The sequence below is a fragment of the Vombatus ursinus genome, unplaced genomic scaffold, assembly GCF_900497805.2.
Source record: "Vombatus ursinus unplaced genomic scaffold, bare-nosed wombat genome assembly UNPS02014909.1, whole genome shotgun sequence".
Lineage (NCBI taxonomy): Eukaryota > Metazoa > Chordata > Mammalia > Diprotodontia > Vombatidae > Vombatus > Vombatus ursinus.
In genome coordinates, this window is record NW_020954687.1 from 79302 (window position 1) to 149181 (window position 69880).

Genomic DNA, 69880 nt, shown 5'->3' on the forward strand with positions numbered 1-69880 from the left:
CTACGTTCCAGCCAAATTCTGCAACTTGATGTTTCTGTATTTCAACTTACTCCTCTTCTTGTCTGCCCTCTCAGAGGCCAACATTTGCACTAGCCCCACATCACCACTCAAAATCCATTCCTTCCTCCCGGGCCCCGTTCCTAGGGAATTTTTTCCAAGGACGCTTCCCTAATATTAACCCCACACCCTCCTGAGCTCAAAGGGATCCTTCCCTTCTCAAATGTCTTGAAAAGCTTTATCTGGATATGAAGAACAGTTCTAAAAAGAACTGCAAACTACTAACCCCTACTCTAGATCACTACTAATAAGAGAAATGCAAGTCAAAACAACCCTGAGGTTTTACCTCACATCCAGAAAAATGGGAAAGATGACAAAAGATGAGAATAGTCCATTTTGGATGGAACTGTGAGTAGATAGAAACGCTAGTGCATTATTGGTGGAGCTGTGAATCAATACAAACATTTTGGAAAGCAATTTGAAATTTATGCAAATAAAGTGACTAAAATGCCCATACCCTTTAACCCAGAGATTCCACTACTGCCCAAGGAGGCTACTGATAAGAAGAAAGCCATCACACATATCAAAATATTTATAGTTGCACTGTTTATGGTAGTAAAGAATGGAAAGCAAAGTCACTGCCCACTGACTAAGGAATAAATTGTGATACATGAGTGAAATGGAATATTAATCTTACTGGGCTGTAAGAAACGATGAATACAGAGAACATAGAGGCCAACAATATACACAATGACCACAGCTACGTAAATGGAAAGAATCACCACCCCAAAATAGTCAAAAGTGAACACTGTGGGAAAAAAAAAACTTATGGCCCCAAAAGAATATGAAAAAAAACAAATCCACCCCACTCCTTGGCAGAAGTGGGAGGTCCACAGGTGTGGAACAGTGCCTAAATTTGCAGACTTTTTTCAATGTATTTGTTCAATTTAGCTCTTTTTTTTCCCTCTCCTTCCTTTTTTTCACTAAAAACATTTTTAGTTATATGGGGTGGCTCTCTGGGAGTGGATATGAAAGAGATCCTGGGAGAAATTCTGGTAATGTTAAAAAAAAGATATCAATAAAATTTTATCTTAAAAAATGTTTTTAAAAGAAATCCTTTATGTAGGCCTCTCCTACTGCTTAGGCCAATCTACCAGGTATCCAGCTCATTAGTGTGTGGGGTTCATTCCCCTTACTAAACTGTAAGCTCCTTCAGGGCAGGCCTTGTGTATTTCTTCTTTGTAGATCTCCCACACCTAATACAGCGATTTGCATTTTTTTTTCCTCAGACTGAACCTGTCATTTGATTGGTGTCTGTAACTCCTAATAAGGAAACTTCCTTGACCGATGCTGACAGGCCCCTGCTTTGCAATTTGTAGTCTTAGCCAACGGTTCTTAAGCTTTTTTGTAACACGGACCCCTCTGGTGAAGCTTATGGACCCCTTCTTGGAATGATTTTAAATACATAAAATGAAATACTTAGGATAATGCAGAAAACCAATTACATTTATGTACAATTATGAAAACATTTTTCAAAACAAGTTCATGGACCTCAGCTTAAGAACACTGTGCCTTAGAGTTGCCTGGGGTGGTAAGAGGTTAAGTGATTTGCCCAGAGTCACACAAACTGTACCGGTCAAAGGTGGTACATGAGCTCAGATTTTTCTGACTGTGGAGCTGACTCTATTCAAAAATACTGCTTCTTACATGAAATGCCTTACACATGATGTTTAATGAATGTTGAACTGAAAAAGTTTAATTCATGGATTTTAATAAATAATAAAATAAATAATTTAATAAATGGATTCTGTGTTGTTTCCTTCACCAGACTAAACCTGGACTAGTGGTAGAAGTTATAGGGAGGCAGATTTTGGCTCAAAATAAGTAAGAACCTCCTAATAACCATAGCTGCTCCAAAATGGAACAGATTACCTCATAAGGTACTGAGCTCTCTGTCCCTGGATGTCTTCAAAGTGATCCTTGACAACAACTCAGCAGCAATACTGTAGATAAAGAAGATGACCCCGCAGGGCCCTTCCAATGCTGCCATTCTATGATTCTAGCCATGGAAGTGCTTGGAAAGGTGAGCAGCACTGGACACATAGAGGGGGCTATTTTCATTACTTATGCCACAGGAACAGACTCTGGAGGCCTTCTCAAGACTGCAACAGTCTTGGTTTCCTAAATTCAGGCACATTCAGTCAGGATAGGAAGGGTTAATTCTTAGAGACCACTTCTCCCAAACCTTCCCCTTTTTTCCAGGGAATGAAGGGGTTAGGAGTGGCCTAACTTTCAGTGTAAAAAGCATGGACTCTGGAGTTAGAGGACCTGGGTTCAGATCTTGCCTATGTAAACACGGGCAAGGCTTTTAACCTCTCTGAGCCTCAATTTCATCTGTAAAATGTGGGAGGGGGGTGAACTAGGTGGTTTATTCTAAAGCTTTAAATCTACAATGCTATGTTGTTAACATTCTTTCCCGGCATCCACCTCCCTCCTATAGCTCTGCTCCAGGGAGGCCTGAGATCAAGGGCAATTTGAGAGGTGCTATGAAAGGCCCCATCTTTCTAAACCAGCCCCTTCCTGGCCTGTCAGAGTTCCTAAAATTAATGAAATAAGAGGTATATATAAATATACCTCTCTAGGTGATCATGACCTACGGATATTCCTGCCTCCATTTCTCCCCTTTCCAATCCATTCCCCAAATAATCTTCCTTAAAGACTGACCCCTGTTGCAAAACCCCAATGAGGTTGGGGCAAAAATATGTTTCCCCTCTGCAAAAAAAAAAAAAAAAAAGCCTTTATTATGCATAAAAGTGCTAGAGCTCCTTACATAGCTTACTCTAGGCCTTAGAGTAACCTCCTCCACAAAGCTGAGGAGAAAAGTGAGTAAACTGTGAACTAAATGATGGAAAAAAAGACCAAGATGATCAAAACCACGAGGCAAGGTCAGGCCCGAGTCTTAATTCAACTGAATCCAATCCAATAAGCATTTAAGCACCTACCAGGACCTGTGCTTGGTGCTGGGAATAAAAGACAAAAACAAACAGTCCCTGCCCTCAAGGAGTTTACATTTTGGCTTGCAGACAGAAAAGGACAGCTCCGGCTGAGTTTGCACAGCGAGAGCCCAGTAAGCAGCAAGGGGCACCGGGCACACCAGAGCCACAGGAGGAAAGTGCCAGGCACCTTTTACTTGTAACAGCCATTTCGTGTTGGATTATACGCTGTCCTTTTCTGCTGTCTCCTTGGTTTGTCCTTAATAGACTACACACTCTTCTCCGATAGGGTAAGAATGGTACCCAGGGCCAAGCACAAAGAAGTCACTCAGTCAAAGCTCGTTCAATAAAACTGAAGAAATATCTACTCTTGATCGTCCTAGGCTGCTGAAGCCTCTGGGATAACATGTAAGAAGTAACAGTGTTGTAGCTAGACACATTTCTCTCCCCAGAAGCTACATCTTTCTGGAGAGAGATGGTGGACTGAACATGCAGAATGAGGCATACGTTTTCAGACAAACCTGATATGTCTATTTCTGCTTAACTGTATTTCTTTATTATAAGAAAACAAAGTTTTCTGTGGAGATGGGGAGATGACGGTAATAGAAAAAAAAAAGATCACCAATAAAATTTTTTTTTAAATGTTAGAAACCTACTTTGACTAGGAGAAGGGAGTAGCTACCTTCAATAAGCCATGGAAGATCATTGGAAATAAGTGCTCTTTCATTTCCAAGAATATCCTTTATTGACCAACCCAGCTTCATGGTTCTGGGAATAGAGATTCTTGGGACCAGGCAAGAGAAGAGACCCATGACCAAGCTGGTGCTTGACCTTTGCTTCTCTCCATATGCACCACATGCACCGCATATCTCCCAGATAACCTGGGTTCCAATCCCAGCTCTGATGCTTAATATCTGTAAGACCTTGGGCAAGCCACTTAACAACTTCCCTATGCCTCAGTTTCCTCATCTATAAAATGAAGAGGCTGGACGAGATAACATCTAAGATCTCTTACAACTCTCTACCTATGAACCCCTGATCCTTCTACTGACAGCTTTTGTTGCCTCTGACATTTAGGGTCACAGCCCCCTGGTTTCCCCTATAAATAATGCTTCCTTCCTGTACAGGGCAGCAAATCCTGCCACTTCTCCTACCCTTAAACCAGACAGCCTCTCCCTTCCAACCCCTTTCCCATTATTCTTTTCAGCACATCATCATTATTTTTTTTCTATAAGAACTCCTATCACTCCTAACCCACACCCTTCCTCTGTAGTTCCCTCTTGTTGAGTGTACCGCTATCCTTCCAATTACTAGGATCCATAAGCTCTGAGTCAACCTGGACTTTTCCCTCTCCCTCACTCTTCAGATCCAGTCAGCTGCCAACTGTTGTTGACTCTACTTTTTAAAGTACTTCCAAAAATCCATCTCTCCCTTTTTGTGTATGAGGCGACCAATCCGTTCAAACCCTCATCGTCTCCTGCCCTGACTGTTGCAACCACCTCCTAAATGTGTTCCCAAATTCCAATTTCTCCCCTCTCCAAGCTGTCCACGTCCGTACAGCTGCCAAAACAATCTAAGGCACAGGTCTGACCATTTTCCGTGCCCCTGATCTAAAATCTTCAATGGCTTTCTACTGGCTCTGGATCTTGTTTTCTAGAATAAATATAACCCCTCAGCACAGCATTTAAAGCCCTCCATAGTTTAGCTCCCACCTACTTGGCCAGTTATGACTTTACTCTTCCTTCCAGCCAAACTGGTCCCCAAACTCACTCATTTTCTGTATTTCGGGTGCTCCCCCAAAATTTACATTGTTTTCTTCTTTCATGCATTATAATCTTCAAGCAGTCTTTAATACCAGGAATACATTTCCTTCTCATGGTAGCATGGTAGGATCTTAACCTTTCTTGAAGAATCAACTCCTATCTCTCAAGCCTCCCTATATCTGCCTAGTTGTTAGTATTCACCCTTTCTTCTCAAATTACCTTGTATCTACTTAGGGGACACATGTTATATGCCACTCCTACAAATATCCCAACTTCCCCATTAGGATGTAAGTTCCTTGAAGACTTTCTTTATTGTCTTGTCTACCTAGCCTGCCTAGAATGATGCCTTGCACACAATAGGTGTTCAATAAATGTTTATCGAAGTGACTCACTAATACCAGTGGTAAAGTGGAGTCAGGTGATCTGGGTTTGAATTCTGACTTTGCTACTTACTGCTGCCTGTGCGACCTTGGGTCAGTTACTTCCTCTTCTTTTTTGGGAGGGGGGGCTTCAATTTCCTCATTATAAAATCATTGAGGGACTTGGACCAAATTATCTTTAGGGTCTTTTCCAGCTGTAAGTCCTATGATGGTACCCACAGCTTCGTATGATCCTAGGAGTCAAACCAGGGCTCACCTTAGAACCAGGAGCTTTCTGAACTTTGCTACCCACAGCACCAGTCTGTCCAAAACCAACTCCACACATGTCCTCTGTAGCTAATTATAGGTCAGTAAGCTCTCAGGACAGAGAAGGGGACAGATGGTGACTTCCTGTGGCCCTGATACACACACACACTCGTTTTTGCCCATTCCTCCCATTTTCCTGAAACTTTATGACACCTTTCTCCTCCCTACCCTTATTCCCCCCACTCCTGACTCTAAATGCCAATCTTATCATCACTATTCAGACCCCCATCACACCTCATTTTCCTAGCTCAAGCTATCTGCCAGTTCAACTTGGCTGTGAAAAGGCCAAAAGCCCCAAAGGATAGAGTGCTTGGCTGAAAAAGATCTCAGCTAGCTTTCTCAAACTCCAAGCACACAGCGCCAAAACAATTCTCCCTCAGGGTTCTAGCCCTACTGGGCACCTGTACCAGGTCACACATAAAGGTCCTCATTTATCACAATGGCTTATCTTACTGTCATTATCTTGTTCCCTTCCCCACCTCCACTGCCCTCTGAAGGCCTAAAAAAAAATACTGCAAATGGCCCCCTGCTACAATTTCTTTCAGCTAGACCACAGCAATCAGATCCCAGATGATAGTTGGGAGCCTGGCATTCCACCCACCCTCTAGCCCCAGATTTGATGCCACCCCCACGGTTATGACATCATGATATTCTGTTTCACAGCAGTATCCTTGATACCAACAAGTACAATTCCCTTTCTGCCCCCTTCCCCCACTCCCATTTCCTCCCCCTCACTTTTCCTCCTTCCAGAGATGTCATCTGTGCCCAGTGCCTAGTACATTCTTGGCCCTTAATAACCTTTGCACCATTCATCATCTAGTTACTTTCAGATGCCATTAAATTCAGGCATCGAGGAGCTGCAGGACAAAGCCCTGGAAAACAACGAAGGGGGGAAAAATAATACAGGCCTGTCCTTCCAGCCAGGACAGCTTCCCCAGGAATGCCTGGCTAGCTCTACTGTGGGAAGCATCCAAAAAGCCTGCTGAAAAGATGTGGTCCTCTCTCTGTGCTTTGATCTGTTACATCCAAATAGAGGGAAGGGGAGACTGGATGAAAGTACATTTTGCTGGTCAAAAACACACTCCTACACATACACACAAAGGACTGCTTGAGGTCCCAGCCCAGGTGTCCCTGGAGGTGACTTCAAGGCAGCCCCAAAGGACCACTTTCAAGCCCAAGCCAGAAGTCCTTTAAGCTCCTCCAGTGGGAGGGATATAAAACCTGAGCGATACTTCCCTCATCATCCCTCTTTCCTCCACTTCATTAAACGTTAGACATCAGGAAGGGAAGCTGGGGGTGGGGAGATAGCCCCTTACCTAGGAGTCCACCACAAGTCTTTCCCAGGAGAGTGACATCACCTTCCAGTGGCACTTCCTTCTCTCCTCTCCCATGATCCCCGCTTTTCTCCTACCCCCACCACCAAGAAAACCATAAATCACATTTACAATCTTTTCACCACCTCCCCTCCATTTGGTAAAGGAACACAATCTGGAGAGGAACCCTCCACGAAACATACACATACACCCAGATCACAGCGGAGTCTCATTTTCCCCACATGTTCAGGGACCCCCTGGGTCCAGGACCCCCCGTTCAGGGTTGGCCAGCAGGCCCCCCTCCCCCATCCTCAGCATTGCAGAGAGGGAGGGCATCGCTCCCCAGAAAACTGACGGGTTAGATAATTGTGGGGAGGTGGGGTGAGGGAAGAAGCCTCGGGCCGAGACCCCACCCCAAAGCCCCCTCACCCCCAGGGCCGTGCCTGCTCAGAGAGCTGAGCTGAGGAAGGGGCTAGGAGAGCTCCCTGGAAGGGCGGCGCTGTCCACAACGCCCCCCCACCCCACCCCCTCGCACTGGCCGGCTCAGCCCCCTCCTGAGGGCTGGCACAGCTGGGGGGCGGGGGTCAGTCTGGGGCGGGGTAGGGAGGAACCGCGGGCTCCTGGCTCCCCGCTCCCCCTCGCAGACGATGCATCATCCCCCTCCCCACCCCTACACACTCAAGGGCAAGGGCCTGGGAGCCGGAGGGGCGGCAGGAGGGGCCGAGTCAGCACCTGCCGGCCAGGAGGTATCCAGGGGCTAAAAGAAGGGGCTGGAGCCATCTCCGAGGATGCCGCGGGCACCGTCGCCACCAGAGTGGGGCGAGAGCCGGGCAGGGGTTAGGCCTGGCTGAGGGGTGGGGGAAGGAGGAGGGGAGGGGGGAAAGGAGGAACCCTGCCCCCCCCTTCCCGCCCGGCCCTCACCTGCCGCCGCTGCCAACGCCGCTCACAGGCAGCAGGGAGCCGCCCCCGACCGCGGGAGCCCCGCACGTCCCAGGGAGCAGAGCCGGAGCCGAATTGGCTGCAGCCTCAGCTGGTGCCTGAGGCCCCGCCCCCAGCCGCGCACATTAGCATGCCCACGCCTCCGGGGGCGGAGCCTCCCCGTTATGCCGCGGGGCGACTAGGAGCCCCAGCACGTGACGAGAGTCGTGGCGCTAGTGGGACCCCTGGCGAGGTGTGGACTAGCTTGGGTGTTTGGGGGCCAAGGGCTGGGCGGCTGTTCCGAACCTGGCCCTGCCCTGCCCAGCCCCCCACCCCAATGCTGCAGCTAAACCCTAGGCTTCGTAGTCTCGGCATTTCAGACCCACTCCCAGCGTCGGGGGTATGGGGTAGACCATTTTTTCAAGTGGGAAAACTTGAGACTTACAAGTCGCAGTAAGGACTGCCAGGATCAATACGGGAATGAACGGGGCACAACTCTTGCTGGAGGACTGCTGTGCTCATACCCCTTGCAGATGTGCTGGCCATGCGCCCGGGGCCAGGTGAGATGGGGGCTCAGGCAGGAAATACTCCGTTCCCTGAAATGCTGTGTATGCCCAGGTTTCCTTCCCATCACCTCAGGCTCCCTTCTGGTGCCACTACCACTTCTCCCCATTCTAGTTTATAAGTTGCGGGGTGCCTACAGAACCCATTAAGAATACCCACTGAGCACTGCTGTAAGTCTGAAGTTTTTTTATATACATGCAGCACTGTGTACATATGTATTTATAAATATATACATAACATGTTCTATTTCAGTAGCAAATACTAGATTTACACAGCAGAAGGATGGCACATAGAGCCTTGCTCTCCTTTTCCCTTCTCCAAAAATATTTCCTATGTCATTTCATTTTCCTGTTTTAGGAAGAAAGTGGGGCGAGTTGAGTGTGATTCAAAAACCCAATGAGTCAGAAGAAGACATGCCCATCTCTAGTGGGAAAATTATAGGCCCTTTTACCTAGACTGGCTCTCTCTGAGGACAATTCATAGAAAAAAAAATTGAAGAAAAGGACAAGTGTCAACTTACAGGCCGAAACATTCCATCACTTATAATCACCACAAACATTTGGGATTGAGGAAGGAGGAGAAGCTTCCTCAAAGTTATAGGCTTTGGGGCTTGCAAATCCTTTCACTGAGATAAAAAAAGTCTAGAAATAGTGGTGGGGCAAATGGCACATCTAAGCCCACAGGAGTCAATGAGACAACTCACACATAGTGCTTTAAAGGTTTAGAAAGCACTTACCTCACAAAGTGTGAGGTAGGTATTATTTTTCCCATTTTACAGATGAGGAAACTGGAGCTTAGAGGAGTGACTTGCTCAACATCACCTAGCTGCTAAATAGCAAAGTTAGCATTCAAATCAAGATGTTTTGATTAAACATAAATTCAAAAGGTGAGTAATCTTATGCCAACTAGACAACTAAGCCAATATCCATTGTTGGCATTGTTTTTGTACAATAAGCTTCAAGTTTGGTTTTGCAAAGACAAAGGAGATGAACAAAGCAGAAGTCAAATCAAAACACCTACAGAACAAATAATTCATTTCAATCTTCTTTCAAAGTCATCCTATTTCTGGTAGCTTCATTTCAGGGAGACTATTAGACAGTCTTTCAATGCAAAAAAAAAAAATAGTTTTAAAATAGTGGAGTTTGTAAGGAACCACCTCATTTCTTGGTGACGGCCCCAAATGTTGCTGTTTCCATCCTACACTCCCATCCTGTTAACAACTCAGTACACAGAATGAGGCCAGATAGGCCTAATAACAGGCCAAGCTGCATTATCTGGCAGTGATTTTTCGAGAGAATTTTCCAGAACCCATGCAGTAGAAAAAGCAGTGGGATAAATATTCATTTAGAGGTTTGACCTATGTTATCAGCTACCTGATACACAGGGTTTCCACACAGAAGGTTCTACTTTGTTGCCAGGGTCTAGGTGAGATCCAGCTGTCTAGCCAATCACCACAACCACCACCACCACCACCGGGATCTTAAGATCAACAAAAAGCAAGGTAGCTTCACAGAAAACAGTTGTTCTCTTTTCTCAGATCACCAGCGATAGAAACACTCCACCCCTGTCTACTATAGGGAATAAACAAATCTGCCAAGGCGCTGAAGATCAGGCTTCAGGAGGCACCCAGGCTGGCGTCAAAGGCAGCTGAGTGAAAGGTAAAGGTAAAGTAAATCAGGACCTCCTATTTAACCCAGGAAGCCAATTTTACAAAGAATTGATGAATCAATTTTATTCTTTTAATGATATGTCTCCTACTTATTTCTAGAAGAAAAACAGTGTCTTCCCTGTAGTAACTTTCATGTTTTTCATTTTAAAATTTCATTACAATCTAACAAAAGACAAATTTCAAATGCTTACTTTTCATCTACATATATGACTTGCTATCTTTTAATATATCCCAGGAAATCTCAAGTTTCAACTTTATTCAGAAGCATCTGAGATTTTTAAATGACCAAAAGAGATTTAAAACAAATACCTCCATTAAAAAAAAAAAACACAAAAAAAATCATGATTAGGTTTCTGAGAACCCTACTACCACCTGTTTTATTTTCTGGAGGAAAGAAAATTCACTTATATGCAGATGGGCCAAAATGGGACTCTAATCCACAAAGGAATGCAGAAGCTTTCCAGTTTGGGGATTCAAAAAAGCTGAGCTCTTCTCAAATCAAGATCTTCCTTTTTCACTAGGGTTAATAAAATAAAAGACACCAAACTCAATAGCACCAAAAAGGGCTTTTAAAGCAAAGAACAGGGCCAAGTTTCTCCTTTCAAATGCAGAATTTACATTAAAATAGTTTACAAATCATTGCCCCCCATCCCTTGATTCTTCTGTTGCCCCCTGTGTGAGAACTCCCAGAAATTGAGCAGCATCTGAGTTACTAACAGGAAAGGCAATCCAGCTGCCCCCTTCCTAGTTGTATTCTGATGACTAACGGATTATCCAACTGGCTCAGGGCTGCCCCCAACAACAGGAGGCAGTGACTAAGCTCTCAAGGAAAATGGATACTGAGGATGCCACCAGTCAAAGAGACGAACACTGTGCACGGGGTCCAAAATGACTTGTACACCCTGTTCACTGCGAAGTTTCCGACCATTCTGGACAGGAGTATCCTGGAACACCAGCCTCACCCGATGGTGCCTCATGTCAGTACTCACATTGATGGTAAACTGAAAGGAAAAAGCAAAATGAGTAGCCCCGTGAAGCAATCCCTCAAATAAAACAGGCTAGATTTGCTACAGATTATACTCTACAAAAATATATGGTCTAAAGAGAATTCACAGAGAGGCTGCTCAACTCAAAAAAGCAGCACGATTACTCTATAAAATTAAATTACTAAAACAGCCTTATAAAGAAAAACCATTTAAGGTTAATTTTATAAACTCATCCCAGAAGCTAAAAATAAAGACAATGATCCTTGAATATAAACCTAGAAGGCACAAAAGACTAAATGTCATAATTTTTCCTCCTCTAGCTGCCAACCATATTATAAGAAATGGGACATTGTGCCAGAGATATAGAAAAAGCAGTACTTCATGATAAGCTGACTCAAACAGTCTAGACTTTGCACAAGGGGTGTCAACTTGCATCCTAGGTTAGAGATGCCTTCCATATGCCCGAGGCCTGTCTTGTGACTAAGATATTATTATTTCTCAAACAGAGTCTTCAATGTTTACAGATCATTAAAAATCAACATCCAGACTGGAGAATGGGATCTCAACTGATCACCCTCTCCAAAAGTCCATCTGCCCACAAGCCAGGGGTAGCTGATTTTGGGACTAGTGAACCACCAGAACACTTAGGATGGCCTTTCCCCCTTTATGGTTTCTTTCCTCTCAAACCCTAGCCAGAGTCAGTCCCTCAGAGATATGAGAAGAAAACTCCAAAGTCTTCATCTATAAGCTTAGCCAAAGACCACATCATTGTCAGGCCTTCTTTCTTATCCTACTGCACATAGGGTTATTCAGTTAATAGGGTTACTCAGCTAATGATTCATCCTGTCTCCACTTACCAGGGTAAAAATCATGCCCATGACAATGGGGATAAAGATGAAATTGAGAGTGGTGACTTGTAGGAGGCAGCAGTCCTGGTCTGGGTTGGTGTGAACATCTTCATACTGAACAGGAGGCTGCAGCCCTCCCACACACTTACTCTTTAACCTGGGGGACTAAACAGAACTGAAAATGAACTCACTGGATTAGAAAAACATAAGTGGTTCTAGGATACCACCAATGAGAAAGCTACGCCTAACCTAATGACACCTATTGTCCTTTGTGTCACCTGGCTACTTATTCTGTGTGACAGAGGACTAGATTGTAAGGTGAGCAAAGACAAGAACAATAGAAGCTTATATTCATACAACACTTTATAATTTACCAAACACTTTCAAAGAATCTATCCCTGAGCATGAGCATAGGAAAGGAGGACACATGATATCCAAAGATTCACTAAAAAGGACAACAATGAATCTTACAAAAAGTAGTTACATTCAACTTAGAATCAGTGTTAGAGGTGGGAGGGAAGGAAGGAGGGAGAGAGATTGAGAGATGGAGAGAGAAAAGACAGAAAGGCAGCTACATAGGTATATGTGTACATGTATGTGTGTATGTACATATATATCTACATATACACATACATATACCAAAACTTTATTTTAGTTGAATAAACTCATTTATCAACAGATTTCTAACCAAAGCTGATAGAGGAAAAATCCTGTTGTAATGAATATTTTAAATGTAAAATTTTATTAATGGTGCAAACTATTTCTATGTTCCAGCAATGACCAATAAATTAATAGATTATTTATTAAAATCTGAAATCAATTTTTTAAAGGGTAGATTTTATTTAAATTAATTCATCTTAGGACAAGACTTCCTCATTACCAACACAAAGAATCAATATGGACTAGTAGATGATAAAGACCTCGGTTCTAACCCAGGAATTCTAAATCTTTTTTTATGTCATAAACTCCTTTGGCATTTTGATGAAACCTATACAAATATCAGAATAATGTTTTTAAGTGCATAAAATAAAATCTATAGGAATGTAACAGAAAACAATTATATTAAAAGACAATTACCAATTTAAAAAAAAGTTCATGGATCCCAGGTTCAGAACCCATTCCAATCTCAGTCAGGTATTAACTATTCTTGTGGCCAAGGGGAAATAACTTAATTTCTCTAAACCTAAATTTATTCATCTCTAAAATGAGGATTAATATCCAGCTTTAATTCACAAAGCCATTATGAGAAGGAGATTCAACAAACTTCATTGAGATATCTTGCCTCTGTGACTCTGGGCAATACACATAACATTTCTGGACCCCAGTTTCCTCATCTATAAAATGAGGAGGCTGGACTAGCAGGCCTCTAAATTCTCTCAAATCTGCAATCCTATGAATGTGACAGGGCTTTAAAAACTTTAAATCATTTAAAAGAAAAGGATTATTAGCACTTGCAATAATAGTAGAACTCTCAAATCTATGATAGGGGTTTGTACTTTGTTTAGTAAAGTACTACCCCTGGATGTCTAATAAGCTGTAGCAAACTTGGAACCTCTAACAAAATGTCAACCAGTGTATGACAAGTGTATGCTTCCTGCTTTGTCAGCTATCGGTGGAGAGATCTGCTGTGTACAGAGGTAGAACAGAGGAGGATACTCAAACCTCTGGTCACTATTCCTTGGAGAAATTAGAATTTTTTGAGTAGAAGATTCTCAAGATTACTTTGTCATTGTCACCAGCTCCTGTCCCTTATTTGTTGGAAATCTGTGGTACCCATCCTGACCCAACATCCCATCTTAATATGATTTTGCCAAACATGTTTCCCAAATGTCTGACACGTGACATGAAGTTAGGAGACTAAGAATATCTTAGCAGTTATATTTCAAGACCAAAAATTTGGCCGAGAAATACAGTAAACACCCCTCAAGCCAAATATACTTATATAAGCATATATTCCTTCCCAGAAATTACATATAAATCAATTAAAAAGCAATTCACTTTACAAAAGTACTTTTCCCCAGAATGTCTTATATTAAATGAGGTAAACCTTACTGGCAAAATAATTCAACAGAATCTAGGAGATAAGTGCGGGAACAAAGCAGGCAAAGCGTCAGAAGACAGACAAGTCAATGAAAGGGACTGGGCCTTAACAATCCAAGTAGAAAACATTTGCCTTCTTGTACACCACAGCTTTAAGTTAAAACTGAAATGTCCCAGTTATCCTGCATTCCAAATCCTAAAGAACCCACAAAATATAGGCACAAAAACCCCTGGGCACTATGATCACCTACAAATGAGCACCAAAACATTTACTTTATTTGAATAACAAAAAAATGTAACGAGTTCCTCTTTATATTATAGAGCAGCTAGGTGGCACTGTTAACAGAGTGCTGTGTCTGGAGTCAGGAAGACCGGAGTTAAAAACCAGCCTGTGACAAGCTGTGTGATTCCATGGGCAAATCACTAATCTCTATCTGCCTCAGTTTCTTCCTCTGTACAATGGGGGTAATAACAGCACCCACCACTCAGGATTCTTGTGAGACTAAAATGAGATATCTGTAAAGCAAATCTTTTGTAAACCTTAAGTGCTATATAAATATTAGTAAATTATAACTATAATGTCACTGAGGCAATTTTTCTATGCACAATTTTCATATAACAAAATGGAAGCAGAGCAACCTGTAAAACATTGGTTTAAGTTTAAATTCCAGGTCCCCCAGACAAATTTTCAAAGGGGCCTTGACCTAAAACCCTCAGAATCATCATTGTTATACACCCTGGCAGGAACCTCATCTTTCTGAAAGTTCCCATTTGGTATGGGAGTCTTTTTGGCAAAAGCTATACCCTACATTGTGGGATCTTAAGCGGTATGTCATTCATCTCCTAAGAGGGAACCCATTTGTAGTGTTGGAATATATTTTTAAGAGGAAGAAGGACCGAGAAACATTATTAAAACAAAACAATAGGGAAAGTCTATTATAGTCAATGAGAAAATCCTGAATGAGAACCAGCATAAGGGTTCTGATTTTTCCATCCAAAGGATTGGCTGTTGCAATTAAATTCTTAAAAGACTTAAAGGAAAGGAAGAGGTCAACTAACAGGAAATCAGTATGACAAAATCCTCAAGAAAGTCCTGCTCTCTGGGCCTCACTCAAGTACTACACCCCACCACCCCCAATCACACATCCCTCCAGAAACCCTAGGGAGGGCTGCTGCTAATCAAACCCAAATGAGATATCAGAAGAGCTCATACCTGTTTTTTAAACTTGAAGTTAAATTCCCACATTGGTTCTTGTCTGTTCCCAACAATCTTTCTGTACCAGAAAAGCAGACACTGTTATAAGGAAATAAAACACATCACAAGAGACTGTAAAGTGAAACAAAATCAGCAACAGCAGCCTCCCTGCTTGACAGATCTGGCACCACCTACAGTGAGTTATCATCTACAGTGGCATTGCAAGGCGCTGAGTGAAAGCTGCCCAGTTCATCGACAATCCCAGGGCTGCCCAGCACCAAAAAGAGGGACTCACAGTGTTAACTTTAGAATCTGTCAAAGTCACCCCCTGCTGCTCTCATCTTTAAAATACAGAGATGTGGGCTACAGAGACTGGTGCATTCACTCTGATTCAGTAGGCCACATCTCCATATTGAAACCAAAGGGTAGCCAGCAGCCACCAGGCAAGGTGCCAGCAAGGCTGTAAAGCTGGGCAGAGAAAATCCCGCCCCTGTGATAAGGTGAAGCAGCTCAACAGCTCCTCAGAGCAGAGGGCCCATCTGAAAACTGCAGTCAGGCTGCACTAGCTGTTAATGAGTAGCCCCTTGGTGGCAGCCAAGCTACAGCTAAGGTTAAGCACAAGAAGTGAAGTACCTCCCAGGGGGTAAGGGGTGGGTCGTCCGCCGTGCTGGCTGTCCTGCCCTTCAGACATGCCCTGTACGTCTTGATGTTCCATCAAAAATAATGGGCTTGGCTTTAGGGGGCAAATACTTCTGCTGCCATCACAACGGCTCCAGTGTCCCACACAAGCTATGCTATTGAAAAGAGAGAGAGGGGGGAGAATCAAATACGAAAAGCTGGAGTCGAGGACCGGGGACAGTTCTCCTACAGGCATGCCAGCAGCTCCCTGAATGCCATGCGACTGTGGGTCCATAACTGGCAAGGCCATGCATGGGTCACCTGCCACTCCAGTTCCCAAACCCTCTTCCAGCTCAGAAAAATCTAACACAAAGGCATAGAAGAAGCCATGGCGGCCTGAGCTTACTGCCCACTGCCCGGGTTTGGGTAAAACCCTCACTGTCATTCCACTCCGGCTTTTTATATTTCATTTACTCCAATTTAACAAGCAGCAGTACAAATAGGAGATGGGCATTTAAGATCAACTTAGCCATAGCATTTGCATTCTGCACTGGAGCCGCTAGGATGTGTCTCTAGGAGTTCGCCCAATGTCACTCTACTCCCTTTAACCAACAAAGCTAGGGTTGTAAATTTATGGGATGAGCCCTAAGTCCACCACCACCAGTCTAACTCTATGGTAAACATTTGGGAAACTTACCATACAAACGCTACAAACGACACACCATCCATCCACATTAGAAGCATAAGCAGCTGCTGAATAAGAATTCTACTCGCCATGCATTCTGCTCCTGCCCTCAATCCACCAGGTAACACGGTGCTAAGCTGAGAGCTTTGCTAATAGCCCTTATATATAATCCTGACTCTCAGGTTTCATTTGACAAAGGGAAGAAAACTACTACAGCATACAATGCCAAACCAACAGTACACTTTTAATCTATACGTATATGTGCATATACATATATATACAGATACAGATACATATACATATATATGTGTGTGTGTGTGTGTGTGTGTGTGTGTATGTATATATATGAGAAAGCTATGCAGTCACCCAGGAACTGAAACGAAGGGTTGTATAATGAAAAGATCATATAACTTTCATGTTACTTAAAGCATCAGCATAACACTTAAGAAGGCTTGGAAGAGTGTTAGGTTGTAGGATCAGAGGCAGAGTAATCAAAGTGACCTGCAATTTAATTCAAGTCAACATCTACTGACTGCCTACTATGTACACTGTATTAAGCACTACAGGAGATATAAAGATAATTAAGATATGCCTCCTGCCTTCAAGGATCTGAAAACTCAAGAAATATCTATCTAGACAGCAAGTAGGTATTAGCTAACTAGGGAACAACGTGAGAGATTAATTCCCAAAAGGATCAGAGATGCAAAACTGCCTGGATAGAAATAATGTCACCATTTAGGGAGATTTCAAGGTGACAAGAGGAAAAGAGAGAAAGAATTTGTTACTGAGAGATCTATGTCTAATCAGACATAATAAGATACTTGACTAGACATATAGGGCATAAAAGTAAAATAACTGGCAGACTTCTCAAAGACAGGAGGTTTCAAACACTTAAAAATCCTGGGTGTTTGACACAGACAGAATGAGAAAAGGAAACCCTAGATCTCAGAGCCACAAAAAGTTTGCCCTTTTCATGTGAGCTGAAGTTTTCATCTTGTTTTATGATAAAAAGCACTTCTCATGCTAACACCCCACCCCTGTCTAAAAATATGTATTTATCCACATAAAGAAATCAATTCCTTCCATTCTCTCTTGGAAAATAAATTATGTTGTCTTCTTTCTAGCCCAACCCCAACAAAACCAACACCTGGAAGTGTCCCAATATTCAACACAATACAAATAAACTGACACAAAGAAAACAAGGAACTCCATTAATAAACACAAAAAGGCTTTAACAGCGAAGGCTGCAAAAAGCCATCCCAACAAGAATAGAAATATTTCAGAGGACTGAAACTTCTACACTAAAACAGCCAGTGTTGGTCCCCGAGTAGGCCACAACCTTGCTCCCTTCCCACTCCAGAAGTCTGGCTGGGGACAGAAATCTTAATGGAAACTTGGTATAAAAAGTGCCCCCAAAGGCACATGAGACCATCAGTCCCAAACCCCATCAACAAGCTCTTACTTACTTTGGAATTCTTTAAAGTGCTGGGAGTGGTCTCTGGAATGGCTGGATTCTTGGAGATTCGAGCAGCAAACGGCTCATACATGTGGTACAGAGACCGGATCACACATGCCCGGAGACAGCGCAGCTTCTCCATAGACTCCGGCCGCAGGCGGAGGGGCAGGTAGGCGTCCAGCGTGTAGTGCCTGAAACAGGACACGTTACCCATACCAACATGTGAACGATCCCACAACAGCATGCCAGACCAGGACCACTACACGGCTGAAACCAGATGAGCTACAACTTGGCCATACTACCCCATTAAGGTGTTCTCAGCCAACCCATAATGTTCACACCCAAGAGCCACCATTTCCTACCCCTCTCAACCATTCTGCTTATGGATATATAATCTCCAGATTTCCATCTATTTTACACTTCTAAGTCCTCCTTGTTACCACTCTGGCTCCCTCTTCACTACCAGAATCGCAAACACTTAGAAGATTCCCTTTAAACTTGCAGTAACAGCAAGAGAAGATGATTCCAAGTGAGGTAGGACACAAGAGCCAGAAGGACCATGGTGAAACAAAAACCTGAATCGCTACAGGTACCTTTCTTAGAATGAGCTTAAGCCCTTCGATAGAAACAAAAGTGAAGAAACAAGAAGAGTGAACCAGGGAAGGGAGAGCCACTATCTTACCCGAGCTGTCTCCTGAGTAGACCTTTCTACCCCCTCTACATCCTCACCTTCACTTTCTCCACTGCACCCATACTCCCAATAATCAGGGCGGGAATTCTGATTAATTACACAAAGTATTCTCTCCTTGGCAGTTCACAACTACTACTGATACAGACACAGCAACACAAGCAAAAAGATGGCCTCAAAATTGGCTACAGGAGTTAAACTTCTCAGAAGGAAAAGAGGCACCACTAATTCAACAAATCAACTTGAAAGTATAAGAAAACAGGTGTCTCCAGAACTTCACAAGTTTGACTAGGAAAGGCCCCACTTGAAAGGCCACAGAAAGGTCTTTTGGGGGGAACTTAGGGTATCACTCTGCTGGAGGAAGCTGCAGAGGTAAAAAATCACAGAAAAGATAACAGTTGAGAGTTAGAAATCGTAAATACAAATTGGAAAAGCAACCAAGAGGCAGGAAAATGCACTAGCATAGGATAAAGCACCAAGACTTCATCCAGGGAGCAGTTCCAAGCCACAGGAAGCACTGAAGTCAGCTATACAAATAGCATATTAAGCTCACTTCAGTCGCACCTTCGATACAATCTGGTCCAAAAGGCAGCAGTGCAAGTGACGGTCCAGGCGTCCTTACAAATCAGGGAAAATTTCACTATGTCCTCAGGACGAATGTAGGAGGCCAATAAAAGCCAAATATCCATGGGATATTCTTCTCCAACAGCCCCCTCAGGGTCTTCTGAAATAGAATGAAATAGAGTCAGAATCTCAGACCTTTTCCTTCTGTAACTTAAACCTCTAATGAAGGCTTTGTAACTATTTTCTGCCTTTTAAAGTCCAGTATTTTCCTGTGATGGATAGATCATCTACTACCTCCAGGAACAAACAGCATTTGTTGAACAAATGGCATTTCAGAGCTCTTCCACAGACTGGTCCTAACCTACCTCCTAGCTTTATTCCACATGATTCCCCACATTCTCCACATTCAGCACACTACTCTCCACACTCACCTCCTCACTATTCTTCACACACATTACTCACTCCATCTCTGCTCTCCATGCCTTTGTACAAACCGCCCCTCATGCCTGGAACATATACTTTCCTCAATTTTAACTCTTAAGCCTTCCAGAGTCAGCACAAGCTACATGTTTTAAGCAGTCTTCCTCATTCTTCTAGCTACCAGTCTTGAAGGCCGCCCCCACCCCCACCTAAATGATCTTGAGTCTATTCTGTCTATACCTCTGCATTTACAAAGTGTCCCTTTTAGTACCTCAAGCAACTCTCTCTGAGGTTATAAATTATAGAACAGCTGTTGTTTCCCTAGAGGCAGGATTCTCACTAGGAAGAGCCGATGAAATCACAGGCCCAAAGCAATAATAACAAAACTTAGTATAATATGGTGTTTTATGTTTTGCAAAGCACTTATCTAATGGTCAAAACAACTTTATAAAGTAAGTGCTATTATAATTCCCATTTTACAGATGAGGAAACTAAACTTTGCCCAGGGTCACAAAGTTAATGTCAGAAATGGGATCTGCACCCAGGTCCTCCTGTCTCCAAGTCCAGTGCTCTCTCCTCAATAACATGATACCTCTATTAAAGGTTTGCACCAGGCAAACTGCTAGAAACAAAAAGTTTAAAGTAACAGTTCTCCCCTCACAGAACTAAGATTCTTGGAGACAGACTGACTCTTTCAGAGGGCCTACGTTCAAATTACATCTCTGACAACACCTTTGTGACCTTGAGTGACTCACTTAACCTTTCTGGGACTCAGTTACTTCATCTGTAAAATGAGAAGGTTAGGCAAGGTATCCTCTGGGGTCCCTAACATGTCTATAGCTACCTTGGGTTTCCTCATCTATAAAATGGACCCTCACCCCCAACCCCCAACTCAATCAGCTCCAGTGGTTCCCTATTACCTCCAGGATCATATAAAAATTTTCTGTTTGGCATTCAAAGCCCTTCATAACCTGCCTCCCACTCTAACTTTCTATACTTTTCTTACACCTTATAACACCCCTCTCACCACTCCACCTACTCTTATGATCCAGTAACAACTGGCCTCAAACAAGACACACTATCTCCTAATTTCAGGAAATGTCAGTGGTCGCCTCACATTCCTGGACTATTCCTCCTCCTCATCTCTGCCTCCTGGCTTCCACCAAGTCCCAGTTGATCCCACTTTCTCCAGGAAGCTTATCCCAACCCCATTAAATTCTAGTGATTCCCTTGTGTTATTTCCAACTTATCACATATATATGTATGTGTGTGTGTGTGTGTGTGTATATATATATATATATATGTATCTGTATATATATATATATGTATATATAGAGAGAGAGAAGATTAAAATTGATCCTGTATCATTTTCTTATTGATCTTATTTTTAACTCATTTTGTCCTGCAATTGCTTAAGTCATGGTTTTTTGTCTCTGAACTTAGTTCAGAGTTCAGCTGGCTTATAATAGGTTAAGTTTAAAAATCCAGCTCTCCTGCCTCAAGGAATTTGGCTGACCTTGGAGAATGTGTGAGAAAGCAAGGGAGTTTGGGTCTGATATCTTTATCCCACCAAGCTATCCTTCAAGGATGTCTGGTTCGCTATCCAAAAGACCAGGACACCATTCTCACACCTGCACTCAGACAATAAGAACTTCTCAGTCTCAAGAGAGAAGCAAGGTCATTACTAGCTCTCATTACTAAACTTCCAACCAATCACTGTCCCTCAACTCTGTAACCAACCATGTTGCCCTTAATTCCCTGATGTCATCTACCCTGCTCTGTTCTTTGTTCTGTACTCCCCAAAACCCTGAAACAAGGAACAGTCCTCTTGCTCAGGGTATTTGGCATTAATGGAGGCAGGTCATTTATTGACAGGTAGCATGCCCCGCTAATAAATGTTATCTTGCTCAAAGATCTGCCTCATTGTTTTCATGCAGTCTCTCCCATTAGACTAAGCTACTCAAAGGCAGTGACTGTTTTCTGCTTGCTTTGCATCCTCTATGCTTAGCACTATGCCTGGCAAATAGTAGATGCTTAATAAATGCTTATTGATTTACTGTTGTTGGGAAAAATCCCTCTCCTTAAAATTACCTTAATGGATCTGGCAATTTCTCTGAACTCCATTTCCATTCCAAGAATATCCCTCAAAAACCCTTTCCAAGTATGCAACCCCAAAGTCAATTCCAATGAGCTGCTCCTATGTTCCAGCCTTACTTGGCTGTTCCCCTAACCTTTTCTCATTTGTTCCTTCAGAAAAACTTTTCTAACTGGCTACTTCATGAAGTTCTACAACTTCCATCATCATCGTCATCATCATCATCATCTTGTTTCCTCTCAAACTCTCCAGTGGTCTTCTTTTCTCTTCTCACTTCTAAACCCCCACACTCTTAAGCTTCTCCACTTCCCTCCAGGGCCACCACTCTCTTCTATCTCCTAATCCCATTGTTCAGAACTAATGTGAGTGCATTAAATTCTCATGTGTTCATGAAATAAAGAAGAATCAGATCAAACGTTTTGCCCCACACAAGCATATTGACTCCCACATGGCAAGTGGCTAAATAAGAACCTTTTCATTTAAGAGACAAAGTACAGCAATGCCTGAATGTCAGGGATGAGTATCAATAACACCAGTTTTTTTGGGTTGGTTTTTTTTTTTTTTTTTTGGTGAGGCAATTGGGGTTAAATGACTTGCTCAGAGTCACACAGCTAGTGAGTGTTATGTGTCTGAGGCCACATTTGAACTCAGGCCTGCCTGACTCCAAAGCCAGTGCTCTATCCACTGCGCCACCGAGCTGCCCCCACACCAGTTCTTTTGAAGAAAAAGAATTGGTTAAATTGGTAGATGTGTATGACAGTCTAACATCTTAATGCTGTTAAATGGAAATATATAAGAACTGAATGAAAATGGACTTACCTGCAAAGAAACACTAACTGAATGTATACACAAACTACAAGTGTGGCATAACGAGATAGAACTAGAGAGTGATTGGAGGCAATCACAAATGTGGACATCCCTTAGGACAGACTTCAACACTACTTCAGATTCCCTGATGCCCAACACTGTCTCGGTTCACTGTCTTTTTTGACAGAATCAGGGCAGTTAGACAAATATTTCTCCTACAAAGTATATGAAAAAAATTAAAGATCTCATAATACAGAATGACTTCTCAATTTGTTTTTAACAAAATGGTACAGTATAAATTTCTGTACCACATAAAACTTCAACGTGCCCTGACTGTGCAGTAAACCTATGGCTAGCATTTGCATTACACATGAATGTGCACTGCCTTTCTCTGCACTGAAGCTAAAAGTCTGGATAATTAAATTTAAGGAGCTCTGACCTCAAATTTCAAGTGGTTCTTATTATAAATGAACCAAATACCCAAGTGCCAAGTGCCAGGTATACACAAGGCTCTTACAAGTAATAAATAATTTTACTACTAATTAATTATTACTAATCAACTAATTAGCACGTTTTTCATTTTCATCACAAAAAAAAATTTGCTTTTTTCAAAAACTCTTGCCAATTTGCAAGTGAGGAAAGCAGGGCTGGTTATAACCATGGTGAAGAGAAGCAGGGGAATGACTGAGGTGGGGGGGAAATACTTTTGAACAGACCATAGAGGGTGTCCCGTCAGTTTCACAAATGTATTAGCATGCAATGAATGGAAAATTGTTGAAAAATCCTGAGCTAGAAGCTAACTCAGGCCATTTAACATTGTCTTTAACATGACCAAAAAAAAAAAACCCCAACAACATCACAGTATTAATCAGGAAAAGTGTTTCATGAAGGAAATGTGTCTTGAACTGAACCTTGAAGAAGATAAAGTACTTGGACAAGTCAAAGGTCAATGGAAAGACATTCCAGATGGCATGACACCAGTCTGAATAAAACCATGGCAGGCGGAAGAAGTAAGGCATGTTTGAAGGACAGTAAGGAAACACACTTAACTAGAATGGAAGGGTCACATTGGAGAGCGAGGAGAGGTGAGTTTGGATAGATAAAAGTAGGGACAATAAATGGAAGAGCACAAATACCAAATTTAGGCATTTGGATTTGACCCAGTAAGCAACAATTTCAAGAACTTCGGTATTACACGTTTCATAACAGACTACATAGTATTTTAAGGCATAACAGACTACATAGTATTTTAAGGTTAAGAAGGCTTTCCCAATAACCACTCTGGGAAGCAGATTATACAATTATCAGTGCCTACTTTATAGGTAGGGAAACTGAAGCTCAGAGAGGTTAAGTGACTTATCTGTGGATTTACAGCTATTGTCTGAGCCAGGATTGCAATTTAGGTCTCTTGGAGAAAAGGTCTTATATAAACAAAAATATCTATAGCAGCACTTCTTGTGATAGCAAAGATTTGGAAACAAGAATAGCTGAATAAAACGCAGTATACAAATGCAATGAAATACTGAGTTGTAAGAAATGACGTGCAAAGGAAAATATTACTGAAAGACATCAAAACTCTAATCACACTTCAGAAGACTTACAGTAAAGCATGGCTTCCTCCTCCCAACAGAGAGGTGGTGGGCCTACAGGAGTGGAATGAGGCCTACCAACCTCAAATATGGTCAATGTCTTGATTTGTTCTGCTTAACTGTATTTCTGTTACAAGGGAGGGTTAAGTCATTGAAAATAACGGTGCTGTTTTACCAATAAAAAATTTTCCTAAAAGAATCCAGGGCTTCTGGTTCCAATCCAAGACCGTTTCCACTATACCACAGCCAGAAGTGAGTTATGAAAATATAATATAACGGGAAAACTAATCTAGCAGCTATAAATAAGACTGAAGGTTAAGTAGCTATGACAGAAATTCAAGCTGAAGATGAATTAAGTCTAGATTATAGGGGTTATGAAAACTATCAGGAAAGATCAAACCAAAGACATATTGTACAGGAAGAATGAGCAGGATTTGGTAACTGGATTTGGATATGTGACATGAGGAAAGGAAAAAAAAATTAGTTTAGTATTTGACAAACTTAGTTTCAGACTATAATGGAATGTCCAATTGACAATATAAGCAGAGAGATGAAACTAGAAGTGTACCCACATTATTTGTGTGTAACATAACAAATTTTGGCACTTTATCAATGAACAAGCACTTATCATATTCTATGCCAGGCACTACACTAGGGTGCAGGAGCTACAAATACAAAAGTTAAATGTCCCTTACTTCAATGAACTTATCTTCCACTTACATTCAATTTAGCATTTTATTCTACACTATCTTGTACTGTTCTCTAATTGTTTCATTTGTTTAAGTATAGCTTTAACTAAATCATAAGCTCCTTGAGGAAAAGAACTGTCATAGACTTACATCCACCTATTAATCACATAGCAGGCATGTAAGATTGTATTAAACCAAACACTTACAAATTTTGTCTGATAACAAAATCAGTTACTATCCATACTTTTTGGAGTGGCAAATAATAAGTACACTGGGGGTCAGGAAGACCTGGCCACCTCTGACACTTACTAGGCATATGACCATGAGTAAGTCACCTAGCTGCTCTGAGCCTCAGGCAACTCTCTAAAACTAAATTTGGAGTCTGCATCAGTGGAAACCAGCTAAATCACAGGCATTTGATATACTGATGTACACACAGTCCAGAAAGCCAAGTTTCTGCTATATCTCTTCTGCCTTACACCCTGGATAGCCAGCAGGGTTGTGTTCCAGGACAATTATGTAGGTTTTTGCCTATTAGTAGTGACTGCTCTAATGGTCATACATCACCTTCCAAATCTGAAAAAAAAAGTTAAACATAACAAGATTAACTGATTTACATCCCTAGTCACATGAGCACCTACATAGCTTCCCCAATGCTTTGATTCTGGAAGCCTCCTCTTGGACCTTCTCTAAAACTGCTGGTAATGTACCTACCATATGCCATTATAGAAAGAAATGTTCAAGACAATGCAAAGCGTGCCCCTTACCTTTGTGCCTCTTGCTTTTCTTTTTTCTGGAGACAGTCTGCTCATGGACGCTCTCCTCTTGGGCATCCATCTCATCACTGCTGTCACCGGGCTCCCCAGCCCCAGAGAAAACTTCTTCTGTGGGGACCTGGGAGGCTTCCAAGCCACATAAAGATTTCACTAGGAGACAGGAGAGCAAGATGAAACAAAATCTCACCCAGCAGCACAAAACAAGCCAGCCAGGCTACCGTCACCTAACAGAGGACATCCAGAGCAAGAATCATTTTTAGAGAGTACTCTAACAATGGACTCAATAATCCCATTATTAAGGCTATACCTTCAGAGCATTGTCAAGCAAATCAAAAATCTGTATTTAGGGTTGTCATTTGTAACACCAAAAAACTGGAACCAATCTTAAATGTCCAAAAGAAGAAAAACAGCTGAACTGTGTATGGAATACTATAATACAATTATTGACAACTATAAATAATAGATAGAAAACATACAGCATAATTTTAACAGCACCGAAAAGACAATATGCACATTTGACTACAACTATGCAAAAGGCAACAAGAAGTAACAAACATAGGGCAAATGGATAAAAATCATACTAACAAAGCAACAACCGATTTTTAAAAGAAAAAGAAAAAAAGACTTAGCAATATAAGCCAATCGGATGTAGAAAAGAATGGCTGTACTTCTCAGTTATCTGAAACCTAGCAATTTAACTTCAGAAAACTAGGTAATATTTTTTCCAGAAATTTTTTTAATCCATAAAACAATGAGTAGGTTCTTGAAAAGTCCCAACTTGAAACAAACTTGAAAAGGTGGCCCTCTTCCTCAACAAAACCTATCCACTTATGCCTTTGATATATCCCCCTGAAATTTCTTCTATCTTCAATCTTTCTCTATCTACTAACATTCCCTAGTACATGGAAACCATACTCAGGTCTTATATACTCTTTATGAAATTTTCACTTATGCCCTCAAGCTATTTACCTATACTACTCCTACCATTAACTGACAGATTGATAGGAAGAATAACTTCTTTACTTCCTAAACCACTCCCTTCTCCACCCCTTGTAATTTGGCCTCTGACCCCACCTCCCAAAAGAAATTACTCTCTTAAATGCTAAATCTCATGTCCTTATCTCAAATCTTATCCTTGTGCTCCTTTCCATGTTTCCTCTCTGCAACTCTGATACTAGTTCTTATTCCTGGTGCTTCTATGATACCGTTCTCCTCTCTTTCCTTTCTGACTTCTCAAGTTTCGTTGGCTGGATCATCCTTCATCCCTTATCCCCAGGGATGCTCGATAAAGCTCAGATCCAGGGCTTCTTTCTCTTGATTATCTCCCACTCCAATTGGTTCAAGATTCCTCCCATATATGTAAATCCAACACTAATTTCTCTCCTAAACTCCACTCATGCACCTCTGACTGCCAGATGTCCAGCATGATAGCTATCGACCTGGATACCTCAAATGGCATCTCAAGCTCAAAAAGTCCAAAACTAAACTCAGTTTCACACCATCCCCCAAACCTCCAATCTTTTTTATTTCTACTGAAGGCAACACCTTTCTACAAATCACCTAGATCTGTAACTTAAACTCCTAATTATTCCTTGATTTTTCCTTATTCATCATCCCTATATCAATCATTTGCGAAATCCCATTGACTGCCTCCACAATCACTCTTTTTTATCTTCACTCACATGGCCATCACCTTCAGACCCTGGACTGTTTCAATTGCCTCATATTCAATTGACTATGCTTCTTTTTAGTCACTCGCCTCTCCAATCACTCTACAAAGCCACCAAAATAATTTTCTTAGACGGTAGAAAAAGGGCTGATCTGGAGTCAGGAAGACCTGAGTTCAAGACACATTTACTAGTTGTGACCTTGTCTGCCTCAGTTTCCTCATCTGTAAAATGGAGATACCTACCTACCTCTCATTGCTATGAGAATAAAATTAGATAATATTTTAAAGTACTTTGAAAACGTTAAAGTGCTCTATAAATGCTAGCTGCCATCATTATTACTATTTCTAAGACACAAAGTCACTACTCATTTCCCCACTCAAAAGCTCCCCCCATTGCTCAACATACAACCACCTTCTTAGCCTGGCATAAGTTCCTCCAGTCTACCTTTTCTAGCCTTATTACACATTACCCCCTTCACACATTCTACTCAATAGCCCAACTAGACCAAGGGCTGTTCCTAGAACTCAAAATTCCATCCTTCAACTCTGAAGCATTTGAACAATCTAGCCTCATCTTCCATATATTCACTGGTCAGAATCTTTTCAAGGCTCAGTTTCTTCCATGAAGTTAATGATCTATCTTTCCTAAAGAGTTACTTGCTCTCTGACTTCCCTTTTTTAAACTGTCCTGTACTTAGGTAATGTGTCTCTGTTGTATATTGCCAATAAAATGCACACTTGTTAAGGGATAGGGCTGATTCATTTCTGTACCTACATCCGAAGCACCTAGAACAGTGCCTGAACTCCTAATATAAAGGGGCTTGTCAGTTGATTTTGAATTTGTCAAAAAGAGACCCCATGACTTAATTCATTTGGTAAAATGGATGATAAATTCTGGAGCAGCTAGGTGATGAAGCAGATAGAGTACTTAGCCTGGAGTTAGGAAGACTCATCTTTCTGAGATCAAATATGGCCTCAGACACTTACTAGCTGGGTGACCCAGGGGCAAGTCACTTAACTGTTTGTCTCAGTTTCCTCTTTGTAAAATGTGCTGGAGAAGAAAATGGCAAACTACTCCAGTATCTTTACCAAGAAAACCCCAAATGAGGTCACAAAGAGTCAGACACAACTGAAAAATGACTGAACACAATGACAAATTCTAATGTCATTCACATCTACTCTAGTGGAGAGGCAGTGTGGAAGAGCATAGAGAACCTGCCTTGAGGCCATTAACATCTGGATTCAAGTTCCACCTCCGACATAATGAACTGTGACTCTAGGCAAAGAAAGGAACTTAATAAAGTTCTGAGTCCTTTAGGCAACTTCTTTAAAGTCATAAATTGCAAAAAAGGTGCCAACCTATATACTGGTATAAGGGGTTTCCTCCTCCTGGAGTTTCCTATTCCAGTGAAATCCTATAACCAATCTTTATTATACAAGATGTTCCAAAAATCTCAGTGCAATTTTAAGCTGTTAAAGTCCAAAGATTTTTGGAACACTCGTAATGCAGCACCCAGAAAGCAACATATTTTCAACCTGAAAGAGACTGCATATTACTGCGGTTGTTCCAGGAACTAAAGAACAAAAAGACAAAGGCAAGTGAGAAAAGAAAACTCAGGAAAAACATGACCAGAGAGCAAAAGGCATAGATTGGAAAGCAAGTAAACTAAGACTGAGAAAGAAAACGAAAGAAAACAAACTAGAAAGTGTAAATAAATACATCGAGGAGATAAACGTAGTTTCTAGCTACTCCCCCTTCGCTCTTCGTTCCCCTGGGAAAGCACTTATTTGAGGGTGATACGATGAGAACAAACAACTTCATGAGAACATTCTCAAGGGAGAAGAAGAGAGAGGAAGTCAAAACCAGACGCGCTGCAACAGAAAGGGCAGGCAGCTCAACGGCTCGGGCCCCCCGCAGCCCCAGGATCACCAGAGCCTACCTTCCTGCTGAACAGCATTGGCAACAGCTTTTTTGACTCGTCCAGACTTCACGACCGCCGGATCCGAGTTGGCATAATCTGCCACGGTCACTGAAAAGCAGGACACGTTCTCAGCACGACGGCCCCTACGGCAGGTGTCTCTCCCTCCCCCGTCCTTCCGGTGCGGCTCGCCCCTTCCCCGCAGCCTCGGCTCCATCTCAGCCTCCCCGCCTCCCAGACGTCCCCTCCCCTCCCCTCCCCTCGCCTTCGCTCTCACCTCGGCCGGAGCAGGCGTCGTGGGCCCGGAACTTGAGTCGTTTCCCTCTTTTGGGCATGGCGGCGGGCTCGGGGCGGGGACAGCCGCGGCCTAGCGGGCCGGGGCCCCGGGCCATGTCTCGGACCGGCAGGAAAAGCCGGGGAGCGGCGGACCAGTTCCTCCCGGCTCCGCGTCCATCCCACACCCAGGACCCGCAGTTCTCGCGAGACCTTCGGCTCCAGTCCTGCGTCGCTCCACGTCCTGTCGCGTTCGCCGCCGGCGCCCCTCTAGCCGAACCAATCCCGGCCGGATCCGAGAGCGGTGACGTCATCCCCCGGCGAACGGGCGAGACCAAGAGGAGGAGGGAGACGGAGCTTCCCCCGCTTCGGGGCGTGGTTTGTGCCCGCCGCCCAGGCCGCACCTCCCGGGTCTGCGGCGGGCCTGGCTTCCTGCCAACCTCTGTCCTTGCACCCAGAAGCCGCGGGATCGTAGGAGCCAGCTTCAGAACTTCCCGACGCCCTCGCACTGACCGGGCTTCCCGGGGCGCTGGCCCGGGACATGCTCACCCAGCCCCTCGCCTCGGGTGCGGGGGCCGTAAAATAAAAGCCGACATTTACGTAGCACTCTACAGCTTACCGAGCGCTTTCCTCACAACCCCGTGCGGGCGGCATTATTACGGCCCTTTTACAGCTGAGGGAGGCCTCCTTAAACTATTTCTTCCATAGTAAAACGGTTCTCCCGAGGACTGGGGACTGACTGCCCAACCCCCAACCAGGGTACATAAAGCGCTCCATTAATACTAGCGCGCACTGTGGAGAAGCCTGCCTGCTACGTGGAGCCCTGTCCTTCCTGCAGCTCCTCCCGGGGGGGGGGGGGGGGGGGGGCTTTGCACCCAAGCCTGGCGTCTAGGAGGCCGCGTGGCAGGGAATCGATTCTAATGACTCCGAGCCCAGGGCTTTTTCACCGCACCTCGAGAGCCGGTCCAGAAGGCGGTATTACCCACTACCCGCCCGTCTAGCCCCAGGCTACCTTTACAACCTTTCCCTGCCCACGGTTCCCCAAGCTGGACCGCCCAGGTGTTGAAACCTGCTTCTGGGCTCCTATTGGCTCATCCCTAACCACCCCCATTTCCACCTGTGGAAATGGTTAGAACCACCTCTGAAAAACTCGCCTCAAATGCCACGCGTCACAGGATGATAGGATTTACAGCTAGTAGAGAGTATCTCATTTAGCCTCCTCGTTTTACAGATGAGAAAACACATGGCTTGGCAAAGGAAGGAACTTGCCTAAGGTCAGAATGGCAAAAAGTAGTAGGTCGTCGAAATAAAAATCCAGTCTTCTTGCCACTGAACGCTGCCGTTAACTTCCTTATTACCGGAAAGCAACACCATCCTCTCAGTGCCTCAGGCTCACAACCTAGGAGTCAACCTGGATTCCTCATTATCTCTTACCCCACAGTCCAAGCTCTTACCCCCAAGTCCAGGGCATGTCGATTTCACCTTTGCAACATTTCTCCAATATGCCCCCTTGTCTCCTCTGACACTGCCACCACTCCAGTGCAGGCTTTCATTGCTTCACACCTGGATTAGTATAACCTGTTTGTGGCTGCCTACCGCTCTCCCCACTCCAATCCATCCTCCATTCAGCCACTCAAGTGATTTTCCTAAAACACAGATCCCATCATGTCACTCCCTGCTCAAACTCCAGTGGCTCTCTACAAAATCTTCTATTTGGCATTTAAAGCTCTTCATAACCTAGCCCACTGCTACCTTTCCAGTCTTCCCACACCTTACCTTGTTGAGTCGTTTTTCGATCGTGTCCCGCTCTTCGTGACACCATTTGGGATTTTCTTGGCAAAGGTACTGTAGTGATCTGTCATTTCCTTCTCCAGCTCCTTTTCCAGATGAGAAAACTGAGGCAATAGGGTTAAATGGGTTGATTTGAACTCTTGAAGATAATCTTCCTGAATCAGGACCAGCACTCTATCCACTGAGCCATCAAGCTGCTCTTCTCACACCTTACTACCTCCCCATCATGCTCTTCAGTGTTCCATGAAGAAGACACACCATCTCTAGCTCTAAGGCATTTTCCCTGGCCGTCCCCATGCCTGGGATGCTCTTCCTCCTCAACTTCATTTCCTGGCTTCCCTGGCTTTAAGTCCCAACTTAAATCCAATCTCCTAGAGGAAACCCTCTCAATTCTAGCACCTTCCCTCTTTTAATTATTTCCTATTTATCCTATATATAACTTGTTTATACACATTCATCTGCTTATTATCTCTCCCTTAGATTATGAGCTCCTTGAGGGCAGAGATTGGAGGTTACCCTCTTTTTTGTAACCCCAACATTAGCATATTACCTGACACATAGCAAAGTCTAATTACAGTCTGATGGACAACTTTAATGTGCTTTCAGGAAGCCTTCCCTGAGCCTCCTCAACCTGATATGATCTCTCTTCTAAGCAATGAAATGCTTTCTTTGTACGTCTCTTAGGAAATTTATCATACGTTGCAGTTATTCATCATGTCCTTGCTCTCCCAGAGTACAGCAAACCCTATCTTATTCACCTTTATATTCCTCTCAACAGCTAACTAGTACCTCCCTTTCACACAGAAAGCTGACAAAAAATTTTTAAATGTATTGACCAATGAGATATTAATTTGATTCTCATATAGGTATAATCAAAAAGTGCCTCAGAATTAGATTTTACTGAGATTAATCTTATGTACTCAGACATTGGTTCATTATAGCATTCTCTAAATGCACTCTATATATATGTCAGGAGATTGGACTGTGAATCTGTGTAACTATACAGTGACCTAGAATAACTCCACATACTGAAAAAATACTTTCTGAACATGTTCATATACTTATTTTAATTTCTCAAACAAAGCTTAAGATAAAAGAATAATTGACTTTTCCAGAACTCATACATTTAGAATTGGAAGGGACTTTGGAAGTAATTTAATCTAATGTGTGTCATTTAGTCCAAAATGTGGCTTTTTATAGAGGAGGAAAAAAGCTTGGGGAAGTTAGGTGACTTGTTCAAGGGCCAGCATCAGAACCTATATCCTCTTTTTCTATGGCATCCCCATTGTATCTAACAAGGTCAGGAAAAGTATATTTGACTGCAGACTTGCAGATCTGATAAAAAAAAAATTCCTAAAATGAAAAGGGAAAGAGTGGAGTATAGGGAGGAAATCTGTATTTACTAGTTACTAGAGAGTAGCAGGTACAACCATGGGAGAATAGGGTGGAGAGCACCATAATTCACATGAAATTATTTCCCAAAAAGAGTAGTAATAATAATAACAAAAATAGTTAATGATAATAGTGACAGTAATATCAAGGTAAATGATTGAAACTATAACTTCTCTGCAAAACTGATGAGTTGCAGCTCCAAATAAGCCCCATAACTATTGCCTCAAATGCTTCACGGTAGCGCATGAATTATTAGTAAAGAATTTTAGAAGCTTCCACTCTGATGCAAGCCTAAATCCATCATTCTTAACAGGAGACATCACATACTCATTACCAAAAAAATGAAAGCACCAATGACCCTTCCAAATATAGTCTATTTATGTTTTTGTACTTTGTATAAAGCATTCAATTGTGTCACTCAGGAAAAAATCAATAAACACTCACATGAAAACAATATATTGACTTCATATCAAAATGGGTACACAAAAATCAAAATCACTGTGGTATAAAGAGCAACTCATTATAAATTTGGTGATTATTGAACGAGTAACCTAAAAGCATCATAACATTTATACTGACTTTGCTTATTGCAAAGTCTTTGACTCAGTTCTGCGATCATGGCTTAGTAATGTACTACAAACATGTATATTTAAATGCTAGAATATTTGATGTCCACATGAAAAACCTCAGAGTTGTTTTAATTTGCTTTTTTCTTACTGTTAGTTATTTGAAGCACTTTTCCATATATTGATGATAGCCTGGATTTCTTATCTTGAGAATCAGTTGCCTTTGACTGTTTACCTATTGTGAAATGGCCTTTGTTCTTATGTATTCTTATAAACTCCCTACATATCTTGAGTATCCTTTATCAGAGAAATTTGCTCCATTCTCTAACTGATAAATAGTCAAAGTATATAAACAGAAGTTTTCTAAAGAAGAAATCAAAGCTATCCATAGCCATCTGAAAAAGTCCAAAACCACTAATAAATAAAAAGATATACATTAAAGCATCTTTTGATATATTGTTCAGATTGGCAAAATTTACATAAAAGGAAAATGACAAATGGGTTATGGAAAAGCAGGCACATTAATGAACTATCAATGGAACTGTAAATTGGTAGTCATTCTAGAAAACAATTTGAAACTATGACCCAAAAGTTGCTAAATTGAGCATTTCCTTTAATCCAGTGATAGTTATATTGCTAAGCTTATATCCCTAAAGAGATCAAAGGAAAAGGAAAAAGACTAATATGTGCAAAAATATCTATAGTAGCTTTTTTGTGGTGTCAAAGAACTAGAAACTAAGTGGGTAGCCATAAATTGGAGAATGGCTGAATAAATTATAGTATATGAATTAATGGAAAACTATTTTGCTCTAAGAAATTGTGAAGGAGATGCTTTCAAAGAAACCTGGGAAGATTTGTATGAACTGATGCAGAGTGAAGTGAGCAGAACCTGGAGAACAATTAATACAATAACAACAGCACCGTAAAGACAAACTTAAGAACTCTGATCGATTCAGTGACCACTATTTTAGATGGTCCATGCTGCTCAACTCCTGACATAGAGGTGGTGGATTCAGAGTGCATATTGAGACATTTTTTTTTGGACATGACCAGTTGGAGAATTTGTTTTGCTTGATTATACATATTTATTTTAAAAAAAAAAAAGAGTTCTTGATTTTTCTTCTTCGGGGGAGGAGAGGGAAAGAATTTTTTTGTTAATAGAAAAAATTAAAAGTTTTAAATAAATAAAATGAAGGGATTAGGCTCAAAAAATTTCTGCAAAGATTTTATTAGGTTTCCCTTCTAATTCTAAATATACTGACTTTGTGCAAAAACTTTTCAACTTTATTAAAATTTTCCATTTTATACCCTGTTCACTAACTTCTAATTATTGGTTGTGAAGATTAACCATGTGCTTTCTGGTCTAGATAAAAAGAAAGCTGGGGGGCAGCTAGGTGGTGCAGTGGATAGAGCACTGGCCCTGAAGTCAGGACGACCTGAGTTCAAATCCAGCCTCAGACCAAACACTTGACACCTACTAGCTGTGTGACCCTGGGCAAGTCACTTAACCCCAATTGCCTAAAAAATAAAATAAAAAGAAAGCTGGTCCCACTCTGAGACACTCAGATACAAACCATAAGCTCTTAGGATCATTTTAGCAGAGAGCAGCAAGAGGATATGGGGCTTTCTCCCTCCTCCCCTTCTTCCATCAGCAATGGTGCCTTGTAATAGAAGCAAATGGCCACAGAAGATGTGCCTGCAAGCAGCCTAAGATGTGAATTAAAGGATTATTGCTTCCTGAATCTCAAATTTCTCTATCGAAAGAAATTCAAAGAGCGTTGGTACCTGGAGCAGGGAGCCTGCTGTTAGAGAGGTGGAAGGATAGAGAGCCAATACTCCCGAAGAACAGAACTGGAGAGGTTTCTCCCTGGTCTTAGGGAGAGGTACTGAATATTTTTGAAAGAACCTGGTAGTGTCCTAGGCAAAAGTTGGAGATTGCAGACTATGGCCAGTTGGCAGAGCAATGTGCCCTGCAATGAGCTGACCCAGTGAGCCCATCTGAGCAATGTACCCAGCTGAGAGTAGGCACAATGAAGCCAGTGGAGCAATGATGTTCATCAAGACATTTCACTCACTAACATTCATCATAGAAACACCAAAAAAGTACGTGAGAAGCCCTTCAGAATCAATGGTATGAATTGACTAGCCCCTTACAATTCCTCAACCACCCTTACTATGCTTACCCACTTTCCCCTTTGATGCTGTGGCGTGTTGGTGAAAGAATGTGCATTAATTTTATGAGAAGCATTCTATTGTAAGACCCCTTGTAATGCTATTCTTATAAGTACTCTTGTTTTGACCTAATTGTGTACCTTGGCTAACTATTGAAAGGTAAACATCAATGGGAGACTCATAAGCTATAATTGTAGGGTTACTGATCCACATAGTAACCTTGAAACTGGGGCACTTGTCCTCCAGGAAACCCAACCTGCAATTTGTGGGATAATCCAAAGGGACACTACACAAGATTAGGAATATACTATGAACATAATATATTTAAATATTAGCAAGACATTTGTTGAAATCTCTCTTGCTATTCTCATGTAAAAGAAAGATATGGGATGGATGATAGTGTAACTAGAAGAATTAAAAAATTATTGAATTGAAGAACCAAAATGGGAGAGTAGGAACATGTACAACCAAGCTCTTTTCCACAATACTTTCAAAAAGATCTAGAAAATGCACCAGACTGAGTCCTGATTGGGAAAGCCAAGAAAAAGATCACAGTAAATCATTTTTACCTACCTAGGTTGGCATAGAGAGACAGAAAGAGAGGTCTGTGGACATTGGAGATGGAAGGGTGCATAGGGAGAAATTGAACCAAGACAAGAAGAGGTGCTAAAGATGGCATAAAGGGGCCTACACTTGAGCAGGGTACAGGAATAAGTGTAATCTAGCAGCTCTGTTACTCAGCACCCAGGTCTGGGCCACAGCTCCAGGGAAGACAAAGGAGGGATCTGCCCCTGGGTGGTATTCCAGAGTGAGGAGCTCTTGCAGGACCTAGGCTATGTGCCAAGCAAGGAAAAAGTTCAGAAGCAAGCAGTAGCTGTGTGGCTTGGACTCCAAGAGCAGAGCAGGGTCTCAGTTCCAGCTTCTATTCTAGCCTGAAGCCTGGAGAAGAATAACCAGGGCAAGAATCTAAGACCAAAGGGAAGCCTGCGATTCTTGCACTTTGAACCAGCAAAGTTTTCCATCTGGCTGATAGTAGCTAAATATAGCTGTCATACACTGGAATTCAAAAAAACCCACAGACATATTGCTCAGATCCAAACCCTGATCAGGAACTTGCAGAGTTCAAACCATGGAGGAAACCACTTTGGTAGTACTGAGAGCATTCAGGTTCCCAGACTAAACAGTTTTTGACATCCTTGAATAACATAACATGCAATACCCCCAGGAAAGCTCAGACATCCCTCCAGAAATTAGCATGCCTGGGAACATTAAGTCTGAATCAGGCGGCAAAAAATATGAGCAAAACAAAAAAAAAAAAAAGAAAAACAATTCCACCACTAAAAGCTATTATGGTGACAAAGATGCCCAAGGCACAAACCCAGGAGAGAATGACTCCAAAACAGTGACAAGAAAAGCCTCAAAGTAAAATATGGTTTGGGCACAAGTTCAATTAGAATTCCTGAAAGAGATTTAAAAAGTTTTAAAAGGTGCTTAAAATATTTTTTTAAGGCAATTGGGTTTAAGTGACTTGCACACAGCTAGTAAGTGGCAAGTGTTTGGTCTGAGGCCAGATTTGAACTCAGGTCCTCCTGACTTCAGGGCTGGTGCTCTATCCACTGGGCCACCTAGCTGCCCCAAATATTTTTTTATAAATAAAATGAGACTGCCAAAAGAAAACAATGGAAAAGAAATTAGGACTACGAAAGAAAGAATTAGAAAAGGAATTAACAGCTTGGCATGAAAGATACAAAACCTTACCCAAGCAGCAAACTTCCTTGAAATTAGAATGAACCAAATAGAAGATAATGACTCTATGAAACAAGAAATATTTTTAAAAAATCAAAAGATGAACAAAAAAAAAAGAAATTGTAAGATATCTCACAGTAAAAACTGACCTAAAAATATATCAAGGAGAGATAATATAAGAATTATCTAAGAATTTAAGAAGACTAGGGGCAGCTAGGTGGTGCAGTGGATAGAGAACTGGCCCTGAAGTCAGGAGGACCTGAGTTCAAAGCCAGCCTCAGACCAAACACTTGACTAGCTGTGTGACCCTGGGCAAGTCACTTAACCCCAATTGCCTAAAAAGAAAAAGGAAAAAAAAAAGATTAAAAAAAAAGAATTTAAGAAGACTAACTGAAAGCCATGACCAAAAAAAATGAACCTTGACATCACAATTCAAGAAATCATAAAAGAAAATTGCCTAGATCCTTTAGAACCAAAGAACAAAGTAGAAATAGAAAGAATCCATTGGTCTCCTTCTGGGAAAAAAAAAAAACCCAAAATGAAAACTTCCAGAAATGTTATAACCAAAATCCAGAACTTCCATGTCAAATTAAAAAAAAAAAAAAAACACTACAAGTAGCCAGTAAAAAATAATTCAATTACCAAGGAGCCATAGTCACACAATTTAGCAACCACCACCATAAGAGAACAGGGCTTGGAATACAATCTTCCAGAAGACAAAAGATCTAGACATACAACCAAAAATAATTTACCTAGTATAACTGAGTATAATCCTAAAAGGGGTAAATAGATTTTTAATGAAACAGAGAATTTCCTTGTTACTCATCCTTTGATTTCAGAGTAGACCAATAACATTACAGGGTGATGTCTTAACTTGTGTATGAATTAGATTTAAGTGAGGCAGAGTTGCATCAAGCCATCAGATTTACTCTCTTCCAAACATCCCTGATGAAAGGACCAGAACTGCATAGAAATGCTGAAGTGTAAACACAGGACTTTGGGGTGAAGCCCCAGGCCCAAAAGAGAAACAGAAGAGAAACATATGTCTCATGAGAAACATAAAAAGATAAACTTAAGCAAACAATCATAAACAATTGAACAAGGATAAGACCCATGTCCCCTCAGAACTATATCATCATGAGGGGTCATAGAGGGAATCTTATCAGACAGAGAACTTGAGAATGGTTCGGTTGTGTCTTGATGATCTTTATAGACAGGGAGGGAAAAAAGAATACACTGGGGAAGGAGGAGGGGAAAAGAAAGGAACTATGGGAAAAACTGCCTCACTTAAAGCAAGCAAGTAGAAGTCTATACAAACAAAGAGGAAGTAGGGAGTAGGTAACACTTGACTCCCACTCTCATCTGAGCTGGTCAAAGGAGGGAAGAACATATATAACACAACTGGGAACAGAAATGCATTTCACTCAACTGGAAAACAGGAGGAGAAGGTAGAAGGGGAAATAAAAGTCAAGATAAATTAAGGGAATCTAAGCAAAACAAATTTTAACTAAGGATATACAAAAATGCTTATAACAGCTCTTTTTGTGGTGGCAAAGAATTGGCCAATGAAGGTGTGCCCATCAATTGGGGAATTACTGAACAAGTTATAGTACATAACTTTCATGCAATACTTTTGTTTTGTAAGAAATGATGAAGGAGATTATTTCAGAGAAATCTAGGAAGATTTGTATGAACTGATACACAGTGGAATGAGCAGAACCAGAACAATTTATGCAATATTGTAAAGACAAACAACTTTGAAAGACTTAAGAACTCTAATCAATGCAATAACCAATCACAGTTCCAGAGGACCCATGATAAAATATAGTGCTCCCTCTCCTGATAGAGAAGGGAAGGACTCAGAAGTACAAATAGATGCATATTTTTTTTAGATATGGCCAGTGGAGGAATTTGTTTTGCTTGACTATATATGTTTATGATGGGAGTTTTGTTTTTCTTTCTTTCTCAATTGGGAAAGGGGGAGGAAGAAAAAGCAGATTTTTACTGATTAAAAAAATAAAATTTTTATTTAAAAAATAAATGGTTAAATCACTAAACTCCCCAAAGTGGTGATTAATGTATCAGTGTCAAGGAGGGAAGTCTCTCTAATGGAGTGCTACACGGCAATTCAACATCTTTTGAATGGCTTGAATGATAGCCTAGGTAGCATACTTATAAAATTTGTTAATCAAATGGAGCTAGTAGGGAAAACTAGCCTGTTGTATAATGGACTAGGAAGCCAAAAGGATTTCAGTAAGCTAGAATAATGGGGCTGAATCTCTTAAGAAGAAATGTAATAGGGATAAATGTAAAGTCTAATGTTTGAGTTCAACAAATCAACTGCACAAATATAGGATAGAGGGACATGGATAGGCAGTGCTTTTTTCTTTACAATATGTCTTGTGAAAAGGGGAAATTTCGTGGACTATAAACTTAATATGAGTCAACAATGTAACAAGGTAGTAAAAAAAATACAAACTCAGTCATAGAATATGTTTATAGAGATTAATGGTATACAAAACAATGCAAATGATCATTTCTCTCAGTCCTAGTCAGGCTATATTTGCAGTTTGGTGTTTGGTTCCAGACACAATGTTTTGTGAAGGACACGGACAAACTTGGAGCCACGTCTATGCTAACGTGGTAAGAGGACTGAAGAAGATGCCATATCAGTGTAACCAGCAGGTGGCACTGTCTAGCAAGGTTGACTGAGGCACTGCCATATTCTATATGCCGTTTGAATCCTCCTTACCCATGAGACTCAATAGTTTATGTATTCAATGGTCTTGATTCATATGGTTGGTCTTATCTCTACTATTTAAGAGTTTATAAGAATTATTAGGATAAAGATAAAAACCATAAGAATCTCTCACAATTACAGCTCAAATCCCCCAAAGCCAAGACTAAAATCTAGCTACTTTAGACCAAGGTGCAAACTTCTGTCTTGTTTTAGTCCTATATGTTCCAAACCTTCACTGGCTTTCTCTACTGCAGTCCCTCTCTTCATGACTAATTAATATATATGAATCATAAGGATTTATGACTGGTCACAGCTTTATATGACACAAAATCAGGAACTGGTTTAAAGAGATAGAGAAACTATGCAGAAAATGCCTGCTAGCTACAGGCATAGGGGAAGGAAGAAGAGAGTTAAAACTTCACTGGTTTCAAGGAGCTAAGAATAATTAGCAGCTTCAGTACATTCAAACAACACACAAACCTTCTCAGAAATTTGAATAGGTGGATTAGCAAGCCAGGGAAAGAGCTAGGGGCATTACTACTCCCAGTCTCAATCTCCATTCAAAGTCCCTGCTGGAACTTCTTTCTCACTGACAGTCTGACCACAGCCTGCCATCTCAAAGCTACCCCTTTCCTCCCTCTCCAAAACCAAACTGAAATCAGAGCTCAGTTGCTTAGACTTGGCATCCTCCCACTGTATCTTCTGATTCTACCCCCTCAAGGCAAGGGGCTGCTGGGAATACCTGGTTACCTAAGAATTAAAGTAAGTAGAGATATTCACACTAGAATAGGGAAGACTTAGGAAGAACATAATAGTTGTATTCGAATGTATAAAAAAGGTTGTCCTTAGAAAAGAATCTTTTTCTTCTTGGTTCCAGAGGGCAAAACTAGGAACAATAATGGTAGATGTGCAGAGAGACAGATTTGGGTTCAGCAGAAGATCATCATAACAGAGCTGACCCAAAGTAGCATGTGCTGCCTCAAAAGGTAGTGAGTTCCCCATCTCCAAAAGTCTTCAGGCAAAAACTGGATGACCACTTGTGGAGATGCTGTAAAAGGGATTCTTGTTCAGAATTCAGAGTTTGTAATAGATAACATCAAGTGAGTACAGCACTGGATTTGGAGTCAGGACAACCTGAGTTTGAATTTTGCCTCATATTCCAGTGAAAATTTTCTTATGAAACCACCTACAGTACTGAGAAACATGGTCACCCAAAAAAAATCTCTTATGTAAAATTTATGTGTATTTACCATGTTGGCCATGTCCACATGGACACACACATGCAACTTGTGGGAAGCCATGGATAGATGTCCCCGGAGAGTCTGAAAACTCCATGTGTCTCTCACAGAAGGAAAGAAGAATGCCTCTCCACTCCAAAAATCTCGTACCAACTTCATTCCCTCCACACACGCATGCCGCATCTCTCCGCCACTTAGGAGAGTCGTGTAAAATGCTCCAGGCTTAAAAACTGGGTTACGCTAATTATCTATCTATCTAATCATCTATCTAACTTTGTTGGGACCCTGATTGGTTTTAGGATAATTCCAGTATTTTTCAGGCCTGAACCTCTAAACTCTGTGAGCTGGGGATGGAGGAGATGGTGATGCAGACAGTGACAGGCTTAAAAACCATGGGGGAAAAGCTAAGGATAAATGTGATACTTGTCCTAGTGAAGGAAAGACAATGAGGACGTTTGAGATTTTTTTCACATTTAAGGAACTATCAGATGGAAGAAAAGGCACGCGGGCATCACAGCATTAGAGCCATATGGGTCCTCAGAGACCATTAAGTCCAACCAACTTCCTCATTTTACAGATGAGGAAACCAGGGCACAGAGATGTTAAAGACGGCTGGAGTTGAATACAGATCTTCCTGATTCTACATCTAGCGCCCTACCTGCTGTGACTTACTGCCTCATGGTTTTGCAACTTTTGGTTTTGATTATTTTGTTGTTCTTTCCACTCACATCGTTGTAGTCATTACGTATATTCATAGGATCATAGATTTAGAATTGAAGGGGACCTCAGAGACCACCAAGTCCAACCCCCTCATTTTACAAATGAGAAAACTGAGGCTAAGAGAAACTAAGCTACTTGGTCGGGGTCAAATAGCTAGCAGACGAAGCAGGATTTGAACTCAGGTCTTCCTGACTCCAAGCCCAGAACTCTAACCACCTATCTAGGTGTTTCCTGGTTTTGCTTAATTCACTTCGTATCAGTTCATATAACTTCTTCTATCTTCTTTTGTATTCATCATACTCATCATTTCTTACAGCAAAGTAATATTCCATTGTATTTATGTACCACAGTTTGTTTAGCCATTCTTCTAGTCATTCAGCATCCTGAGAGTAGAACTAAGAATAATGGTCAGAAATTGCCCAGGTGCTGATTTGGCACAACGTAAGAACTTTTTAACAGTTACTGCTATGTAACAATGATATATACTGCTTCATCTCATGAGAAGAGGCTGGTTCAAAGGCTATCAGGGAAATGATACTTGAAATCAGTTGGACGTTGGATGAGACAACCTTTAACATCATGTCTGACTCTATGATTCAAATCATTCTGCTCGGCTTATGCAGGCACATGAGTAAAGATGTGGTTCACTTACGATACACATATGTATATATACATGTATACACACACATGTGTCTGTGTGTGTATATATACATACATATATATTTGAAAAAATCCACCCATGTAAGAAAATAAAAGATGAGTATGGAAGCCAGACTTTCTGTTCTGACCTATATAATGCAAACTTAGCCCAGAATATCTGTGTTACTGAAACTGGTATACCGTCTACGGTCTCCTAAGGTCTGAAAGCTACTGATAATGGAAGAAAGGTAAAAATGTATCTGCCTGGAGAAACAAAAAGAAAATATAAAAAAGGGGAACTGGAGAATACGCTCTAGTGCAGAACTGTTCTGAAAAGCTCTTGATGACCCAGGGCTTTTACTGCAAGGCAGGAGAAAGGCCAAATTCCTACTGGGGAGTCCAACCCTTAAAAATATACCCCAGTTTCAAGGTATCGAAGGCAGTACCTATTCAAAATCATGACTCTCAAAACCTCACCAATGTGTTTAAGAGTCTGCCAGAGGATACATTAGTTCATAATAAAAGACTTTCTGCATGATAGTGACAAGAAAAGACCCTCTAATGTCTGTACAGGCTACCACAAGTAACCACCTAACCAGTGAAATAGTATACACACAGAGAGAATAAATACAGGATACAGGATACCCCTGATGACCTAGAAACATCATCTCTTCTAGGAGCATCATCTCTGTGTTGGGCATCACTTTTCTGCTGGGTATTTCTGGCTACAGTAGGTGCTCTATGCCATCTTCTACTGGGATTCAAATCTTTCAGGTTACTGCTGACTCTTTGCTTCCTTCTACTAAGGTAATTGGAAAAGGAGATGGTAGCCAGAAAACCTCTTTCTGACTATGGTAGATTGAGCTAATTACTGCATAACTGAGGTTTAGCCACCACATCTAGTAAAGAAACCAACAAAACCCAGTCTAAGATTAAATCTATTCTTTTGACAGCCAGAAGAAACTGTTGGGTTTCTTCAGTTTTTACTGGTATACTAACCTACATACCATCTAGCCTTCTCACTAACCTGGTCAAAGAGATGAGTAAAACAGTTGAAGTAAAATATTAAACAATTCTATTACTAAGACAGCTAGGTGATGCAATAGATAGAGGACTGGACCAGGAGTCAGGAAGATGAGTTAAAATTCAGCCTCAGACCTTACTAGCTATATGTGATCCTGAGCATGTCACTTAACCTCTGTCTGCCTCAGGGTTCATCATCAGAAAAATGGGGATAGTAATAGCACCTACCTCTCAGAGCTGTAAGAATAAGACAGCATAATATTTGTAAAGTGTTTTGCAAACCTTAAAGCTATGTAAATGCTAACTGTTATTACCCCTCACATCTCCAGTAAGATTGGTCCTCCTACTTGCCCATAGCAGAGTAAAACCCTTCTTGTTCCTTACAGAAGCTTGCTCCTCTGTCTATGATGTCCATAGATAAGCCAGCCAGGACTTTAGCAGTTGTGACACTTGTAGGGAGTTGAGAATGTACCTTTGTTTTTAGGAGACTGATTGCCTAAGACTGCAGCTCATAGATATTCTACCTGCTCTATACCATCTGAAGAACTGAGCAATTAGACAGGATCATTTACAGTATTTCCTCTTCATCCAGTGCAAAGAAAGGGGGAGGAGGAGCATTTAGAGCACATTGTGGGTAGAGTGCTGGACTCAGGTTCAAATCTTGACCCAGACTTAAAACTGTGTGACTCTGGCAAAGAACATAACCTCTTCCAGCCTCAGTTTCCTCATCTGTAAAATGGGGGTGGATTCAACAGCCTCCAAAGTCTCTTCCTGTTCTAAATCTACATAATCAACATAGCTATCAGCTTCCAGATGCTTGTCAAAATGGGGGTGGTGAACGATGTAGACTCTGTTTAGAATAGAAAACTATAATCTCTTAGGAGAGGGTGGAGTGATGAAAACAGAACCATAACTGAGTATTAAATTCACATCCCTTCATCACAGTTTTCTGAGTATTTCCTCTCCTGATTTCCTCTGCCAGCTCTGAGTTCTATGGTCAGACTTCTTCAACTTTATCCAGAGCCAAGACATGGTAGGAGGCAACTAGATCACATTTTATCAAAGGTGGTTACACCAGCACGTTAAGCATACCTGATGCTTTCAAATTGTAATTGGCAAATTTCCAATAATAAAACTGCTCAGAATTAACAGTCCTCCTCCTCCTTCTCTTGTAACATTAATAGCTAATGCTTATAAAATGCATTAAGGTTTGCAAAGCGCTTTACCTAGCTATTATCTTATTTGATCTGCACAGCAACACTGTCAGGCAGGTGCTATTATTATCCCCATTTTACAGATGAAGAAACTGGGGTAGTACATAAAAGATGGGGAGGACCAGCTAGGTGGTATTGTAGGTAGAGTGCTTGGAGTTCAAATTCTGGCCTTCATTAAGTGATTTGCCAAAGGTCATACCTCTAATTCATGTCTGAGAAAGGATATGAACCATCCATGACACCATTGCTGGTTGGACTAGAACCTTACGCAAGCAAATTGGCAAAGACTATGACAGCTCTTGATTGGTTATCAATGAGCGATCTACATGTTCCTTTAGGGAACTTGTGGGCTTGTCCAGAATGAAGGGCTGAAATGTACTTTGGTATATTTGGTACAAAAGTTCATCTGGATGAGGTTCCAAGGCCAAGTAGGCCTTGAAGAGATGAAGATGACTTTAGTCATTCAGTCAACTAGCAACTGCAATGTGCCAGGGATTGTGCTAAGATCTGGGAATCTAAAGAAAGGTAAAAGATAGTCCCTACTTCCGAAGAGCTCACAGTCTAATGGAGAGACAACGTGCATGCAAACATTGATGTACAAACCAGCTCCATACAAGATAAATTGGAAGTACTCAACGGAGGAAAGGCACTAGAATGAAAGGGGATCAAGCAAGGCTTCCTGTGGAAGGTAGGATTTTAGCTGGATCTTGAAGGAATCCAGGGAAGTCAGAAGGTCAAGATGAGGCTGGAGAGAGTTCCAGGTATGGAGGACAGCCAGTGTAAATGCCCAGAATTGGGGGATGGAGTGTTGTGTACAAGGAAAAGCAAAGGGGTCAGTGTCACTGGTAGTATAGTACCTGGAAGGAAAGGGTGGGGTGGGTAAAGTGTAAGAAGACTTTATTGCTGCCCCAATACTACCAGCTTTATTTAAAAAAAGATGTTATATCAATCCATTCATTGGTTCAGAACAGAAACAAGCTGCAGAAGGAGGTTGTATGGTACAGAATAAAAAAACCTGATATAAAAAAATAATAAATCTTAAAAAACAACAACAACAACAACAACAAAAAACCCCGGCTGCCAGAAACAAGACAAGAAAATGCCTCTCTCACTTCTTTTCAGAGGTGGGGGAGAGGTGGCTGGGTTGTATGGAATGTTGCATATTCTGTTAGACCTGAATGGTGTATTGATTGGTTTTGACGAGTTGCATTTTTCACTTTCTTTTTTATCTTTACTATAATGAATAGTGGGGTAGCCGGGTGATGCAGTAGATAGAGCACCAGGCCTGGAACCAGAAAGGCGCATCTTTCTGAGTTCAAATCTGGCGTCAGGCACTTACCAGCTGTGCAACCCTGGGCAAGTCACTTAACTCTGTTTGCCTCAGTTTCCTCTTCTACAAAATGAGAAGGAAAAGGCAAATGACTCCAATATCTCTGCTAAGAAAACCCAGATTGGGGCCATGGAGACTCGGACACAACTGAAAAACAACAACAAAAATAGGAGATGGCTCCATGGATGGGGGGAGGGGAAGGAACATCTGCTGAAATGAGAGGTAAATAGCAAACATATCCATGAGGAGAACTGAGTTCTTTCTGGTTCTGGTTCTGCCATTAACTTACTGTATGGCATCAGGAAAGTCATCTTATCTCTCTAGAACTGAGTTTCCACCATTTAAGGTCAAATGAGGGGTTTGGATTAAATGATCTTTAAGGTCATCTCTGAGATTCTATGAATTTTTTTTCTGTAATTCTAAGGGCTTCATTCCTCAAGGCCTTATTCCTATAATGTCCTACAAAACTATCCCATACACTTCTATCCCAAATACACATCCAAACAAGTGCCTGGGGGGTGGCGTAGTGGGCAGGCCCACCATTCAGAAGGAACAATGGTTGTCAGGGGACTGTGTTACCTAGGAGGACCCAGCTTTGACCAAACTCAGAAGAGGCAAGTTCTGGTCCCAACCAGCTGGGTCCAGCCCCAAACCCTGCCCCAAAGGGGCTAAAAGTTTGTTCTATTAACCTTCGGAGAGAACTCTGAAACCTGAAGAAGCATCTGAGCCTTGTCTTCTGTGAACCCTGGAAGCAAGAAACAGGAAAAAAAATAAGAACTTAAATGGTCCTGGAACTTCAGCAGTGGTGAGAGGTTTGAAATGGTTAGAACTTTGTACTGATTTCTTTCAATCCCTTTGCTCTCTGCCTCCTCCACAATTCCAGAGTGGAAGGGGGGATATCCATGGGGGGCTCTGCTAACAGATTCAAGTTTTCAACTAAAAGTTGAAAAGAGATTTAAAAGAAAGAGGTGGGGCAAGGATCTAAGGATAGGGGAGAGAAGCATAAGTTCAGAGGGGAGAAGGGGGGATATTTAGATAGCAATAGGCATGACAGGCAAAGTGTTCCTTATTGTCATCCCCACCCACATTCCACACCCATCCACATGACTTATGTTTCACCTACTTCTTCTAGACCGTCTACTTAAAGGAAAATCATTTTTTTGCCTCGTTTCTTACCTAACCTTAATCACTAAATGAGCATTGCCTCAGACAAACTGAGACCTGGGAAAGACCTTAACTTAAAAAGGCCAAGGTTAAATCCAGCCTCAGACACTTAACACTTACTAACTATGTGACCCTGGGCAAGTCACTTAACCCCGATTGCCTCACCAAAAAAAAAAAAAAAAAAAAAAGGCCAAGGTCTCCCACTGCATCAGGGACCATCTCTAGTCATCCTGATCTGTATCTTGCCACTGGACCCAGATGGCTCCAGAGGAGAGAGTGAGGCTGATGACTTTGCACAGCTCTGCCTCACTTAAATCCAATTCACTTGCAAGTCAAGACATCACCTTCTTGATGTCACTGGTCCTCTTTGAGAATGAAGGACAAACAACAACAATTAGAGGAAAGCATGCTTCCTTTAATTAGCAAACCACCTGGGACATGAAAAAGGCAGAAGGATAGAGTCATATTTGGCAGTCTCCATTCATTATTATAGGAGGACTGTCTTGGTTCAGATTGGCAAAGAGCTAAAGGCTCAAGAGAAGAAAAAATACAAATGGTGAGCAGTCATTCAATAAACATTTACTAAGCACCTACAATGTGCCAGACACTGTGCTAAGTGCTGGGGATACAAAGAAAGGCAAAAGACAGTCCCTGCTCTCAAGGAGCTCACAGTCTAGTGGGGGATATGACATATAAACAACTGTGACAAATGATCTATACAAAGGATAAATTGGAAATAATCAACAAAGGGAGGCATTAGAATAAAAAGGGGAGGAGGAAAGGTTTCCTGTGCCTAGAACAAAGAGAGAGGAAAAGGAAAGTTTCCAAGGGAGATATGGACAGCTCTAGGCTTAGGTGGAAATAGTCTTTCCAGTTTTAAATTCTGAATCTTAGCTGCTCCTCATCAAACCATGGAATATCAAAACCCAAAGGGATTATGCATTATCTGATCTATCCTTTCATGTTACTAATGAGGAAAAGAAAATAAATAGTTTGCTCAAGGTGCTGTAACTAGCTAGTTTGGGAGCCAGGACTAGAAATCAATTCTACAGAATTCCATCTTTGTGCTTTTAAAATTACACGATGAATTTTTCAGCTTGTTCTCACTCTCCCTACAGAGCTGTACCTCAACCTGAGTACCATGTATCTTTCTACTCAGCTCTGTGTCTTGGTGCTAACTGGCTCGGTGCTTGTCAGTATCTTTAACAGTTTGGGAGCCACTGTCATTGTTGATGAAGATCAAGTCCTGGTAAGTGACAGAACCAAGTGGCAATAACCTCTGAGACAAAATCAACCAATCAAAAAGCACCTTGATTAAGCAACTACTATGTGCCAATTACTATGCTAGTCACTGGGGATACAAGTCGAAAATGATTAAGTGTTATATAGTAGGGGGCATAATCTATCCATGTCATGAAGGAAAGAAGAATTGATGAGAACTTAGAGTAATGAGGGAAGGGTTAAGAGAAAAGAATGAGGAATGTGAGCTTTGACCAACGAATAGGATCTGAACAGGCAGAAAAGAGAGAGAAAATCATTCCAGGTGAGGAAAATAACATGAGACTTTAGGCACATAGGACTTACATGATATATAAATTTAATAGGTTTCCAAAGTGAGCAATACTGCCCCTTGGGGTTGCTGGAATGTTCTAAGGGGGCAGTAGTAGCCTCAGGTGCATTTGGGGAAGCATAAGGAAAGAAGACAAGAGAATAAAAATTTAAAAAACCATTTGTACACTTTCATCTGTTGTGTAACAGAGTTAAAGTTGTAACGATTATGTTATTTTCCAAACAAACACAAAAAATGCAAGTTATAACCAATTAGTGGTCAAATCTGCCAACAGGTCTTTTGTTTTTGTTTTTGTTTTTGTTAAGGCAGTTGGGGTTAAGTGACTTGTCCAGGGTCACACAGCTAGTAAGTATTAAGTGTTTGGTCTGAGACCAGATTTCAACTCAGATCCTCCTGACTTCAGGGTCTTAACAAGCAAGTGTTGGCGGGTAAGTGCATAGTGTATTGTGAAGTTCAGCAGCCATCAGCAGGAATATGTGCATGTAAAGACTTGTTTACAATGTATTACTATGCAGTTACATGATGCAATATTGTGTCATCAAAATTTCAATGCAGGGCAGCTAGGTGGCACAATGGATAGAGCACCGGCTGTGTGACCCTGGGCAAGTCACTTAACCCCAATACAGAAAAAAGCCACAAATTTACAATAAATTATTAAATTTAAGATGCATTGTGATACAAATAAAAAAACATAAAAGGGTTAAAGAAAGTAGATTTCCAGGGGCATGCTGAGTAATTTTTTTAAAGGGGGCAGTAGGCCAAATAAGTTTGGGAACCTCTGGTATATATAAAGCTGTTATTAGTAATCTTAGTTCCCAGGGCAAGTAACAAGAAACAAGTTGCATGAATTGTGCCTGGAGCAAACAAAAAAGAATCGACTTTGTAATTTGTATCAAAATAATATCAGAAGTAATTAAGACATAATCATCTGAGTGGAAGGAATTAGTTACTACAATAGTTACTCACAGCTGTAATACTTGGGTAAAATTTTGGAAACCTTTAAATTTTGGCACTCTGAGACAAAACCCTACTTTTCCTACCCCACTGTTAGCTCTGTGAATCTGTCTTGAGGATGAAACCAGTCAGAGTTACAGTATCACCACCATCTTCAACAAATACTTATTTGGCACTGATTGTGTGTTAGACAATTTAAGAAATACTGGGAATTACTTTGTATTAATTGAGTGGGCCCAGGTTTTGAAAACCTAAGTAGAGGAATTTATACTGGGTTCATTAGATTGTAAACTCCATGAGGTTGGGGACTATGTCTTTAAATTTCTTCTGTATCCTTTGTAGTGCCTAGCACAGTTCTAAACACATAATAGGCCCATACAATATATTAGTTGATTGCTCAGTCTCCACATGGAATGGAGTGGAAGTTCTATGGAAGGCATCCCACCCTTTCTCTTTTAGCTAGAGTTTGGGAGGTATTCCTGAAAAGCTGATGTTTATCCTATTCCCAGGAAGCAAAGAACTTGACTTGGCTGATAGCCCAGGAGCAGGTCACATCTGGGAAAAAGAGCCTCGTGAGAAATTTTAAGGAATGGCAGAACAGCTCAGACCTCTTCCATAATGTCTCCTACCAACACCTAGCTGGAACCCTGTCCCAAAAGAAGAGTGAGTTCCTGGGAATGGAACTTGTGGAAAAGTTAAGCTTTCTTAGGAGGGGAGGAAGTATGATAGTTGAGTGGGAAGGTGATTAGGAAGGAAGAAGGAGGAGAAATATGGGGGAGAGGGGGGGGAAAGAAGGGAATGAAAGGAAGGGCTGTGTCCAAGAAATTTCTAACATAGACAATTGTAATCCCATGGCCATTATGGTTTAGCTTCCAACTTGACTAAAATCACTTCCCTCCTTAAAAAAGTCCATTAATCACATTCTCAGCCGAGTCCTAAAGAAAGAGAAGAGAGGAGGGAATGATGGGTTAGGAGGAGAGAAGGAAGGGAAACTGTGAGGAAGAAAGGTGAGTAAAGGGGAATAAATGGGCTTTTTGGGAATGCTTGATACTATGTTCTCTAGGCTCTCAGAACCTTTGAGCCAACATGGAACTCAGGAGATCCTATACTCCAAAAGTTATCAGTCTATGGCCCTGGAATAATGCTGACTAGCCAAGCCAGGGCAGCCTCTAGAACAGATGGTGAAGGATGCCAGGTTTGTACAGTGACAGAATCATAGATTTGGGACCAGAAGAGACTTTAGAGATCACCTAGTCTGATGCCCCTTCACTTTACAAATTGGGAAACTGAGTCTTGTAGAGATGAATGGCTAAACCAATCAAAGTCACTCAGGCAAGTAAGTGGAAGAGCTGGTATTTAAATCAGGTCCTCTCACACCAAATCCACCACTTGTTTCCTCCGCTGCATTCTCTTACTTCCTCTAATTCTCCTCCCTTGACTACCCTAAAGCCATTCCAAAGGGGACAAAGGGCTCACAGAAAAGAAGGGACTTGAGCTGGACTGAAAGATCAGCTTAAGATTGGAGGGAACAAGGCATTCCAAGCAGGCTAATTCTTTGAGGGAAGGTGAAAAGGGTGGTGTATATGCATGGGACAGCTTGGCTAGAACAGAAGGTTCAAGAGTGGGAGAAGGAGGATATAAGTCTAGAAAACAAGTTTGGATCTAGATCATGAAGGGCCTTGAATGTCAGGCTAAGGAGTTTAGACTTTAGCCTTTAGGCATTAGGGAGCCATTAATGTTTTATAGCAGGGGAATGATGTGATCAGAGCCATTCATTAGGGTAATTTGGAACTACTAGAGGGAAAGAGTAGAAATACTAGAGGAATGGGCAGAGGGAGTACTAGAGGAAACAAGATCAACTATGAGCTTATGGTCTGCAGTTTGTAGGAAAGACTTCTTGAAAAGGCAGTAGGAGAGAGCCTGGCATAGTGGGAAGAATATTGGGTTAGAAGTCAAGAGTTCTAGGTTACAATACAGCCTCTGCCGATTATTGGCAATGTGACCATGGGCAAGTCACTTCTTTTTTTTTTTATATCTCATTTTCTAAATCAATAAAATGAAAGATTTGGACAAGATGAATACTAAAGCCCCTTCTGCCTGTATGTCTCTGAACTTTGGTTGTAATGAGAAAGATGACCTTGGGCAAGTCATTTATGTCTTTCTCTTCATCTACAAAATGAAAAGAGTTGGAATAGGTGATTTCTAAGCTCATATCTAGCCTTAAAGTCCTGTGAATCCCCAAAATGAAAATGTGCACTTAACCTCTGAATAAATTACCAAGCCCTAATCTAGACTATCTAGTCTGCAAAGGGAAATAGGAAAAATGAAATGAAAAAAGGAAAGACAGGAAATAGGGGCAGTAGGGAAGGGCTAAGGGAGTGTCCTAACCCCAACCCATATAAGTTGCCTTCTCCCCTCCTTCCTGTTCTAACTACCTCCCAAACTTCCTCCCCAGAGCTACTGCCTACAGGACTGTCCTCCAAGCAGGGGATTTACTTCGTGAGTAATCTGCAGTCTGTGTTCAGTGCTTCCTCCAAGGCTGAACTGAGGTACTTCATGGTATTGGTCCACCTCTCTGATCCTGACTCTCACTTAGTCAGATAGATGAGCATCAACATGAGCAGAATCTTCGCTCCACAGATCCTCAAAGGACAGCTGCTGGTGATCCACACATTTCTTGCTGCTTATCTCTCCTTGGGGAACCTGAGAACCAACATTAGTGAGCCCTTCCTCACCCCTATCCTGTTTAAATAGATTGCAGATTATGCCTTCCTTATGGACTTTGCTGCCAACCTCTCTGATTACTTTCTGATGATGGAGGACAATATCCTCTGCTCTCCCAACTTTACCTCTGCCATACAAGTGGCAGTGATCTGGTGATCTGGTGATCTGGAGGGGTAGGCCCCTGGGTGATAATGGAATTCTCTAAGGGGGATTTCACAAACAAGCTCTTTCTCTCCAGTGACCTTCCCCGTCTAGCCTCCTTCTTCCTTTACTATCAGAGAGTGCCCCCTGAGAAGCTCTTCTCTAGCTTCTACAAGATGTTAGCCCAGGAAAAAACCATCCAATTTAGGTCTTCACTCTTCCAGCCCATGGACTTCTCCATTCATGAAGGTAACTTCTCCTCTGAGATCCCCTTTCATGAAGTCAGTTCCTTAAAACCAGAGGAAAATTTCCAAGAAAAGAACTTTGGGAAACCCAACAACCCACCTGCATCCATCTACACTGACATGCAAATTTTTAAAGGCTATCTACCTGAGAAAGCCTACAGCCTGGAAGATTTCTTCTGGGTTCTGGAGCCTATGGCAGGCAACCACACTTGACTGTGATTTTGGAGGAGCCAGTTAAGATAAGACGAGTTTTCACAGACCCAAAAGAGGAGCTTGTGTTCCTACTTGGGGGAAAGATAGAGCTGAGCTATATAATCCAGGTGAAAATGTCAAAGACATGCCAAAGAAAATGGGAAATTTGATCTTAAAATGCCCAAAGAAATGGAGAACAGGGTGAGCTGCCTGAGGCTAGTGGTGACAGCTGCCTGGATGACTGGATTGTGATCAAACATATAAAGATCTGGACAGTCTGAGAAACAGTGAGAGATGGAGGGTACAATGAAGAGATAGAGAGGGGCCCAGTCTGGGGACTGAAATGACAGAGGTGACAGAAAATTAAAACACTGAAAAACAGCCAGGGGCATTTATTTGAGAGTAATGATAATAATCATAACATTAACAATAACAACAATAATAATAGTTAACATTTATATCAGACTTTAAGGTTTGCAAAGCACTTTACATAAATCTCTCATTTGAATGGGCAATACAAGCTGATAAGGGACAGAGACCCCTTTCTACCCTTGGAGGGGCCCACATGGCAGTAAGGAGATCCACTCCCTCACTTTTTCCTTCAAACCTATCCACTCTCCTAAATTGCCTTCCCCAGCTCAGCATGAGCAAATGACCCTGAAAACTCCAGGATATTTCTCTATCTCTCTCTCCCTGAAGCCAAGTGAATTTAGGGATAGAATTACCTTCTACCCATACTTCCAAGAATGTATTTGGTTATGAGAGACGTCAAAGGATCCAGATATCTTAGAAGTTGATATTTGTCAATATTGTTATAACAATTGTATATATTGTATAACAATTGTTATACAATAGTAATTTAAAAAGTTTAATGCCAATAAAGTAATTTCATTAGATGAACTCTCCCAGGGCTCCCTATGGGGTAGGAGCAGCAGACCAGCGATCTAACTACATGGCATTTGGCTGTGGTAGCTAGTAAGGGGCAACTTGGGGGCAGCTAGGTTGTATAGTGGATAGACCAGGGCCTGAAAAATGACTGAACAACAACAAAAAGGGAGCAACCCACATAATAGAGCCTTGATAAGAGAAAATGGACTGCTTTGGACCTGATGCCATTAGCAGTCATCTCTTGTCATTTATCTCTTCCACATAACCCTCCCCCATCCCATCCCCATCCCAAGCAAGCTGAGTTATGATGTGAGGACAACTAAGCCCTGCATTTCCCAAGGAGACCCCCCATGGAGGGGAATCTCAATAAACACTGATGACTTTTGGAAGGCCAGTGAGAGTCCCTTTCTTCCAAAAGAGCTCAGGGTGTCTTCTTTGCATTGGAATATTTATCCTTACAGTATCCTTATGAGTAGGAAGAATCAAAGATTATTTTTCCTCATTCCATCTAGGGAACCTGAAATTCAAAGAAACTCAGTAACTTGCCCCACTTCATAGCAGGGCAACGGGAGAAGAAAGCTGGAACCCAGATGTCCTGAATCCAAGCATGGAATTTCTTATTAACTATATTTCAATTCCAGTTTTCCATGGACAACCTGTCTGACTCCCTCTCCTGCTGGGAATTCTCTGGGTGGGGAGGGGTTGTCAGTATAGGGAATGCCATCTCTGGCCTTCCACTCTTGAGCAACAAGCTGAGATGTCATAACGCCATTGAGCCTTGAATAGGGAGAGGGAACTGAAGTCCTGAGCCTCGGAATCTCAGGCCAAGAAATGAGGTTTATTTATGTTTGAGATTTGGGTAGAATAAAACTTATGACCAGAATGAAGTAATAAAAGGGGACATGTTCAAAAGAAAAAGATTAGATTGAAGAGCCAACAAGATAACATTATACATTGAGAAACTACACACAAAGTATGAAGTGACACAAAGTGAACAGAACCAAAAGAACACTATGCACCATAACTAGAATGATGTAAATGAAAATGTCACTCAAAGCCAATAATGGTCCTAGGGACCAGGTAATGAAGTATAACTGTCTTCACAGAGTAGAGGGAAACAATCAGGGAAGAATGCTTTATAAATGGTTAGATACAATCACATTGTTTTGGGTGTTTTTGAGGCAGGAGCAGAATTAAAGTACAACTCTCTCTTGGTTCTGTTCCTACCCGTCTGGCCACATTGCCCAGGGTTCTGTCCCAGGCCCTCCTCTCTCCTCTCTCCCTTGGTAACCTCGTCATCTCCAATGGTTTCAACCATCATATCTATGCAGAAGACTCCCAAATCTATATATCTAGCCTGAATCTCCCTCCAGAGCTCCAGTTAGGCAGATCTAACTTATTGTTGGACATTTCAAACTGGATATCACACGGGTATCTCAAACTCAACATATTCAGAACCTTACTCACGATCTTTTCCTACAAAACTCATCCTTTTCCAAAAACTAATTGTGAATACAACCCTAGCCTCTCTCCTATGCCCTAGTCCCCATTAACAACTGCCTATTAGACATTTCTAAATGCATGTACAACTAGAATCTCACATTCAGCATGCCTGAAACTGAACTTTCCTCTTTTCCTCCCACATCCACCCTTCTTTCTAAATTCCCTTTACTTGTAGAGTGCATCACCATCCTTTCAGTCAACTAGGTTAGCAACTGTAGTCACCGTCAACTCCTCACCCTCACTAAGCCATTATATCCATTCAGCTGCCGTGTCTTGCCAACTTTAGCACCCTGAAACCTTTCCTATCTATCCTCTTTTCTCACCTCACATGTCCACCATTATAGTTCATAGTCATTACTTTTCATGTGGAAGTAATACAGACAGTTCTTATTTTATGTAAATTCAACTTCGTGTAAAGAATTCTAAAAGAAATCTACATTCTAAAAAAAAAAATCTATGTTAATTTTACTATACAGTACTGTGCTTTCTCTCTCCCTCTCTCTGTCTCTGTCTCTGTCTCTCTTTCTCTTCTCCATTCCTGCCCCTTGGCTTGGCCTCCCTCCATTCCCCACATTGGGGGCAAATTCAAGTTACATAAAACTCAATTTACATAGAGGTCTGCAGAATGGTTCCCTTAAATAAAGTGGGAACTGTCTGTAGTCTCTTAATTGGTCTTCCTGCCTCAAGTCTCTCCCCTCTCCAATCCATTCTCCATATAGCTGCTAAAGTGACATTCCTAAAGTGCATGTCTAACTATGTCCCTCCCCTCCTCACAAAATTCCAGTGGCCCCTTGTATTATCTCTAGGATAAAATTCAAACTCTTTGGTTTGACATTTAAAATCCTTCGCAATCTGACTTTAGCTAAGTTTTCCAGACATTTCACATTATTCCCTTTCATGAATTCTATATTCTAGCCAACTTGCTTTTCCTCATATCCAACATCCCTTCTCTCATCTCTGTCCTTTGCACTGCTGTCCTCTAGGTCTGGAATATACTTCCTTCTCACCTCTGCCTCTTTAGTTTTCTTCAGAGCTCAACTCAGGTTGCACTTCCTCACTGGAAAATCCTCATACAGGGCCCTCTATATTCCTCCCTGCTCCTCACCCCAGCTATTGGTGCCTCTCAGTCCACTTCATGAAACTGTAAATATTTACTTACAAGGTATTCAAGCAATGACTGGACCAAGGGTGGGGAACCTGCAGCCATTTTTCTGTAAAATTTGGATTCAGTCAAAAGGCCATACTTAAGGCTCTAGAAAGCCACATGTAGCCTCAAGGGGGAAAGTTCCCCACTCCTGGTGCTGGACAATTGTTTGTCAGGAAAGTTAAAATGAATTATTTTGGGATATGGATTGTATTCTGGCTGCTGAAGTGCCTTCAATTCTAAAATTCTGTGATTCTATGAACCAGATGGTACTACTATTGTTTGGGGGCAGGGGAGGGGAAGAGTGTTCAGAATTGGTTGATCTAAAAAATGTTGACTAAAGGTTATTAAAATTCTGTAAACTTTGATCCCTGGGATACTATGACCTCTACCACAGGCATGCTTAAGAAAAGAGGTGCTAAGGGGCAGCTAGGTGGCACAGTGGATAGAGAACTGGCCCTGGAGTCAGGAGGACCTGAGTTCAAATAAGGGCTCAGACTAGACACTTGACACTCATTAGCTGTGTAACCCTGGACAAGTCAGTTAACCCTGATTGCCTAAGAAAAAAAAAAAAAGAGGTGCTGTCCAATACAACGATCCACGACAATTCTGAAGGACTTAGGATGAAAAAAATGCTATCCATCCCCAGAGAAAGAACTGATGGTGTCTGAATACAGATTGAAGCATACTTCTTTTTGCTTTATTTTTCTTGAGGGTTTTTTTTTTTTTTTTTTTGGTCTGTTTTCTTTCACAACACGACTGTTATGGAAATGTCTTGCATGACTACACATGAGTGACCTACATCGAATTGCTTACCTTCTTAATTAGGGAGACTCGGGAGGGGGAGGGAGAGAATTTGGAACTCAAAGTTTTAAAAACAAATGTTAAAAATTGTTTTTACATGTAACTGGGGAAAAATAAAATACTGAACAAGGAAAAGAAAAGAGATGCTGTCAAGGCCACAGCTATAGTGCTGACCTTGTGCCAAACATGCTTCTGTCCTTTAGGCCTGAATGCATAGAGGACAGTTTGCAACATAGCCCAAAACACAAGAATTCCCCAGGGACACAGTGACCTGAGACACACAAGCAAGAAGAGCATTACCCTGAAACAACAGACTGCCCTCCCTCGCGGGATATTTCTCTGTCAAACAGAGATTTCTCCTAGATACTTCTCTCTCCCTACCATTTCCAATCAGTTATACAACTACAGCATAATGGGTAAACCTATAACAAATACCTGTCCAGATAATTATTTTTCTTCTTGCCTTTTTCTGTAGTCTACAGGCAATATTTCCAGTAGAAGAGAGATTGGTACACTCATTAAGGCTATTTGCAGTAGCTGCTCCCTTATTGACCCAATGAACTATATATCCTGCTTCCCTAACTATGGTAACAGATGTCAACCTGGAGTGAGGTTTCTAGTCAAATACCTGTCCTTGGGTCTGTTCTGTTCAAAGTCTGTATCAATTTAATTAAATATTTATTAAGTGCCAACTATGTTACAAGACATCAAACTAGATGCTACAGTTAGAAATTTTTTTTTAATTACACAGTTCCTGTTTTCATGTAGATTACAATTCACTAGAAAGAATATGACATGTAAGTGGTTAAATATAATAACAACATAGAATATGATGGGGAAAAGAGATCTGAAAATTTTAAAGCAGCAGAATTACATTCTGAGAAGCAGGGATGTTTTGAAGAGCATAGCTTGCCATGTCTCCCCGTCTTAGACTTAGGGGAAACTTGGTATTTATCTGGCTGCAAGCAAAGTTACAGAGGTGGAAAAGTAAAATATGTTGAATTAAAAGTACTGAAAAATACGTTACTTGTAATGGGAACAAATCCCCAAAGTAGTGCCCTCTTTCAATATAACTTGCAATTCTGGATTCTGACCTTTCCTTTCTAATTATTCTAAAGAGAATCCAGAAAATCAATTAGCTATGTCTTGGGCTATGCATTGGGCCAGACGTGGAAAACTTCAGGTTTTTCCCCTTAGTGCCAAAGACGATGCTTATTGAAGATAAATCTTTGCTTCAATATACAGTTTTAAAATGTAAAGTAGAGGTTCACTATTTTACATAAAATTTTATTGTTCTTTGTATATTAAAGTGTATTGGTTGATTACAATTAAATTAATATTTTAAAACTTTTGAAAAGAGAAATCTTTTCTTTAATAAATCTTTTTTATCTTAGATCAAAAAAGAAGGGTACAGCTGAGTGCTACACGCCTGAGCACAGCCACACCTGGCCACAGCTTTTTTGAATTGTAGAGGAAACTACAGAAACTTTGGAAAACAAACAGAAATCAAAAGGAACAGAGACTTGGGGCTGAGGTGACTAAGCTAGCTTTTACGGTCAGACAGAATTCACAGTGGGTAATGTTGAGAAGGGCCAGAAGAATTTTGTTCAGAAGTGTATACAGAACCACACAATCAAAAAGGGAAGAAGTCACAAGACAACCTAATCTGAATAGACTCTTTGGCCAAAAGACCAGTCAGGCTCCAGGATTCTCTTCTAAAGTGCCAAACTTGCAAAGTGCCAAATGCAAAGGCATCATTTGAAGAAAGGATACACTGATGAAATACTTGGAAAACCCCAAGAAATATGTCACTAGGACAAAAATGACCTTCACTGGCATAGAGAAGAAGGGACAAAAAGTAGGCTTAATAGCATATCTCAAGAAAGCTATGAATGAGAAATCATCATCCGCAGTCATTCATTGCATAAAGCAGATCTCCTCATGAGATTTTCTTTCCTTTTTTTAAAAAAATGTACCATAACACTACCCTATTTAAATTAGTTTCACCTATCATAGAACTTTTCACGAATGACTGTTTTGAATTAAGTATTTGATTGTTGTTTAGTTGTTTACAGTCATATTGGGGTTTTCTTGACAAAGATATTGTAGTAGTTTGCCATTTCCTTCTCTGGCTTATTTTACAGATGAGGAAACTGAGGCAAATGGTGGTTAAGTGACTTGCCCAGGATCACAGCCCTAGTAAGTGTCTGAGGCTGTATTGAACTCAGCCAGTTCTTCCTGACTTCAGGCCCGGCGCTCTATGCCCTATGGCGCCACCTAGCTGCCTCTATGACCATGTGAATATAGTAGTTCTACTGCTAACTCATTTAGAGTGTCAACCTGACCCAACCAGCCTCTAACCTGTGGGTAGTCGGAGTGGAATAGAGCAGGCTAGAGAGACGACAATCAGAAATCAAACAGAAGTTTAACTTCAAAGTGAGGGAAACGGCTTGCAGGCAAGGAGGGGAATCTAGACATACGTGCCAGGGCCTTGCCCCTAATGGGGGAACCTGCTTTAGAAGTGGCAGATCTCAATACTCAACACTCTCAGTACTTACACTAGTAGCTGCACAGGGAGCTGTAGCCCTGGCAATGAAGGGTAACAGCAACAATGTGACAAGTTTGATTTGCAGCAGGGCTTTGTGAACAGAGCAGTCAGAGCTTAGAGAACACCTGGTGTTGGTCAAAGCAATAACAATAATTACGCCAGAGGGTGAGTTCATCCAGAGCCCATGCTATAACAGGGAGGGTGAGTGCAAAGGACTGTTGTTATGCCAAGCTGAGGGCACAGCCTGCTTGCTGGGCCTTAGCTCTGGAAAACAGGGTGTCTCCCAATATCCTGACAAGAGGGTTAAGACATGAAGAGGTATCATCAGCACAAGTTTGTGATGATGTGATCCTAGGGTTTAATTCAACAATTAAACACTCATGAATATTTATTTTAAAAGAAAACAGAAATACCTCAATGAGATTTCTCTCTCCAAATCTAGGTAAACTCCAGTCAGTTTAAGTCCAGAACAGACCAGCAGTCTCCTCTTTCACTGTAGCTCTGTGGCAAATGGTTTTGGGAACTGCTTTCAGGTGTTTTCTGTTATTCTAATCTGAGCTTTGACTTTAAGCCTTCCCCATTCTTCTGCTGATAGAACAGTGGCATATTTGAAAGGCTGACATGTTGAAAAGAGGTTAGATTTCTTTTGTTTATTCCCAGAGGGCAAAACTAAGACCAGGAAGTAGGAGCTACCAAAGGGCAGATTTAGGCTCAATAGAAAGAAGAACCATTGCAAGGTGCAGTGGAAAGAATGCTCAGTTGGAATCCTGACTTTGCCACTTGCTACCGCGTGGTCTTGGTAAAGTCCCTAAATTCCTTGTGTATAAAAATGAGAGTGTTGCGATCTGAGAGAGTGAGACCCCTCAAAGACTGGAGTACAGGACGAAGTCATCTGGAATGAATTCACAGACTCAAGTATTCTTTAAGTCAAGGTGGCAAAAAGTTTATTATTAACGCTTTTCAGCGGGCAAGCATTCTTAAGGAACCTGCGAGAGACTGAGAATGGAGCTAGGGTTTATATGGAAAAGGGCATGGGAAAGGAATGCCAGGGATACTGATTAGGTAATCTAATGGTCCAGGTGTCTTTGGGAGCTATGGATGGGAAAGTATAGGGAGTATACCAGGCAGGGAGGGACATGTCAGAGGCATGGATCTTAGGAATCTGGCAGGAGGAAGAGTCCTTGGGCCAGCCAGGGACAAAACTCCTTGGGCCAGACAAGACACCCCTCTTCCTCTGTCTTGAGAGAATGCACTGCAACAAGGAAAAGTTTTCTCACAAGACAGGAGCTTACTAACTAAGGAATTGGGAGGGTTCCAGAGACATGATCTTAGGGCTGGGGCCTGAGCAGCCCAGCACTCTCTCACCCAGTTTTGTGTAGCTGCACCAGGGAGAGAGATAAGGGTCTTGCTGGTGCCCACTCATGAGTAATTGGTAGGCACAGTGTCCTTGGGCTGGGGAGAATAAAGGCTTCCCGGAGAAAAAAAGGAATTAAATTGTATAATTAATGTTACTCCGCTAGGCACTTGAAGTCACACGGACCACTGCATTCTAATGTGGGATACAGCAAGAAAATAATTATATACATGCAGAATAATGGGGTGGAGAGTGGGGATGGAGGGGAATATCCTTCCCATAATCAATCAGCAAACATTTATTCCTATTATTCCTAGCCTATGCTAGGGACTGAGGATACAAAGTCAAAACCAAAGGTGTTCCTGACCTTAAGGAGGTTTACATTGTATTGTGTATGTGTTGAGGAGGAGGGGTTTGGGGGGGGGGGGGTGGAACAATATGAACCTACAAATACAGAAAGATGAAACAGGCACAAAGTAACTTCAGGTGTGTGTGTGGGGAATTATTAACCAGGGGCATCAGGATAGACCTTGTGTAGGCATGTGAGCTGAGCCTTGGAGGACCTAGGGATTCCAAGAGGCAGGAATGAGAAGGGTGAGCATTCCAGGCCTGGCTAACAGGCTGTACAAAAGTATGGAAGCCAGAGAGGGAATACATACACAGGAAACTGTGAGTTGGCTAGAATGAAGAGGTCATGAAGAAGACTATACAAAAGCCTGGAAATGCATATTGGATCCAGATTATAAAGGGCTCTACAATCTGCTGAAGGAAGGTTTTCCCAAATGATTTTCCATAAAAGAATACATCTTCACAAGTAATTAATCAAGAAACATTTATTAAGTACCTACTATGTGCCAGGCACTGTGCTAAGTGTGGGGGATATAAAAAGAGGTAAAAGACAATCTCTGCCCTCAAGGAGGTTACAGTCTAAGGCTGAGACAACACAGATATACAAAGCAAGCTAAGAAAGAGGCAACAATCAATCAATACAAATTTATTAAGCACCTACTATGTGCTAAGCACTGTGTACTAAGTGCTGGAAATACAAAAAGAGGCAAAAGACAACTCTTTGCCCTTAAGGAGCTTACAATCTAATAGGGGAGACAACATGCAAATATATATATAAAGCAAGCTACATACAGGATAAATAGGAAATAATTAAGAGAGGGAAGGCACTGGAATTAAGAGGGGTTGGAAAAGGTTTCCTGTAGAAGGTGGGATTTTAGATGGGACTTCGAAGAAGCGCAAGAGGTCAGTAGTCTTGGAGGAGGATGGAGAATATTCCAGGCATGATTACAAAGATAGAGGATTCAAGTTTCTGTTGTGTTTTACTTGTTTCCCTGGCTTGAAGACCCAGCTCAAATTTTACCTTCTGGAGGTGGTCTTTCCTAGTTCTCCCCCTTGCTAGTGCCTACCCTCTGAGATTACCTTCCTTTTAACATATATGTATGCATGTGTGCATATACGTATTTGTATATGTGTGTATATAATACATATATGCACGTGTATATAAATATATGGTATGTATGTAGTTATTTACTTGTGTCTCATATTAGAATGCAGCAATTCTTATACTTTTTAGTCTCAGAATCCCTTTATATTCTTAAAAATTATACAGGACCCCCAAAAGCTTTTTTATATAGATTATATCTATTGACATTTACTGTTTTAGAAATTAAAACTAATAAAAAAATTAAAATATAGTATTTTTAAATTCATTTTAAAGTGGCAATAACAATTCTATTACATGTTAACATAAACAACGTATTTTTATGGAAACAGCTATATTTTCCAAAACAAATTTACTGAGAAGAGTGGCATTATTTTAAAGATTTTTGTAAATCTCTTTAATGTCTATCTAATATCTAGTAATAGAAGACAGCTATATTCTTATATCTGCTTCTGCATTCAATCTATTGTGATATGGTGCTTTGGCTGAAGCCTGCAAAGAAAATCTAGCCTCATATAGACTTGTAGTTGAAAAAGGAGAGGAGTTATTTTAATAAGCAAAGACCCCAAGGGGTCCTCTGACCACATTTTGAAAACCACTGCTAGAATGCAAGCTCTGTGAGGGCAGGAATCAGGTTTTGTTTGGTATTTTTTTTTTTTTTTTTTTGCTTTTCTTTGTGTCCCCAGTGCTTAGATATAGGGCCTGACATATGATAAGCAATTAGTAAATGCTTATTTATTATTTGTTTGGCTCTCATTTTTTTTTTCAGTGAGGCAATCGGGGTTAAGTGACTTGCCCAAGGTCACATAGCTAGTACATGTTAAATGTTTGGTCTGAGGCCGGATTTGAACTCAGGTCCTCCTGACTTCGGGGCTGGTACTCTATCCACTTCACCACCTAGCTGCCCCATGTTTGGCTGTCATAACTGCCCTTAGGCAGAGATGTGCTTGAAACCACTTTACCCATCTTAGAGATCCCATTATTAAATTTTCAGTGGGAATATTTATTTATACCTAAGAAATAGGCAATAGCTACAAATCAGGACTTGATTTGTTGTTTTGTTAATTGTCCAAACTTAAGAAAGTTAGTGATGCATATTGAACTTAAAAGTACTCTTGAATATTCCCTCTCCCTTGTGAAACATTTAGCAGCACACTCCTGGATCGTTCTAAATGTTGTTTTGAAAGGGAGCAGTAGAAGGCTCAAGGAATGAAGTCATCACTAGACAGAAGGCCTGGTGAATGAGACTAAAAATAACAACTGCCACAATAATAGCTGGCATTTATATAGCACTTTAAGATTTGCAAAGTGCTTTACAAAATTCATTATCTCATTTGAGCCTCACCACACTTCTCCCCTATAGACACTTGAAGGTACTATTAGCCCCATTTTACAGAAAAGAGACTGAGGCTGAAAAAGGTTTGTTGATTCGCCCAAGGTCACACAGCTGATAAAAGTCTGATGGAGTATTTGAACATAAATCTCCCTGGTTTAATAAAAAAAAATCTATCTTTCTCTGTATCTTCATCTCTCCCAAAATAATACTTTTGAAAATAATGTGACAACAGGGTAGCAAGCAGAAAGAGAGACGTTGCAGGTCTCCCCTGCCCACAGCTTCTTCAGACCCATAAAAAATTTATAAGCTGCTCTTTCCTTGTTCTTCCTGTGCTGACTGAAGCTTCAGCTACCCAGGCATATCCCACTCTTGATCTGGAGTGATGCTCCATAAGTCAGCTTCATGGGTTTTCCAATGATCCTTAAACTATTTGATTATCCAGGGCTGGGCTGAGCTCCTGTCTGAGTGAGGTTCTCAGTCACCCCAGGGAGAAAAGCGAGGTGAGAGCAATTACTGCTACCCTAACATTTCCAATCTGAGTAAAAGTGAGAAAACTATATTTAACCTTTCCTTAGTCTCATGATGGAGACCACTGAAGTCAATGTGTGGCACAGTGGAAAGAGTATTGGCTCTGGGTTCCAGGCCAGGGGTCAGATTCTGCTTCTGGCATGTCTTAACTGTAGTGGTTGGGAAAGTCAGGTAAATCTTTCTGGACTTCATTTTCCTCAGCTGTAAAATGATGGGGTTGGATTAGATGTCCTTTGAGATCTAAATCAATGATACTCTGATGACCATATATGCTCCCCCTTGTCACAGACCCCTGAGGTTGAAGTGGTAGTGACTTCGTCTCTATTCAGAGGGAACAATGGTTGTTAGGGTAGTGTCACCTGGGAGGGGCCATAAGAAATTTATCTGGTCACAGCAGAGATCAGAGGAGACAAATTCTGGTCCCATCAGGCTCTGTCCCCTGGTCCTAGGAATCCAGACCTAAATCCACTGCCTGTAGAGGTTTTAAAGTTCCTTCCTCTGCATTTTTGGGTGAACTCTGGGGTCTCTGAAATACCCCACATTTAAGAGGCAATAGGCTGACTAGGTGACAGATAAACTTACCATCTGCAGTAGTTCTGAGGTACTTGAACTGGCTTGGATTTCCTATTTAATTCTTTACAATCCACTTATTGAAGACTTCCTTCTCAGTCCTAGGGGAGTGGAAAGTAGATGCCAAAAAAGAGAAAGACCTGTGGATTATTGTGCTTAAAGAGAAAGGTAAGGTGGCTTGAGCCCAGGCTACAAACTGCTCCATTCTCATCCCTGGGTGACTATTTCCATTCTAATCCTCTTCCAAGAGAATCCCAGCCAAGAGATCAATGGGGAGTTGATCAACAATTGAACAGATAACAGGTGAGGAATCAGAAGAAGAATGTGCATTACTGCAACCCAATCATAAATATCTGCTTGATGGTCAAGGGCTGGGAGAGGAAACTGACCTCTTGCCCTGCTTTATTTCCTCCCTCTCATCTCTCCTCCACCCCCACCCCTCCATCCCCCCCTACTTTCTCTGTTTGTAACTGTACCCTTTCTAATGCATTTCCCTACTCCAAGAATGATATCCCTTGAATGTCCTGGTCCCTCCTTCTGTCATAACTCCCACAAAGCCTGCCTGATTTTCATTGATACTTGACTTCCTGAAGCATGTGATGATCACCCAAAAGACTCTGAGGATCTAGGAAAAGTCACAGTAGGCAGAAGGGGCCACAGCCATCTCTTCCACTAGGTAGCAAAATGTCTGTTCTGTTGTTCAGCTCTGTCCAACTCTTCCTGACCTTGAGGTTTGCCATTTCCTTCTCAAGCTCATTTTATAGATGAGGAAACTGAGACCAACAGGGTTAAATGACTTGCCCAAGATCACACAGCTAGTAAGTGTCTGAGGTCACATTTGAACTGGGGAAGATGAGTCTGCCTGATTACAGGTCTAGCACTCTATCAACTGTCTGTTCTGTGCAGCGATCTTTTCAGGTGGGAAAGAGATAAAGGTTTGGGAAAATGGCAATCATGAATAGGTAGAAGGGAGGAGGAACTTCCAAGGGAGGTGGAAAGATGCTTTGAACTTCTGTAGAAACAGAAATTCCCCAGATCCCACATTCTAAATCTCAGACCCTCCTCAATTTCCTTTTTAGAGCTGAATCCCACTTGCAGCATCATGCATTATTCCATTCGACGCTCTGTCCTGGCGTTTCCTGCATCCATTCTTCTGGGCTTCCTCCTCAGCCTGGGAGCTACCAAAGAAATTGAGGAAGATCAGGTTGTGGTGAGTAAAAGAGCCAGCAGTGGAGTGAAAACAAAAAGGAGGCACTTGTAAGACAGAATCTACCAAGTTCCATATTGTATAATGAAATATAGACTGCCTGTGCTATAAGAATTCAGAATAGAGGGCTAGGGATTTAGTGAAGGAAGAAAATGAGCATTTATAGAATTCCTACTATGTCAGGCACAGTGCTAATTGCTTTACAAATTTTTCATTTGATTCCCACAACAACCCTGTTAGGTAAGTGAGAGTCAACATTATAAAGGAAATAGGTAGGATCTAAACTGGACCTTGGTAGAAGCTGAACAAAGTAAATTGGGGTGGGGAGAGCATTCTAGCATTGAACATCGTCAAAGCTATGGAGGCTGGTCAAGCTCAGTCCTGAAGAAGTGATATGAGAACATCAGCAAAGTTTATATGTCATCCTCAAGGTAACGGTGGCATAGGAATTCATAGTAGAGGGGGGTGACTTGGTCATACCTGTGCTTTTGGAAAATCCCTTTGGCAGCTATATAGAGGAATGGGGAAGATTTGAGAGAGGAAGATGAAATAAGAAGCTGTTGTAGTCATCCAGGGCAAGAATTGACTGTGGGACTGAACTAGGGTGGTGGCTGGTGAATGGGGAGGAGAATGTATAGGTAGTTTGGTGACTGATGAGAGACATATGGAATGAGTGAGAACAAGGTGTTGAGTATGACACCAAGGTTGTAAATCTTGATGAATGGAAGAACAGTAGTACATCCTCAACAATAAAGGGTAAGTTTGGAAGAGGAGTAGGTTTGGGGAGAAAAGTAAGGAGTTCTGTTTTGGACATTCTGAGTTTGAGATGCCTATGGGACATTCAGTTTGAAATGTCCAGATAGCAGACTGGAGCTCAGTAGTGAGAAAGTTGATTCCTTGAAAGCCCCAAATCAGTATTTGTCAGTTCATCATCCTTCCATAAGGGTAGTGATTTTAAGTTCTGTATATTAGGCTTCAGAGCTGTCAGCTGCAGATTCTAAGTTCACTGGCTTAATCATAGGAAGTTAACCAGAGGCCCTTCACCCTTGTTTTTCCTTGTCATGGTGACCGAGCCCAGTATGGTGGAGGTGACTGAACTACATGGAAAGTCCTCCAAAATCTATTTCTGTCCCTCTGGACCATTCTCTCTTGTCCAACATGAGCAGGTGTCCATCTTATGACCACCCTATGCCTACCTAGTCTGTGGCTATATTCTTTGCTTCACCCAACTCGTAACCATGCTGACAAATCATTTTTGCTTATGAATCATATGTCAACCAATGGAATTATTCTGTGCTTGGTATAGCTGTTCTTGAATGTTTAAAATATCTAACCCTATAAAAATAGGGCCTTGGAAGAAGGGGACATCTCAGATTGTAAGGAAGATCTGAGGTCCACGTCATTAGAGGGGATCATGGACCCTTTAATAAAGTACCATGGGCTCAGAGCTCTGTCTCAGTTTTTCTTATTGTAGAATGGATAATTTTTATCACCACAGTAGAAAGACTAGATCTGGAGGCACACCTCCTCTCTTTCTCTCTCATGCCACACCACCACCTCCCGGTTTCTATCTCTACATACACACATACACACACACACACACACACACACACACACACACACACATCCTCTACTATACTGGGGTGTACAGGGAGGGCTAGCACCTCTGATGTAAGGGCTTGCTGAGCCCTTATCCGGGCTTTCATCCATTTTCCACCTTTTACCCAACTCTCACCTGTGGCTTCAAGAAGCTGTAGCATGTGCATTGGCCATACTTTAATAAAACTATCTTGGCAGACAGGCTAAACCAAGTTGGGGCAATCAATAGGCCTTAAACCTTTTGGTAAGTTAGAGGGATGAGTACCCTAAGCATGTGAAGACTTCCCCACTCCACCCCGGGAATGAGCAGATGAGAATAATTTATTCAAAGGCCATGAAGCAGGTTCTGTGGAGTGCTTAGAGCTGGGTCAGACATCAAAGATAAAAAGGTCATCCACTGCATCCTGGGCCATCTCCAGTCATCCTGACTTTTGTCTTGCCATTGACTCTGGAAGAGAGAGTGAGGCTAATGACTGTAACTGTACCTTACTTAAATCTAATTCATGTGAAAGTCAAGACATCACTCATGATGTCATCGGTCCTCTTCAAAAACAAAGGATGAACAACTGCTATACTAATAACTATAGATAGATATAGAACAAGAACAAGATTTGGTATCCAAATGGATATGTGGGGACAGTAAGAGTGAGAACAGAAAGGTTGTGAACCACTTAGTTAACTTCACTACTCAAGCCTTTGCTCCCCAAAGCAGCCACTAGGAGATTGGAGGAGGTGGCAGGTGGGGAAGGGGGAATGAGAGAGAAAAGCAGTTGGTAAGTATGGGGCAGGGTTCAAACTTTCCTGGCACCTGTGCCATTGTTACTTTGGGTACCTAGGTAAATAATAACTGCTCCCAGAACAGAAGAGGTTGGAAGCTTGCACAGTGGAGGGAAGGGGGTAGAATAAAGAAGTGTTGGTGGGGAAAGGGTAGGTCTGGTTGTGTTGGAGATATGTCCCAAAGCCTAACATCACTAAGAGGTGGCCTGTTGGGTGATTATATGACCCACTTTGGAGACCACATCAGGGAGGCTTTGAGTGGGGTGTCTGGGAAGGCTGAAACTACTCCCATCCCCAGGAGGAAAAGAAGATTGTGGCTTGGATGATCACCCAGGAGCAAATCACCTCTGTGAGCAAAAGTCACTTGAAGACTTTCAAAGAAATCCAGAACCCCTCAGAGCTTAGTAATGCCTCCTATCAACAGTTGGCTGGAACCCTGCCCATCAAGAAAAGTAAGTTGCATCAAGGGGTCCTGGGGAGACATGGGGTCGTAGATGTAATTAAGAAGGGATCTTCAAGGCCATCAAATCCAACCCTCTCATTTAACAAATGAATAAACTGGGACTGAGACAGGTAAACATGACTTACCCAAGGTCACACAAGTGTCTGAGGCAGGATTCCAATGGAAATTTTCTGATTCTAAGCACAGCACTTTATCTGTCCCACCTCTTAGGAAGTCTAGAGCTGTCAGGAGGATGGAGGGTATAACAGCTGACAGGAAGATGTTCAATAGGAAGAAGAAAGCTATTGGGGAAGAGAAGGGAAAAAATACTGACAGGCAGGGCTGTTGCCCATGAGACTTTAAATTTAGAAACCTAGAATCTTGGTTCCATTACTCTCCCCAAACTCAGTCTGCACTAAAACTAGTAACATCAAGCCCTGCCACTCTTCATCCCCCAACAAGCTAAACCTATCCACTGGTCATTCTATGCTAAGTTCATTCTTAGCAGAGCTTTGGCAATGGTAGGGAAGAAGAAAAGGAAGACCTGTGGCAGAGACGCTGAATAAAATGAGAAGGAAAAGATGAGAAAGTCCAAACATCCTCTTCTGGGAAGAGGTAGAGTAGGGGGTGGGGAATGTACATGTGAAAGACTGCATATAAAGCCAGACCTTTTCCATGTGTTGGTTAGTTTTGCTGCACTGTTTTTCCTCATTTCTGTTCTTTGTTCTAAGGGTAGAGGCTCTCTGGTAGGGTTTCATTGGGAAATGTAGGTAATATGAAACCAAAAGATATTTTTTAAAAGGGAAGGTGCTAAGAGAAGGAATGGATACTTGAGGGTAGGTGGATGTTTTTCACAGTGTACTAGAACCCCAGAATTTTGGGGTCCTTATAGGACTATACATACACACACACACACACACACACACACACACACACACACACACACACA

General features: G+C 41.6%; 2 protein-coding genes and 2 pseudogenes across 3 annotated transcripts in view; 3 read left to right on the forward strand and 1 right to left on the reverse strand.

The window, feature by feature from the left end:
* Positions 1 to 10248: 10248 nt before the first annotated feature.
* On the reverse strand, positions 10249 to 29372 carry TMEM183A (transmembrane protein 183A). Of its 2 annotated transcripts, XM_027843453.1 has the most exons (8): positions 29225 to 29372; positions 28969 to 29058; positions 25351 to 25509; positions 18984 to 19143; positions 17742 to 17922; positions 14991 to 15071; positions 11747 to 11902; positions 10249 to 10904 (listed from the first exon to the last, which is right to left on the reverse strand). In XM_027843453.1, exons 1-8 carry the CDS (start codon positions 29337 to 29339, stop codon positions 10719 to 10721), a joined length of 1128 nt encoding a protein of 375 aa, XP_027699254.1. In that variant the 5' UTR covers positions 29340 to 29372; the 3' UTR covers positions 10249 to 10718. The 2 variants fall into 2 exon arrangements, with proteins under 2 accessions (XP_027699254.1, XP_027699255.1); XM_027843454.1 differs by lacking the exon at positions 17742 to 17922 and having other exon boundaries at positions 14991 to 15051.
* Positions 29373 to 48096: 18724 nt separating this feature from the next.
* Positions 48097 to 53062, forward strand: LOC114029051 (annotated as a pseudogene).
* Positions 53063 to 53346: 284 nt separating this feature from the next.
* LOC114029052 lies at positions 53347 to 59065 on the forward strand (annotated as a pseudogene).
* A 6943-nt stretch (positions 59066 to 66008) lies between these two features.
* The window catches only part of LOC114029037 (alpha-1,3-mannosyl-glycoprotein 4-beta-N-acetylglucosaminyltransferase C-like), a 5930-nt gene continuing 2058 nt past the window's right edge, over positions 66009 to 69880 (forward strand). Inside the window, exons 1-2 of the mRNA XM_027843391.1 lie at positions 66009 to 66116; positions 68788 to 68941. Coding sequence (XP_027699192.1) covers positions 66009 to 66116; positions 68788 to 68941 — 262 coding nt within the window. The remainder of the gene's footprint in view (positions 66117 to 68787; positions 68942 to 69880) is intronic.

Bases quoted from the DNA above. Each gene is read 5' to 3' on its own strand.
- TMEM183A (XM_027843453.1), bottom strand. From the start codon at position 29,339: ATGGCCCGGGGCCCCGGCCCGCTAGGCCGCGGCTGTCCCCGCCCCGAG. The intron at 29,059-29,224 runs GTGAGAGCGAAG...CCTGCTTTTCAG, and splicing joins CGACGCCTGCTCCGGCCGAG to TGACCGTGGCAGATTATGCC. The intron at 19,144-25,350 runs GTAAGGGGCACG...ATTCTATTTCAG, and splicing joins GAAAAGCAAGAGGCACAAAG to AAGACCCTGAGGGGGCTGTT.